The following is a 72089-nucleotide window of genomic DNA, read 5'->3' as shown; positions in this document are numbered from 1 at the left end:
ACCAACCAGTCAAAATATTTCATATTGTTTAATCCTTCATAGAACTACCCGTCAAAAACCCACTGAAAGCATTAAAGCACTTAGTTCTATGGAAGCACTAAATTAAAATATGCTGTCTTCTTAAAACCTTGATTTAATAATTTAATACTAATTTTTAACACACTACCTGTAATATAGTAGATGTTTATGCCATATTGATTGGATGAATGAATAAATGTTAACATGGGGAATGTTTAATGATTCAGATACATAGCATGTAGTTTCACTAGAAATTAAGCAGAAGACATTTTAAGTCACAGAATTTAATAAAGAGATGTAATAAGAATACAGTTAAGACACAGTAATAAATGAAATCTATTCAAATATATCCACTTTATTTTGTACTATTGACCCTAGGACCTTGGCACATGCTGTTCCTTGAAGCGTTCTCATCTTCCTTCTATCCTTTCTAAACCAACCCAGTCTCTACCTCCTAAATATAGCCTGTTATTCTTAGCTCATCCTGCACTGAAAATTCTCTCATAATTCTATCTGCTATTTTGAACAGAATTATTACATAGTTATGACTATTTTTAGATAAGAGTTCCCAGAGCATTGTATTAATGTATGATGAAACTATATAGAATAGGATTTTTGCTGCAAAGACTGACTGCTTCTACATGTTCCATCAAGGTGTACAAAGCTCTTTAATGCTTGTTCATGCACAGACACCATATGTCACCTTGACAACCTCACGCCCATTTCTGTGTCTGGAGATGAAGGAATAGGATCTCTTGGTCTGCAGCACAGAAAGGGTGTGGGCAAATCAAATGTCCTGCATCACATGTGAGGAGTCATGAGAGAACAGAGCCCGCATATGAGCTGATCTGTCCCTCTCTTTTCTTTTGTGAGTTAAGTGTTATTCTGCGTACCAAATAAACCACACAATATGTGTGCTTTGTTTGTGACCTTGAACTGTGGTCTGACAAAATTTAAATAATTACATCAGTAAACAAAAGGGGTGGAAGTCAGAGAGAACTTGAGGGAAGGAGGACAAAAGTAATGTAACCTTTCTTTTTTTTTTTAATAGCAGGCACCCTGCAGCTGTTTAATAAAACCATCTTCTTGCAGTGATAAATTACATGCAAATTATATCAACCCTAAATTGCTTCCCAAAGTTTCTAGCTGCTGATGGCAGCAATGCTTTATGGAGATTTAGAAAAGGTGATTTGGCATCAACTCACACTTTACGGTCCAGAAATGATGTTTTGGTGTCAGACAGTGCCTACGCAAGGTGGTAATTGCCCAAGTATGGAATTTGTCACTCTGTGTACTTGTACTGCCTGAATTAGCTACAATGCAAATGTTTGATGGTCAAAAATACGTAACCTTCATTACTGCCTGGGAGATCATTGGTATGTTACTTTGTGAATATATATATATTATATACCCGGACTCCATGACATCATTTCCCTTTTATACCAACCCCCTTTTACTCCCCCATGCCAAACATTTATTCTACATGCTGTCTCTACAGGTTCATTGATCCTGGGTTTCATATACTGAGACACAAAAAACAACACAACTTCAGGAGTCTGACTTCCAATGACCCAACACCTCTGAGTACACTCTAATATGATCAACCAAACAAAACAAAAAATACAGAAAATGTTGGAAACCAGATCAAGTCCAGCATCAGCAGAGGGAGGATCAATTGACAAAATCAGTTATTTTCAAGTAAGGCATTGTTTTTAAAAAAAAATCATTTTATTGGGGCTCATACAACTCATCACAATCCATACATATGTCAATTGTGTAAAGGACACTTTTACATCCGTTTCCCTCATTCTTCTCAAAACATTTGCTTTCCACTTGGGCTCTTGGAATCAGCTCCTCATTTTTCTTTTTCCCTCTCCCTTCCTGCTGCCCCCTCCCTCATGAACCCTTGATAATTTATAAATTATTATTTTATCATATCTTACTCTGCCCAATGTCTCCCTTCACCCTAATTTCTGTTGTCCATCCCCAAGGGAGGAGGTAATATGTAGATCCTTGTAATCAGTTCCCCTTTCTACCCCCGCCCTTGCTTCCTCCCTCCCAGTATCACCACTCTCACCACTGGTCCTGAGGGATTAATCTGTCCTGGATTCCCTATGTTTCTAGTTCCTATCTGAACCACTTTACATCCTCTGGTCTAACCAGGTTTGTAAGATAGAATTGGGATCATGATAGTGGGAAGGGGGGTGGAAGCATTTGAAGAAAGCTGATGTGCCCGGCTATCAAAAGATATAGCATCTGGGATCTTAAAGCCTTGAAGGTGAACAAGCGGCCATCTAACTCAGAAGCAACAAAGCCCACAGGGAAGAAGCACACCAGCCTGTGTGACCAAGTGGTGTTGAAGACAGCAGATAGCAGGCTATCAGTGTGTGCTCACCTTCCCCATATAAACACTAAAGACAAATGTGTGCATAATTGTGGTGAAGAAGGATGACGATCCCCGGCCTTTGAGAGATATAGTGTCCCCAGGCTTAAAGGCTTGAAGGTAAACAAGCGGGCATCTAGCCCAGAAGCAACAAAGCCCACATGGAAGAAGCCCACCAACTTAAGTGATCACGAGGTGTTGGAGAGACCAGGTATCAAGCACCAAAGAACAAAAAATCATATCATCATGAATGAGAGGGTGTGGGATAGGGAACCACATGCTCATCTGTAGACAACTAAATATCCCTTGCAGAGGGGTAGTAGGGAGGAGATTAGTCATTCCAGGTGCAGTGTAGCATCGATGAAACATACAACTTTCCTCTAGTTTTTAAGTCATTGTTTTATAGATAGATAGATAGATAGATTTATCTTCCTATTTTTGATGTCTAAGTTTATACTCTTATGACCTACAAAGATAGTTGTTAGTATCCCTAATTTTTTTTAATTTATTGATGCTGGCTTTGTGGCCCATCATATACTTTTTTCTGAAGTAGATTCTCTGAGTACTGGAAAATAATATATTTTGTGCTGTTTGGGGTGAAGTAGTCTGCATATGTTTAAGACGTCAGGATGCTCGCGTTGTTCAGCCATTCGGAAACTTTGGTGGTTTTCTTTCCATTGATCTGTCTTTCCTTGAGAGTGATTCATTGAAATCTCCTACCATTATTAGAGTAGTGTCTATCTGTTTAACTCTATAAAAATTGAATAATGTTCTTTGAAAGTCTTTCATAGGGTACGTAGATATTTAATATGGTTATGATTTTTGGTTATTAGTTGACTTATTCACTGTATAATTGACTTCTTTGTCTTTTTTGAAGACTTCTACTCTGATGCATACTTTGTCAGGAATTAGCATTGTGGCACATGCTTTTCTTTGACTGTGGTTACCCTGATATGTACTTTGCATTCCATCCTTTGATTTGTTCTGTCTTTATCTTTGTTTAGAGGTACATTTCTTGCAATCAGCACATTAGTGGGTCATGTTTTATTAGCCATTCTGCTAGTCTCTCTCATAACTAATGAACTTAATCCATTTACATTCATTGTTGTTTTGGATAGGAATCATCTGTTGCTGTCCTTTTGCTATGGTGCTATTGGTTTCTTCGGTCAGCACAGTTTTCAGAATTGATTTCATTTTGCTTGTTGATTTTCTTGTCATTTATTCTTCACTTTTTGTATCTATATTGCTATTTCATCTGTTTTCATGATGTTCCTCTTATTTGAAGTTTTATTTCTTACTTTATTTTATTTTCATGTTTAAGGTAGTTTGTTCACTTGAACTACTCAATGTCTTCTCCATTCAACTATTTAATAACGATTGTGTTCCCGATAATATGTTATCGTTGTCTTCATTGTGGAATGCTATTTCTGGTTCCTTGTATTGCTCTTGTGGTTCTGTTTCAATTTGTGTATTAGTTAAATAGGTTACTTTGTCAGTTACGGTGTCTTGTATGTTGCTTTTATATTGCTGTCTGCTGTTTTTACTGATTCTCTGCCCAAAGAACTCCTTTGAGTATTTTTTGAAAGGTTGATCTTGATTTACAAATTTGTGGAGATGACTTTATAGTCTCCCTGTATTTTAAGGGAAATTTTACCAAATGTAAGATTTTAGTTGATATTTTCCTCCTTCTTTCTTTCAATGTTTTATGTGCGAATCCATTGCCTTCTTATCTGCATAGTTCCCATTGAAAATCTGTGCTTATATTCATATTGCTTTGATTTTATAGGTGAATCTTCTTTTTTATTTCCCACCAATTGGCTCTCATGGAGGTGTAGGCTAAAGAGCAAACTAGCTGTGGTGAAGAGAAGGAAAAGGCAATGGCCAAGACTCTTTGCCTGCCCCACACGCCTTCTTTCTCTGCGTCTGGATATCAGAGTAGGGTTAGGATCTAAAGTATTCCTCTCTGGGAATCCAGAAGTGGGCTCCGCCTTTTCCAACCACAGGGCTGTGCTTTATGAGAGGACTGCAGATTCTCTCAGGCTAATTCGCCCTATTCTGGTTTAATTAAATTCATTCCTACCCAATTTGAGTTCACTCAAACTTGTCTTTTCCAGGCTTTGCTCACTACCCAGCGCTCGTGTTGCTGGTGAAGGGATGGCACACACTTTTGTAGGGTTAGATGAAGTCCTGGAGCCAAGGGTGGGGGAAGTAATTTGTCGGCTCACATTTCCCTCTCTTCTGAGGCTACTGACAAAAGTACTGAGGGTCATGGCATCCCTCAGTGGAGTCTTATTGTGGCAGTCAAGGGTCCACTATGTCTTAAGACTCTTCGGTGTGTTTCCTCCCTGAAATGCTAAGCTGTGCCTACTGCAGACTTCAGAACTCAAGATTGCTTGTTTTCTGTTTTTTAGTTCCATGTTTGCTGACACGGTGACTGTAGCATAACTGGATCTACAACCATGCTTTTCTCTACTCAAAATGCTGTTTCGTAAGGAAAATATTTTCATAGTCTCATATTGCCATATGAGAATAAATAAAAAATTATTACTACTAAGTTTCTAGTTAATGTGCTCATTGTGGTTTTTTTTTTTTAATGTGGTTTGTTTTTTTTTTAAGCTAAATGTGTTTAAATGTGTCTCTGTGAGTAGTGGATCCATATGAAAAGTTCTCTCAGTATACACTTGTTTTAACCTTGTTTAGATGTCTGCATAAAAAAGAATACTATTGGTGCCATAAAATTTTATTTTGAAATCAAGCTAATTTCAAATTTTTGACCAAAACTCAATTTCCGCTTATTGAGGTTTTTCAAAGCTTAAAGGATTGCAGTTCCACATAAAACAAGCGATGTTATATGGACTGGGCATTTTAGTGATGACCAGGAAGATCATCATTGAATTGTGATGCTTGCAAAAGAATACTGAAAGTACCATGGACAGACAGGAGGACAAATAGATCTGTATGGGAAGAAGTAAGGCTAGAGTGCTCCTTAGAGGCCAAGGCAATGATGCATACTTTGAAACATACTTTGTCAGGGGAGACCGGTCCCTAGAGAATAACATCATGTTTAGTAAAGTAAAGTGGCAGCAAGATGCCGAAGGCTCTCAACAATATGGATTGACACAGATACTGAGGAAAAAGTGTGAGGTTGGCACAGGAGTGGACAGCATTTCTTTCAGTTGTACACAGGGTTGCTGTAAGTCAGAAATGACTCCTTGACACCTAACAATGACAACAACAACAACAGGATGATCTAAACAATGAGACAAAAGAGGGCACACTATCACCTTTGATGAAAGAAGAAACCATAGCTGCAGTCCAGGAATGTTTGGAACAATAAAAATTTTTATTTGACTATTAAGATTTCACCTGGTTCTACATTGTCAATTTTAAGCAAGCACCTTGGCCTCAACATACCTTTTGCTGGACCACTGCCATAAGTAGAGTACAAAGCTCAGCAATCTCAAATGTCTTCTATGCAAAAGCAGAGGTGTGATATTTGAATACCATTGAGTCATTTCTAATTAACAGTGACATTATGCAGCAGGATGAAACACTAGCCAGTGCTGTACCATCCTCACAATTGGTTTTAATTCCATTTGTGCAGCCACTTTTTCAGTCCATATCCCTGAGGGTCTTACTCTTTTCTGCTTACTCTCTACTCTACCTAGCATGATGTCATTTTCTAGGAAGTGGTCTCTCTTGATAACATGTCCTAAACATGTGAGACAGAGTCCACCATTCCATTTTTAAAACAACATCATTTTATTGGGGGACTCATAACATTCCATACATCAATTGTATCGAGCATATTTGTTCATATGTTGCCATCATAATTTTCTAAACATTTACTCTCTGTTTGAGTTCTTGGTATCAATTTTTCTGCCCCACCCCTACCCCCACCATCCTATTTAAGAGAACATCTGGTTGCATTTCCTCCAAGATAAATTGATTTGTTCTTCTGGCCATCTACAGTACTTAAAATACTTGTCTGCAACACCACAATTCAAATGTGTCCATTTTCTACAGTTTTCCTTATTTATTGTCTAGCTTTTATAAACATATAAGGAATTAGAAATGTCCTGGCATAGGTCATAGTTACCTTAATGGTCCAAATAATATTTTTAGGGTTTTTTTCTACTTTATAGCTGTCTTGTGCAGATTTTTTTCCAAATGTAATGTCCTTTTCTTTCCTGATTATTGTTTCATGAGAGATACTGTGTATAAAAGTAAAATTAAAGCCTTCACAACTTCAAACTTTTCTTTGTCTTTATGTTGTCTATTAGCTCTGTTGTGGGTATTTTGTTTTCTTAATATTGAAGCAAGTGATATTTAATCTTCATTAATAAGTTCTTTACATCCTCTGGGCTTTCATCCAACAAGATCGTGGTGTTTGCACAAGGCGGGTTGTCAGTGAGGCTTCCTACAATCTTAATACGGCACCACTGAATGAACAACCAAGGTGCACTCCTTTCCTGAATTTAAAACAGACAGTTCATTCTTGTTCTGTTTGAAGAACTACCTCCTCTTCTACATATGTGTTCTTGATGAGCACAATTAACTGATCTGTAATTCCCTTTTTAATAATGTCACCTGTAGTTTATGACCCACACAGTCTAATGCCTATTCATTTCAATAAAATTCAAGTAAAGTCTTTCTGCTATTCTCTGATTTCAGCCAAGATGCATTTAATAGTATTAATGAAATTCTTTGGTCCACATCTTCTTAACAATCCAGCTTGAATTTCTGACAAATCTCTAAGGTTGTACTAATGCAACCTTATTTTAATTTTTACTTTTTAACTTGCATGTGATATTAAAGATAGTTTTATTAATGTATCCATTCTCTTGGGTTTTCTTTCTTTGGGATAGGCAAGTACTTGAATCTCTCTCATTTGCTTTGGCCAAGTAAAGGTTGTCTTCCAAATGGCTTGGCATAGGTTAGTGCATGATTTCAGTGCTGCATTGTTTGTTAAACATTCCAAATGGTGTTCCATCAATATTTGGGCTTTGTTTCTTTCCTTAATGCTTCCCGGGTTGTTTTGAACTCTTCGTCCAATGCAATCAGTTCATGGATATATGTTACCTCTAAAATGGTGGAACATTGACCAACTGTTTTCATTACAGTGACTGTGTATTCAGTTTATCTTCTCCCCCTCCCCCCAACCCAAGACCATTTTATGGGGAGCTAATACAGTTACATTATTCCACAGTTCAAGCACATCAAATACTATTCTATAATTCTATCAAAACCTGTTTCAAAGCCTTCTTTTCTTTCTTGAACTCTTTGACATCAGTTTCCTTTTACACACACCCCCTGTACCCCTGAGGAACCCTTGTTGTACTTGGTGTTTCTATAGTTTTTCAATCCTAAATTTCATATACAAATAAACATATAACAAAATTTCAAAAATGTTACCCCAACTGAAAATATATTTGAGGTGAACCCCAGTTTTTTTTAAATGTTGAAAACCAGACCAGGCCCAACATGCATCAGAGACAGGATCGTATGACAAGGTTTCAACTCTTCAAGTCAGGCTTATCATTTTGATCTCGCCAATGGATTTGGTTTGGTAGCCAGGTCGTTGCATGCCTCCTTTATGGATAGGACATCTCTGGGGGCTTATTTCCTATGTAGGTGTGACGAATGTATCTTGGGCTTCCACTGTCTTATCCATAGTCTTCTACAAACCAGATTCTTACAATTTAGGCTCTGAGACTATTGCCTCCGTCAGGTTCTGATTATATGGTTTCCAATCCTTTGGTCACTGGTGTTGGTATGTTTCATTCATGCGAGCTTAGCTAATGTCTCAGTTAGATGGCTTCTTGTTTGAAAACACACCTTTTAGACCCCAGATGCTATTTGTCTAATAACTAGGCACCATCAATTACTCTTACTGTCTCTCATATTGTATTAAACCACAGGTATTTTTCTCCTTTACATGGTTACATTCTGTTCCTCTGACTGAATCTCTGCCCATTTTGGTTTTTGTTTTAGTCTGATTAACTCCATTTAATCCTTTGGGTCTCAGTTTAAAGGGTTCTCCGATGCCTGGATTATATTAAGTAGATCTCATCTTTCTGCACCTTATTCTCTATTTCAGTTAGACATTTATTTTATAATATGCATCTATTCACATACAATTACCTACTTGTAATTGAACTTTAGTTATTCAATCTTTGATTAAGTTGTTGCCTTCTTCACTTAAAGTATATGCTTACTGCCCATGTGTAGAAACAGTGGTGAAAATAACAAACAAACGTGCTTGTCTTAAAAGAGTTTGTATTTTAGTGCAGAAAAAAATAAACAAGCATGTAAATAGATAATCTAAGACAATTTTGGATAAAGTATTACAATATGTTATTTTTATAAAACTGGGAAAAGGTATTACAGAAGGGTTCAGAGGTCATTTAGCTTGGGTGATGAGATAGTTCTATGAATGATATTTAAGAAAAAAACCTAAGTGATGAGAAAGAGCAAGATATGTGAACATCAAAACAAACAAACAAAAATTAAACTCATTGCCATTGAGCTACTTCTGACTCCTAGTAAGCCTATAAGACAGAATAGAACCACTTTTACACATTTTATGAGTGTCAAAATTTTAATGGAATAAGAATCCTCATCTCTCTCATAAGGAGCACTAACCCAGATCTCACTCATTACCATCAAGCAAATTCTGACTCATAGAGACCTCATCGGACAGAGTAGAGCTGCTCCTGTGGGTCTCAGAGAAAGTGTCTCTTTATGAGAGTAGAAAGCCTTTTCTTTCTCCCATAAGTAGTACTAGTTGGTCCAAATGACTGTCTCTGCATTTAGAGCTCAATGTGTGATGGACTACATCACCAGCATTTCAAATTAGGGGCAAGAATCCCAAAGGCCTTGATTTTGAATTAAACTTGGAGGATTTACACTGAAGAAATAGATCAGTGTAACTGAACAAGAGGGATAAAAATTAAAAAACAACAACAATGAAAGTAGAGGTTATAGAGGGAACAGAAATTGGTATTTTTCTCCATGTTGATCCAGGTGTATCAGAGTATTCCTGTGCTCCACAGGAGTTTTGATGTTTGCTCTTGCAGGAAATATTTCTTCTGACATGTACTGGGGGTACTGAAACTAACCTTTTGGTTCACTGTTGTGCACATTATCAACCAGAGAGGAGCCCAAAGCCTCATTGCCATAGAGTTGATGTGGATGTGCAATAACTTTTTACAGAACTCTGAAACTGTGACCCTTTAAAAGAGTAGACAGCCTCATCTTTCTTCTGGTGAGAAACTGGCTAGTAGTTTTGAACTTCTGGCCTGGAGTTAACAGTTCAATGCCTAACCCACAATACCATCTGAGTACCTTAATTAGAGATGAAGGCAGTTGGAAATCTAAAACAGTTATGCTCACTATGAAGTGGTGATAAATTGCATCCTAAGTGTAAAGGGAAGAGATTATAGATGTTTAATTAGGGAGGGTGCAGTCTAATGTTTTAAATTACTCGTTGCCTCACCAACTATCACCTTCCTAGTCTGAGCCACCATTCTCTCTTACTAGGGTTCTTGCTGTACCCCCACCCCACCCCCACATTGCTTTTTATTTTTTCCTGGTTTGCCTTAAATACGTTCCCTATGTAGTAGTCGAAGTAATCTTCTTCATTGTAACATATGTTGAAGTAAAGCTGTCATGTCTTGAGAAATAGAGTGTCGAGAGAGAAAAGAAGATCTTAGGAATGGAGTCCAGAAGCACTCCGTTTCTTAAAACATGAAGTTTATTAGCAACAAATGAACAACAACTACAACAACAAAAGAACATCGATAGACAAAGGAACAAGATAAGTTGGTGTCCCGGAAGCCAAGTAAAGAAAGAGTTTAGAGAAGAAGAAAAGAGTGATCTGCCATGATAACTGATGTTATCATGACAGATAAGAAAAAAGTTAGAAGTTATTATTGAGCTATTTCATTCCTGGGGAGGCATTAGAAAATCTTATTGGAATATCAGAGTAAGTCCTATTAGAATAAGTTAAAGAGGAAAGAGGACATGAATCTATGCAGCGAGCAGTGATGGGATATTCCTCCAAGGAGGTTCGCTATGAAAGATGTTCACAATGAATTTGTGAAGATAAATATAGGTTCAAGTATATTTTCAATAGATTTTAAGATTTTTGTGTGTACTTAGGGATTCAGATTATAATAGGAAGCCTTATTAGAATGGAGCTGACTGTACTTGATATCAGTGGCATTCTGGATAAAAGTCTCCTTCAAGAGTCTGGTATCGTGGTAGGCAGCACACAGAGTAATTAAAAAGTTACTTAGGCCTAAATTGGAATCCTGACACTGCTCAGGGTAACTGCATGAGCTTAGACAAGTTAATTAAGCTCTCGGAGCTACTGTTTTTTATCCATAAATAGAAAATTATATTTATTTATTTAGAGGAAGAAGAAAGTTGGTATTATTTGTAAATCATCTACCACAATGCCTGAGGCATTCATTCTAAGCGCTCAATAATTGGGAGGAATTATCATCCTTGATGATTATATTTTCTACAGTCAGTACTACAGCCTATTAGGATTTCAGCTGAACCAAACAAAGCAATTTTAGTCTAAACTCCCTTCCTCTTTATGTGTCTCTCGTTGCAAGGCAGAACCTAATGCCCTTTCCCATTTCAGAGTGCCACAGGGGATATTGCCAGGGGATGGAACAGCTGTGTGCCAAGCCCCACACAGAAACTTAGTAACTTAATGCCATTTTAAACATAGTTTTCTTATGTGTAAATTAGCTTGCAGATTTTCAAGCTTCCTACCACTAATTACTAGATTAGCCAGAGTTACCCTGCAGGGAGAGCAGCTATGAGGAAGACAAACACAGCATTCTTATTGGAATGTTCATTTGCATAGTTCAAGCAGCTCAGCACTTATAGAAAGACAGCCCCCTGCTTCTCTAGTTAAGTTGAATAAGGCCTTTACAGTTTTACACAAGCATATTAGGCAACAAATTAGTTCAGAGTGCAATTAATCATACTCCAGCATCAACCTAGGGGAAGAGAAACTATCCGAATATATTTCTTATCATTTAGCTCTTCTGTTGACCCATGCAAGTTGTCAAGATAATTTTCAAACTCGGGAAACTACTTGAAGTCACAGCAAAGAAGGTTTGGTAAGATCATGATGATGTTCAAGTCAATTCTGACTAACAGGGACCATGTAGGACAGGGTGGACTGGTCCCTATGAGTTTCTTCATGGGAGTTGAAAGTCTCATCTTTGCCCCAAGGAATGGTTGGTGATTTTGAACTGCTGACTTAGAGATTAGTAAGTCAATGTGTAACCATAATGCCACCAGGCCTCCTCACAAACAGTTAAGGGCTCTGAAATGAACTCAAAGGTTGATAGTTAGACTACTGAGAGACAACTTAGGAGAAGAGAGTAGTGGTATGATTCTGAAAGAACGTAGCCATTGAAAGCCCTGTGGATAGCAGTTGTCTTCTGATATACCTAAGTCATGATGAGTTGGGATTTACTTGATGGCAGTTGGGAGCTGTAGTATCAATATGCTAATATAGTAGCGCACATGAAGAAAAAACTCAGAGAACATAGATATGAGGTATGATTAGACCCAAGGGTTTGAACTGTCTCAATGCTGTTCTCCACGGTATACATCATCTAACTGCTAGTAATCTCAGCAGAGATTCTTTATTTCTTAGCAGCTTAAACACATCCTGAATACAGAATCATGACACCCCTGCTGCAATAACTCTTCTCTATATTATTGTAATGCTGTCTGTCCTGCCTTCCCTGACTGACCCAACACAGCCGTCATCACTTAAATTTCCCAGAGATTACTGGTGGTTTTGTTTTTCCAAGGAAAATAAAGAGGTTGCTAGTACCCGAATGAAAGAAAAATGAGTTGAAACTGGAAAGGAAAGCATAACAGATGTTTGTTTTTGAAAATGCATCAACTGCTGAAAATATCAATTCCCATAGTTATAAAAATAAATAAAATAAATAGTATACCTATAATCATAATGGTACCTATCTTTGGGGGGTTACTGATATTTGGTATACATTAAAATCTACATGATTGTGAGCTACTTTTATCATTTACTGCTTTTACAAAGTGATTACTTTTAAGTACTGATATTGGCATAACAACTGGTTTTGTTTTACAATTCTACTACTACAATCAGATGCAAGGATGGCCAGACTTCCTCTACATACTTCGGACATATTATCAGGAGAGATAATCATGCTTGGTAACGTGTAGGGACAACTTATCAAGGGTTCGGGGTTCTTGATGGAGGGTAGGGGTGGGGAAATAGGGAGCTGATATCAGGGGCTCAAGTGGGAAGAGAATGCTTTGAAAGTGATGATGGCAGCATGTGTGCAAGTGTGCTTGACACACTGGATTCATGTATGGATTGTGATAACAGATGTAAGAGCTCCCAAGAGAAGTAGTGAAAAAGAAAGAAAGAAAAAGAGGAAGGTCCTCAATGAGATGGATTGACATCATGGCAACAATGATGGGTTCGGGCATGGGTACAATTGCAAGGACGGTGTAAGCACTGGGCAGTGTTTACCTCCAGGTGTACCCTGGGTCCCTATGGGTTGGGACTGGCTTTGTGGCACCTAACCACAGCAATAATATTGTCATTACATATACATTTGTACTTTAAAGTAATTATATTATCTGCTTACCAAGTGAATCTTCAAGCATAGGGAGGTAAATAGTTCACAAAGCTACATATAATCTAGGTTAGTGTCAGCCTTCCAGTCACCCAAGCTCAGCAATCTTTTTTCTCTAATGTGAGTGGAGAAAATTTTGTTGTATTTGAGGAGATGAACTACTAGGACCCAGCTGCTAGAAAACCATATATGATAAACTTCACACAAAGTGAAGTAATCCTGACCAGTCTGGTTTGGTTGATATTACTTCATCTTACAAAGCTTACTAAATTATTATGAGGTATACATCAAGCTAGGAACATTCCTTGGTTTCCAGTAATGTCAATTGATTAAAACTTATTTATACTATGATAAGGATTATACTGGCAAAGCCATATTTCATTTTCTCTTATAATTTTTCCAAGACATGCTTCAAGAACTTGATTTAATTTGTTTAATATTTCCAGAGAAATCTCTGTTCTAGTCTGATTTGCTTTTGGTGCGTCATTTTTAGCATCAATTGAGCAGAAATTTTGTTCAACTTTAATTTTGCAGACATAAATTTTAAAGTCTATCCAATAGAGATGTTTATAGTGTTGGGTGTTTTCTACTGCTTCAATTAGGTTAAAAAAAGATTGTTTATTCAAAAGTGTATGTCTATGATCTGCTACTGGAGGCTTCATTTTCAACATTGTCTTGTCCCTTCTAAATTGACTTATACCTTTTTGCCATGCTGATTTTGTTAACAACACTTTCTCTATAAACTTTTCCTAAAGGATCAATGATTTCGCCGTTCTTCCACCTAAGCCTAACCATTGCTTCCATTTTATCAAATTTCATATTGCTCTGATAGTTACTCTTTTCAAACTGATATCTTCCTTAGTGCCTCAAATCTGATACTGTTCAGGTGGTTTATAACAAATTTGTACTAGTTTATTTAACTTCTTTAATTCAGGCATAATTTTTCATAAAGCATATATTCCATGAACTTTTAATGATCCCTTATAGCCTTACATGCCAAACCTAAAAGTGTGAAATTCATATAAGCAACCTCAGAGCCAAGGCACTTGGCATGACTGAAATGTCTGACCCAGACAAAAGTTACACTCAACTTTGAATCAAACTTTAGCTTGTTCTAAAAACATATTTTTATGCCTCCTTGTGTCAAGTTGGGTTGTCTAGCAAAACAAATCCAGTGACATTTATATAAGAAGGAGCGTTATGCTAAGAAATAATCTTAGTATATCAAGAAGACATCCTAGTCTAGTGCAACGCAAATCCATAAGTCTCATGCAAATGAGGTTCCCCTTCAGACTCACATAGCTGCAGACTGATGACACAGAAAGGTGAAGCATGAAGTGGGAGGATATGTGTTGTGTAGAATTGTGAGGATCCAAAGTAGTTGGAATCCTCACACAGGTAGGTAAAGTCCCAACAAGGAAGAAGGTGAAGAGTCAGAGAGAAAGAGAGAGAGAGAGAGGTCCCAGTGCGCCTCACTCTTATGCAATGTGGCTTATGACACTAAAGAGGTGTCATCAAGCTGTGACCCAATTAATAAGTTGGGCCCTACCTCTGTCTTTACCCAGGAGTGTCTAGTTGACATAATCTCTAACCATCAGACTCCTATAATCTGTTTGTGTCAATTTGTAATGATTCATTAACTATAAACCGAATCCCAAAAGCCAATTTGATCCATTATATCTCTTAATTCTCAACCCAGGGTAGATATTTTATCTGTCTCATATGGATATATATTTTATGTAAATCAGTTATTTAAATGCCCTTGATTTAAGAATTGCTGTAGTCAAATTGTTGAAAACTGTGGGGTCAATGTACCCTAAGTAACCTTTGATTTCCTATAAGCATACATCCATATGATGACAGATTAGTATATAAGGGTGCTTTATAATTATATGCCTTATAAATAGAATTATATGAAGTTGTCCTTACAGAGAACTTGTCCTCTCAAATAATGCTGTCAATAATATGTTTGAGCGGGTCTGTTCATTTTATCAAGTATTTAGTCCTACTCATTGGATGTATATTAAAATTTGAGAAGCCTATTCTCGATCTGTATGCTACTATGACCCAATATTCTCATAATATTGCTAATAGCAACTCACGAAGTGCTTAGGATCCCTTGTTATAATTGTTTTGGATACTAGAAGAGAACTTAATTTCATTTTAGACAAGGGGGGATTAATTCTCTTGCCAAAATATCTTGCTGTTCAAGAATAATAACAAACAACTCTGGATTAGCAGAAAAAACCATTACAAAAATAAGTCAAATGATCTTCTGTTTACATACTATTTTCCTCATGACTACCTCATCTTGATATAATATTTTTAATTAGTTACTCAATGTATTGGATATAAAGTATATTATTTCCTTATAGACTTCAAACTCCTTATAGTCATTTTAATTTTATTACCTCTATTTTTTACCATATTAGCTAGTTTCCAAAGATAAGGTCAAGCTGTGAGAATCTGCATTAGATGAAAATAGAAGAAAATTATATTAGATCACAAAATGGAGGATGACTGTATATCATTATGTAGCTGCCAGATTACATCATTACATAATTGCAAAACCACTAAGAATCATGGCATAATTAGGTTGACACATAATCCAAACCATTGTCAAAAAGCAAAAGCAAAATCATTGCCGTTCAGTTAATTCCACATAATAGTGATCCTATAAGGCAGAGCAGAATCTTCTTTCTGGGTTTCTGGGTTATAAATCTTTATGTAAGCAGATAACCGCATCTTCCTTACTTACACAGAGCAAATGGTGGCTTCAAACTGCCGAGCCTTCAGTTGGCAGTCCAACATGTCACTTACTAAGCCACCAGCATTCTCCTTAAGTATTATAGCCAGCATTAATGGTGCCTCATACTTTGGCATTTCTCTTTACCAGATATAGATCACTAAAGTGCATATATTAAGTAGCACATGTTTTACTTTGTTTATAAATGTAAAATAAAGGATAATAAGAAACTTGATAATTGAGGATTATATATGTAAGGCTTATTAAATATATTGTTCACTTCATTTCTAATTGCCTCAGCCAATCATTCAGATACCTAGCCATTCAACGAATTGTATAATTTTACTAAGGGGATTCATGCTTAGTCCTAGGATCATACTTCCTGAAATTGCATATTGTTCCTCTAATTTGACCCTATTTGAAGAATCTTCTCCAATGAGAATACAGTCCCTCTGAAGATGAGTCCCAAAGTTATAGCAAGGCTCAAATAAAAAAGTCATGCTCAAAACACTAAATCATTGCAAAAGATGAAACACTCATGAGCAGCCTACTTACCCAAGTGGTAGGTGGATCAAAAGATGTAGAATGTTAAAAAAAAATCTCAAAACTGACATATTTGGCATGACTAGAATAGTTGCCCCAGATCAAAATTAAACTCCATTTTAAGTCAAAATTCAGTTGAACCAAAAAACCCTGCTTCTGTTTCTTTGAAAAGACAAGTTAGTTTATGTGATATCTTAATTCCTTGTAACTCCCCCAAAAAACAGGGATCAAATTATAGTATCTATGAAGCATTGTTTGAGATCAAAAAAGGTTGAGTGTGTTTGTATTGCTTGATCAAGGGGAATGCCTGGTTAAACTTGTCCCAGAAGTTTATGAATTAGACGTGATCATGTTATAAGAATAGCTGTTTAACAGCCCCCTTGTAACTTTTTGTCACATGCCCATTGTCCCTGTGAACATGTAGCCTTTTGTTGACTACACCTGATAAGAACTTTGCTTAGCTTCAATTTGGAACAGTGTAGTACTGTGCCGCAGTGCTAGTGTGTATCTCAATTAAGGTACTCACTACCTTACAATCATCTCTTTGTTTTTACTCTTAATAAATGGTAATACTGGTGCTTCATTATGACAACATGCAAGAGGTCTTAGCTACAAAAATATATTTCAAAAATAACTGAGTTTCAACAAAATTATTCATTTTAGCTGCAAAGGACAGTAAAAGAGAGAAAGAACAATTTCCTAATTGAAAGTATTTACAAATTAGAGTCAACAAAAAACTTCTATTTAAACTAAATAGAACTCTTAAAATGTAATTATTAAAAACACACATATCCACACAACTAAATTAATAATAATAATAATAATTTGATCAAATATTTCTCCAGAGTATCATGACAAATAATTTATATATAGTTAAAGTCACTGGAGACATTCATGCTTCCAGCAAAAGGAGGTGCCACTATACCCTTATTATTATTATTCCTAAAATACACAATAACAAAAATCTGGAAACATTGTGTTTGGGCAAAGATTTGAGTAACTGTGACCCATGTATATTACTAGAAGAGATGCAAAATAATCCAGCCACTTTGGAAAACAGGGTGGAAGTTTCCTATAGTTATGAGTAGAAATGTCATCTAATTAGCAAGTCTATCCTAGAGATATAAGAAATATTTTTACCAAAACATGTACATAAATGTATACAGGATCATAATTTACAAAACCCCAAAACTGAAAAAAATGTAAATGTCCTACAACATAATAATGTCACACCAGGGATACAAACCCTTAGAATTATTTAAACAATGTTATCGAGCGATTTATCTGTTATGAGGATCACATTGGTATGAAGTTCATTTTCAGGAAGTAAAGGAGAGATGTCTGAGGACAGTAAGGGGCACTCTGGCAAACAAGTGGTGAAGCTCTGGAAATTGGTTAATTGGAAAGTCTTCAATTAGGGAGAAGGTATATGAGCATGAAGAGCCCTGGTAGCATCGTGGGTTACAATTTGAGCTGTGAACAGCAAAGCTAGCTGTTCAAAACCACCAGCCACTCAGGAGGAAAAAGAAAGACTTTCTACTCCAGTACGTGAAGAGTTACAGTCTTAGAAACTCATGAGTGTGGTTCTATCCTATCTTAGAGGATGACAATAGGTCAGAATTGACTAGATGACAGTGAGTTTAGGTTTATTATGGCCATAGAGAAAGTAATTGATTGACTACTAAGAATATTGTTTGGTTTTTCATTGATTGACTTTGGCTAATAGTGTCAGAAACATTTCCAACTGTCATACTGACATAAACTACACGCATGACACAAGTCTCACTCTCTGTCATAAAAATTGATTTTAACTGGCAGTGGCTCTATAGGACAGAGTAGAATTGCCTTTGTGGGTTTCCAAGACAGTAAATCTTTATGGTAGTTGACAGTCTCACCTTTCTCCCCTCACTTAGTAGCTTTGATTGGCTGAATTTGTAGTTGGCAGTCCGATGATGAAACCACTACACCACCAAGGCTATGTCCAATTAGTCTTCTAAAGTCTGTGAGTATGTTATCTCTTCACAGAAGTCTCACTAACAATATTAGGTCTTACTTTATCTGAACACCTGGCATAAATTATGTGCAATTTTGAAAAATCGACTTGGGAAAATGTTCAAGGTAAATGTGAGATTAGCCAAAATTCATGCTCAAGTTTCAACATTCAACACTACTCAGTAATAAAATTGTACAAAATAAACTGATAAAAGCAACAACATGACTGAATTTCTAATATATTTTAAAAAGAAAAAATTGTGCCAAAAATTTACATACCATATGAATCTATACACATAGTATTCTGCTTAAGACAAAATTATAGAGATATAGAAAACAAAAATTCAATGATTACAGGAGTTAAAGTAGGAAGATAGTTTGTCAACAAAGAGGTACAACACAAGCACATTTTTTCCAATTATGTAATTATTTTGAATCCTATTTGTCATTGTGGGTGTTAAACAATAACTCCTGCCTCCAAGAAAATATTATTGTATGCAGATTTTAAATAATGAAACTAAAATAAAATGATGAAACTAGAAGATGCTTATAAAACTGCCTATGTTATGTGTAACATATTCATAATTTAAATCCTCATACTAATTGAGCATACCTTTTTATTGAAGCTTAATAGAGATTATTTTGCTTTGGCATCTACCATCTTCCCACCTCTTTTGTGGGTTATATTTTCCCAGATTTACAGTTGATATTTATCTACTTATATATGACTTGCCTTTTTCCAATTCAGTATAATAGATAGGTACTGAACACCTTGAGATGATTAGCGTATTTCACTTCCCTTGGACACATGCCCTGTTTTAAATCAAGGAAACTAAAATATATGTTTCTTCTGGATTTCTGAATAAAAATTGTAATGCTAAATACAAATGATAACATATGTTTTAATATTGTATTGTAATTTTATAGTTATACATTAACAGACAATATTCATCCCTGAATTTATTTTATTGTGATGGTTCATGTCTTGGACTTATGTATTGCTTTAATTCTGGAAGCTATGTAACCAATATTTCCATTGCCAGAAGGCTCACCCATCAGTAGATTGTGCAGACAAAGGCAATCTATGAAGAACATTATGGTAGTCTACTTCTGAAGAAGAAGATAAAAAGGGGGTGATGAAAACTTGATTGGTAAATACCCCTAGAACATCATCAGAGATCATGCAAAAGATGAGGCCATTATGTTGGAAGGCACTCAGAATACAATAAGGGGACAGCTGCCTACGACAAGTCGACTTGATCCCGCTGACATGAATAGACAGTAGATTTTGAGATCCTTTACTGATGTCCCACAACTTAAAAAGAGAAGAAACACCTGTAAATATCCATTAATACGTGTTCAAAGTGGAGTGTAGAGTATGGTGATATTTAGATAATTATAATTTAAAAAAATGAAATGGAATGTACAAAGATTAATATTAAAGGCATTAAGGAATCACAATAGATTGTAACTGGCCATTTTGAATTAGACAATAAAAATAGCATTGAATTCATTGTCAAAAAATATCCTAAAATACAGTGCTATCAATGATAATTTTATGATAAAGAAGACTAATTAATACAACTATTACTCAAATTTATGTACAGCTACTGACACCAAACATGGAAAATTTCAAGATTTTTCCAACTTCTGAAATCTAAAATTAATCAAATATGCAATCAATATTCATTGATAACTATTGGAGATTGGATCAGTATTTGGAAAATACTACTTTGGTGATAGGAATGGCATCAGAAGGATTGTATAATAGAATTTTGTAGAAAAATTACTGGGTAGGTATTTATTGCAAATGTCTTTTCAACACATAAAAATTAATTATACACAGGGAACTTGCCAGATACAATATAGAAATCAAATCAACTACAAGCTATGCACATTCAGGATGAACCTGAAAAAAACAAAAAGAAGTTCACAAGAGCCCAAAGACAACTTTGAGTGTACCCTGCCTGAATTTTCAGATCATCTCAAGAGTACTTTTGACATATTGATTACAGGCCAGGTTGTGAGACGACATCAAAGACATCATACATAAAGAAAAGGGTATGGGTGAGGGGGGCGGGATTTAAAAGACAGACTATAAAAAAAGACAAAAAGGATGAACAAAGACACTCTGAAACCTGCTATTGAACGTAGAACAGCTAAAGCAAAATGAAGATGAGAAAATAACAGTGGTGAAGAGAAGATTTTAAAGGGCAGCTCAAGAAGGCAAAATATTATAATGAAATGTGTAAAGATGTTGAGTTAGAAAATCAAAAGGCGAGCACACGTTTGGCATTTCTCAAGTTGAAAGAACCAAATTTTTAAAGGTTCTACTTGCAATTTTAAAAGTTCTACTTGGTCAACTGAGTGGAAGAGATATATCTGTGTACCTATTCCACAGAAAGGTGACCTAACGGAGTAGTCAAACTGTAAGACAATATCACTGCTATCACACAAAAATAAAATTTGTTCCCCCCTCCCCCATGAACCCTTGATAATTTATAAATTATTATTATTATGTCATATTTTAGGCCATCCTACATCTCCCTTCACTCACTTCTCTGCTGTCTGTCCCCCAGGTAGGAGGCTATATGTAGATCATTATAATCTGTTCTCCCTTTCTTCCTCACCTTCCCTCCACCCTCCCAGTATAATCACTCTCACAACTGGTCCTGAGGAGTTCATCTGTCCTGGATTCTCTGTGTTTCCACTTCCTACCTGTAAACAAGTGGTCATATAACTGAGAGAAAAAAAAAGCCCACATGGAGGAAACACACCAGCCTATGAGATCACAAGGTGTCGAAGGGATCAGGTATAAGGTAAACACCAATATATATATATATATATCATAGCATTGTGAATAAGGGGGAGTGCAGGGTGGGGACCCAGGGCCCATCTGTGGAAAATTGGACATCCCCTTGCAGAAGGGTTGCGGGGAGATGAGCCAGTCAGGGTGTAGTGCAGCAATGATGAAACATACAATTTTCCTCTAGTTCTTGAATGCTTCCTCCTCCCCCCCCCCACTATCATGATTCCAATTCTACAAGACCTTTTTAAAGCACGGTAAAGCACGGGTGTTATAGTAAGGTCTAAGGTGTGCCTGACCCAAGCCACGGTTTTCCATCGCCTTACGTGCATGTGAAAGTGGGACACTGACTAAGGACGACTAAAGAAGGACTGATGAATGTGGATAGTGCTGCTGACAAAAAGTATCAAGAGCACCACAGACTGCTGAAAACAAACCAATTTGTCTTGAAGAAGAGTTATGGTCAGAATGCTCATTGGAGGCAATGCTGTCAAGGAAAAGAGGGTCCTCAAGGAGCTGGATTGATACTTGTGACTGTGGCAATGGGCTCAGGCATAGGTACAGTTGTAAGGATGGTGGAAGGCACTGCCAGTTTTCTTGGAATGGTATTTTGTTGTTTGTTTTTTTTTTTTTTTCATAGGGTTGTGTTAGGTCATAGCTCATTCGATGGCATCTAAAAACAGCATGGGAAAAATGTTGAATGATAAGGGAGCATCAATAGAAAATGGAAGGAGTGCACAGAATCACTGTACCAATAAGAATTGCTCAACGTTAAATAATTTCAGATGTTTCATATTGAAGGTAAGAGCCCAAGCTGCTCAGAAAGCCTCTGATTAAATACAAGATTCCAGGAGTGAATGAAATGCAAATTAAAATATTTCAATAAATCAATTCAATATTAGATGTGTTCATTCATCTATGCTAAGAAATTTAGAAACCACCTTCATGGCCAACCAATTGAAAGAAATCCATATCTGTACCTATATCAAACAAAAATAATCCAAAGTAACCCCTAAAATTATCCAATACCCCCAAGACATACCCAAGTAAAATTTTGCTGAATATAATTAAGAGATGGTTTGCAGCAATATTGTAAAGGAACTTTCAAAAACTCAAACCAGATTTTAAAAAAAGATATCCTTTTTAATGCCATACAGATCTTGACTGAAAGCAGAATACCAGGAATGCATTTTGACTGTACAAATGATTTAATTGTTTGTGTTATAAGATATTATTGAATATGCTATGAAGAAAGGGAATTCAGCACACTGAATTATGCTCATGTGGTACGTACTCATGGATAAAGATCATCATTCAAACAGAATGGGTTTCAAAATCAGAAAAGATGTGTTAGGGCTATATACTTCCATATATACTGCTATCATATTTACTCATATGTGGATTGCACAAAAAATCAGGGAAAATGGACTATCTGAAGAAGAACACAATATCAATTTTGGAGGACCACTCATTACCAATGGACAATATGCAGATGGCATAATATTCTTTGCTGAAAGTGAAGGGAAACTAACAAATTAATGATGAAAGTCAAAGACTACAGCTTCTATTATGAATTATGTTCATAATGTTCATTATGTTCTTAGTGTTGAAAAGAGTGAACAGTTATAGTGTTCTGTTGAAGCAAGGAGAGTGAAACCTCACATAATTTGGACATGTGATCAGAAGGGACCAGTGTCTGGAGAAGATCTCAGTTCTTGGTCAATTCGAACGGCATCTCTAAAGAGGACGGTTCTCAATTAAATAGATTGATACTGGGCTCAATCACAGCAAAAATTGTGAGAATGACAGGACCGGCAGTGTTCTCTTCTGTTGTACATAGCGACTCTCAGGGTCAACCACGATTTGTCTCTCAGTTTGTTGTACTTTGGTGGCTTGTGTGTTGCTGTGATGCTGGAAGCTGTCACTGGTATTTCACATGACAGCAGGGTCACCGAAAGTGAAGAAGGGCTAGACTTCCAACCTCAGAGGAAGAAGCTACTGACAACCTTGTGCACACTTTTAAAGTATGCAGTGATTCCTTCTGATGTGCATAGAGTTCCAATGGGTCAGAGTTGATTTGATCACTCCCCACCCAATAACAACTACGATAGGTCAACATTAACTTTGTGCACCTGATAGCAAGAGCACAATGATAAAATTGTAATGTTTTTACTATATAGTTCTTTAGAGAGAACACCACTCACCCTTTGTACAGTGGATGATGAAGATGTGAGACATCAAACTTGTATAAGCATCTTCCTACATTGCTGGACTCCAGGAAAATTACAAAATGGATAGGAGAGAGGCTCTAAGCCCTTTGCAGAAAAACAATATAGGAGCCCATTCAAGCTGTTCCTCATTCTCATCCTAATTCTAGATTACTTGGTTATTTGTGTCAGTGCATTCTCTTGCCATAAAAACACCATAGGATTTAATTAAGTGTGGTGAAAACTGAAGAATTAGGGAGGCCAAGTAACTCAGTTCATCAAACATACAGTTCCTAAAAATAGGAAGAACCTTTGACATAAGACACACAGGAGCTCACAGCCCGGGACAAGGTAATGATACTCTGGAATTGCTCATAGGATTTGTGTGTGGCATAAAAGGCAGGATTGGTAAGCTTCCTGGAGATTTAGAATTTTGATTAATTCTGATAGCTCAGAGGACACAAGGGTTGTCCCGTATTGTGGAGAACCTGAATCCAAGGTCATTAAGATGAGAATCTCATAAAGGGAGCGGTTAGAGAGTTAACATTTGTTTATGCCTATCTTAGTGAGTTTGAAAGGTCCAAAGATGGTGCCAACCATCTCTGGTCTACTGAAAATCTAAAATGGCAGTTTGAACTTATCCAGAGTTGGCATGAAACAAAGGGCTAGCTATGTGTGTCCACCCACTTTACAGGAAGGAAACCCCAGGAAATGCTGTTTTGCTCAGTAACTAGCAAGGTTACCATGAGACAGAATCCACTCCAAGGCAGCGGTTTGTATAGCGTGGAAATAGTTTTGACTTGCTTTTCTCTGCTTTCTATTGATGGCTCTCATCTTTTCATGTGTTTATGGGCATTTGCATAACTTCTTTTGAGAAAAATCTGTTCAGAGACTTTTCCCATTTTTTAATTAAGTTGTTGACTTTTTGTTTGTTAATTTGTAAGAATGCTTTCCACATTCCGGATATCAGACATTTATCAGATATGGAATGTGCAAATATTCTCTGTCATTGTATAGGTTATCTATTCAGTCTTTTGATAATGCCCTAGACTTCAAATACTTTTTAATTTTGATTAAAGTCTACTTTTCTTATTGTTTGTGTTCATCCTTTAAACTATTGCCTTTGAGTTGCTTCCAACTCATAATAATCCAAATACAGTTCCTGAAGCGGTGAATCCTGATGAAAGCAGACAGCCTCAGAGCAGGTGAATTGGAAGTCCATCAGTTACCTGACAGTGCCACCAGGACTTTGTGGATAAGGTGTCATACATGGGGGATCTAAGCTAAGCTTCACAGTCTTGTAACTAGATCTATAAATTTATGACCATATGGTTTGGAAAGGGGGAACTGATTATAAGGATCTACATGTGACCTCCTCCTCCCTGGGGGACAGAAAACAGAGAAGGGGGTGAAGGGAGATGCTGGATAGGGCAAGATATGACAAAATAATAATCTATAAAGTATCAAGGGCTCATGAGGGCAGAGGGGGCAGGGAGGGAAGGGGAAAAAAAGAGGACCTGATGCCAAGGGCTCAAGTGGAGAGCAAATGCTTTGAAAATGATTAGGGCAAAGAATGTAAAGATGTGCTTTATACAATTGATGTATGTACATGTATGGATTGTGATAAGAGTTGTATGAGCCCCTAATAAAATGTTTTAAAAAAAGATAAAATGCTACGATTTATTTTCCCAAAATTGGCTCAGTGATTACAACATATTGACCAGTTAGTACAGGGAATCCAGGAGAGATGAACCCCTCAGGCTCAGTGGTGAGAGTGGCGATACCAGGAGGGTGGAGGGAGGATGAGGGAGAGAGGAAGAACAACAGATGGCAGGGTCTACATGCGGCTCCTCACGGGAGGACGGACAGCAGGGAACTGGGGGAGGGAGACAGCGGATGGTGTAAGATATGATAAAATAATAATTATTTATGAGTTATCGAGGCGGAGTGGGGAGCAGGGAGGGAGGGGAAAATGAAGAACTGATACTGGGGGCTTAGGTAGAAGGCAGGTGTTTTGGGAATGATGATGGCAACATACGTACGAATGTGCTGGACGCAAATGATGTGTGTACAGATTGTGAGGAGAGTTGTATGAATCTCTAATGAAATGATTATATACAATCTTTTTAATAAAATAAAAAGCAATAAAAAGAAAAGAAAATAATAAAACCAAATGAATATTTTTTTAAAAGAAAACCTTTGTTTTCCAATAATTATTAAATCAGTGTCTATCATATTTCCTGATTTGTGCAAAATGATTAAAAACTATAGTTTATTTGGAAGTTACCTCTTTGAAAATACTATACTTAACAATGTTGGGGAAATAAAATGCCTTAACAAGTCCTACATATTTAAATACACACACACACAAAGGAATGATGGAAGGGAGGAAGGGAGGGATAAACAAGATAGGGAAAGAACGGAGAGAATAGTGTTTCATTTTTATTGATATTCAAAGAACCTAACACAGGATCTAACATTCTTGAATGAATGTATTAAATCATGAAGGCACTAAGGAGTCAAATTCCTTATTTTCATACCCTCAAGATTAAAGACATGCCCACGAAATAAACAATCAAGAAGTGTATTATATAAATATTGCTAAAAATGAATCTAGATGATGGAAATAGTTGCCAATTTAACTCAAACAGGCTGGGGAATAGGAATACAGAGACAAAGTCTTCTGATTTTGAACAAAAACTGAAAGGAGAACCAAGCTATGTCAAATGATCATCACAAAATGGATAGAGATACGGCAGAGCTGTACAATGAAGAATGGGGAATTCAAGGAATATCTAAGTTCAAGTTCTCTAGAAAAGAACAACCAGAGAGATACATGTGTGTGCATAAGTCAAAATGTTTTGCTACAAAATAAAATCCTTTATTGAACCAAAATATCAGAATATGAAAATACCATCTTTCATCACATTCTCCATCTGGATCTCCTGACGGTGGTATTTCTATTTATATAGCCCTTCCCTCAAATAATTCTGCACTTCATAATGTATACTGTATGAAAGTGACAGCTTTACATCCTCAAGGGACTCAAATTGCGTTCCTTTGAGATGTTCTTTGAGTTTGGGAAATAAACAGGAAGTCTGAGTAGTCAGATTCGGTCAGTAGAGTAGGTGAAGGAAGATTTCCCAATGAAATTCTTACAGGATATCTGTTGTTCACAGAAGAAATGGGTGCATTTTCATGACAGGTGAATAAAATATCTTTGGTGCAATTTTCCTGGCCTATTCTCACCAATACAGTTTTCAAAGTCCTTACAACTTCTTTATTAGAAGCCCCAATGATTGCCATGTGTTGTTCAAGAGAATTGGTTAAGAGGTCTTTGGAATCCCCCCAAACAGTCATCGTAACCTTCTGGGCTTTTCTTTATGCCTTTAACTTTACTTGCCCAAAAGATCCCTTGAGAGCCACTGAGTTGATTGGTTCTTATCATTTGAAGACACCTTAAGGAGACTAAGACAAGTGTACTACTGAGAGAATGGGTCTGCAGCTATCCACTGGATACAGAGATGTTTGAACATGACTTGTTGAAACACATTTGAAACAAATTTGTGAATGTATAATAACCTTAGTAGTAATACCTTTTGACATGTGTGTATGCATCTGTGTGTGTGTGTATGTGTGTGTAGATAATAAGAAAATGAGACAAAGGACAAAGAGCTAACTCAAGGGATTGGTTCATAATTTGTAGGGGCTGCATATCTAACATCCATAGGTCTGGGAACAGACTAGGGACTTTTGTAGCATGTGATACAGGATTCATAGGTCAAGGCATGGTAAGAGTGCAGAATCCAAAGCAAGAGAAAGAGTGCTGCAAAATCATATTCGGAAGTTAGTCCACCCCCTAAGGAATGTCCCTTTCAATGGAATGATTACATTAAACTAGATCGTGCGATGAAAGATGTTACATTGCATTACACTGGAATATACTATAGAATAATAACCAATACAGTGTTTGAAGAAACTGTGCACCATCAGAGAATAGCCAAAGTGACATAAAATATCAACAATCGTGGGCACTCAAGACTTTCTGAGAGTAGAAACAGAATTGGAAGAGAACTCGAAGAAATATACTGAGAAGCGGTAATCTTTAAACTGGAATATGAAGCATAAGAAGGCATTGACTTTGGATGGCATATTTTCTACTCTAAGAGTCAGAATCACAAAATGTGTGAATCTATATCCTACTTTCATTCCTATTTATTTTCTCTGCCTATGCCTGGCAGAAAACAAAATTTTACTCAATTCAGCAAAATTTGTTGATGCCACTTTTCCTCCCTAGTTATTCTCATAATGGAATAGTGAAAGACTATAAAGAAATGCCATCTCCGTGAATGCCCTGCAAATCTGACAACTTTGTAAAGAAGGAACCTCATTTTTTCTTTGAGAATAAAAGTGAGAGAGCCTGCTAGCTTTCTACCTCTACAATAACCAGCATATCACTAGTCATTAAACTTGGTCTAAGTACATATCATTGTCTGCCACCATCATGAGGATCAAAACTTTATTTACTATTTACTATATTTATATCTGTATTTACTGTATTTATATCTTTATGAATTTTATCTAGCAAGTGCTAGATTTACTGTATTTATTTGCTATATTTATATCTTTTTAAAGATTTACTGTATTTATATCTTTATAGATTTTATCTAGCAAGTGCTCAGTAAATGTGTGCTGAATAATTATAGGGTAAATAGGAAAGGAGAGATTGGTAGACACAGACATGGGTAAAGCTCATCCCTTTACCCCCTTTTCAAGCAAAGAAAATTATCTCATTTATTGCCATTGAGTTTATTCCAATGCATAGTGACTCTATAAGTCAGAGTAAAAGTGGGTTTCTGAAGCTGCAACTCTTTACAGGAGCAAGAAATCTCATGTTCACCTGAAAAACATCTGCTGGTTTTGAACTACTGACTGTTGTTAGCAGTTCTAACACATAGCCTAAATGCAAAAGCTATTATTGGCAGAAAGATTAATTTTCAATAGAGTTAAAAGGTTTTGAGAATTGTTGGTCTCCTTGTAAAAGAGCATCTCAGACTTATTTCCAGAAAAATTGCTTATCTTTTAAAATATATTATTATGGATTTTATTATGTCCCTCAGAGTCCTTTTCAAGTCCTGGTGACCCGTGTGATAGAGAACTGCCTCATAGGATTTTCTAGATGATCTGAGGAGGTACCCCAAAAATCTGATTCTCATTTGTTGCTTTGATGTGAGGGATATAGTGCATTTGAAGTTCGTTCCACAAGGATAGACTGTTAATCAAGCTTTCTATTTAGAGGTTTTGAAAAGACTACATAACAGTATGCAACAAAAAATGGCTTGATCTGTGGTACACGGAGGACTAGTTTCCCACACAATCATGCATATGCTCACCCCGTCATCTCCGTGTGCCAGTTTTGGGCAAAAAGAGCATGCCTCTTTTGCCCCATGCACCTTAATCACCAGACCTCTGTATGACTTTGTTTTGTTTCCACAAGTGAAAGGGGACATGAAAGGACAGTGATTTGATGATGTAAAAGAGATGAAGAAAGCAATGAGGGAGGTATTGTCAACCATCCAATCAGATGAGTTTGAAAAATACTTCCAAGAATAGAATCACAGATTTGACATATTTAATAAGGGTAATAGAAAGTACTTTGAAGGTGATTAAGGTGTTTAAAAGAAATTTTAAATACATAGCTTTGAAAAAAATTCTGATTTTGGGGGGAATGCAACCCCTTATATTCTTTATGGCAGCAGATTACTTTGTATTTCTCCCATGAAGCTGCTGTGTAGGTTTAAACCATCACCTTTTATCAAGCACTAATCACCAGGGTTTCTTCCTATTTTTGTATAAATATAAACCCAACACAAAACAAAACCAGTTACTGAGTCAATTATAATCCGTACTTTTTAAGTTACAGTCTTTACTGACATAGGCTGCTTACATTTTTTACTGTCAGGAAAAATGTGATTTCAATCCACAGACATTTTGGTTAAGAGCTAATTGCTTAATGTACTGTACCACAAGGGCTCTTTATACCTAGGCTTAAAGCCAATTTTTAATTTTTTTCAAGAAAAGACATAAATCTAGATTTTTTACATTAAATTGTACTCTGTTTGAAATATTAGCATCTAATTAATATCACTTTGAAATATACTCTTTAGGGGGGAAAATCTAAGAAGCAATTTTGAGTTATCAGCTGCAAACTCTTTCCTAGATGTACATGACCTCTTGAAAAAAGTTGCCCAATTCTTTCCCATTTATGTGTGCTTAAAACAAATTCGTATCGGATCACTTCCCTCAGAGAGAAAGAAGAATATTCCCAAAAGTTTTTATGTCAAAAGAACATACAAATTTCCATCTAGGTTTGTTGGAAATCACAAGAGATTTTTACTCTCACTATAACAATCTAAACACAGAGGATGAGCTAAAAATTCATAATTTTTTAAAAAGGCTATCAGTAGAAGAGTAGCGAGACACTATATTTCAGTATTTGGAGCCTCTTAAACCTCACCCATTTGAGATTTCCAGGGATATGATGACTGAGTAACACATAGCAGAGGGACCTGGCAGAAATCAGCACAGGAGGGTCACTATGGGAAATTCCACACTGTCGGGTCACAGAAGGACCATCATAATGATAAGTTTGCACAGATCCATTGGGTTTTGAGAATCTGGGGGCTTTTGGCTTACTACAGTAGAGGCTGACTAGGGTTTAGCCTTAGCCCTACCACTGTCTTGACCGGAGACGGGATCACTAGAAGTCGGTGCAGGGGTTTTATCTCAACACACTCACAACTAGCTGCCACCTTGGGGCGAGGATTAAACCTCTCAAGTTCCACAGTCATGGGTTGGGGCTCAGCTATATTGTTACTTTTGTTTTTATCTCTACTCCCTATACCCCCACACCTTCAGCAGACTTAATTTTGTTTTTCTCTTTTTCTCTTCCATTTTTCTTACACACCACGGTGGACCCTCAGACCACTCCCCTTCACCTAGGCCATTTACTTCTACCCTCCACCCATCTGGGAGAGCCCCACCCTCAGTGGCATAACCCAAGGCTGGTGAAAGCCCACCCACCCTCCACCTGGGGATATCACACCCAATGTCTTTCCAGGGAAATTCCACCCACCCACCCTCTGCAGTGTTTAATATGTGGCTGGGGAAATGCCGCCCTTTTGGGGGAAATCCTGCCTGCATGGCAGGGGGAGGTCCTAGCTGTCCTCTGTGGTCCCATTTGACTAAGAGAACCTCCTCCCTCCTACTGTAGTGCATCACACGTACCAAGGCAGGTTGGCCAACACTTGCCAATGTTCCATGCTACTGCGGGAACCTTTGCCCAACATCCACAGCAAACTACCTGATGAGGGCAATTCTGCCCACTATTTGCAGTGCTCTACACGGAAGCAGGCAATCTACCAGCCTTCCATGGTACTCCTGTTGCAGCAGGCACCCCTGCATGCCCACTATGACACCCCAAGCTGCCATGAGCCACATTATCATGGGTTCTTATGAGATCTCCCAGAACAGCACCATCCACCTGGGTCCACAACCATCCAACCAACATCCCCTGAAAGGAGTATCCAACTTTCCCTCCAAATAAGAGAATACTGGTTGACTAGGGAAAGAGTGAAGGCACAGGAGGTGAAAGTGGTAGGCCAATTCCATAGTGAAATTAGCTGCAGTCAGTTTGAAGAAGCATTCCTACAAGTCTCCCAGAAAGAGCTAGTGCTTGATGACTCCCTAGAAAATGGCACCAGGCTCCAACTCAAAGATCAATCAGCCCAATGACCTTAACAACAACAACAAAAAAGGAGAAACAAAAGGTAATGGCAGAAGATGTCCTGAACCAAATGACATGCATAGCAGAAGCAGCCATTGATCTGCTACAGAAAGAACATTTTAGAATGCTGCTTGGAGTTATAGAAGATATGAGGGAAACAATACAGAAAAAGGATGAAATGATAGAGTAGATAAAGTCCAGACACTGAAGGGAAATCCAAGAGTTTAGGGACAAGATAACAAAAACAAGTAGCAGACGCACGGATTGGTCAATTGACTGGTGGAAGCAGAGAAGTGCACCAGTGACCTATCGGAAAGACTTTAACAAAGGTGAACAAATGTCTAATAAGTTCATCAGAGAAGCTGAAGAAACCTAAGATGCTAAGATGCTACAAAGCAGAACTACATCAGAATAATCGGATTACCGGAGTAAGACACAACGGAGACGTCATCTGCAACAACAGTGAGAAAATTCTTGGAGGAAAACTTCCCCAGCTTAATGAATAAAACAGGCAGCCATTCAGGAGGCTGAAAGAACACCAGTTAGGCTGAACCACACAAAGAAGTCACCAAAGCACGTAATAGTTAAACTATCCCACTTTGAGGAAAAGGGGGAAATCATGAGAGCAGCGAGGGAAAAACAAGCAGTCACATATAAAGGTTCCAAAGTAAGAATATGTTCAGATATATGAAGAATCGGAGAGAGTGAAGTAACATATTTCATATATTGAAGGAAAATAATGCAAATCCAAGAAAACTGTACCCACCCAAATTATCTATCAAAATCGATGGGTAAGTAAGTCTTCCCAGACAAGGAAAATCTCAAAGAATACATTAGAAGAAACCCAGCCCTATAAAAGATCCTTGTCAATCCAGTATGGGCAGAAGAACAGCACTCACCAAGCATAACTAAGAAACTGTCACATACAACAACCCAACCCAGAGGGCAACAAATAGAAAACAGCCCTCAAAATAGCATTGGCTTAAGGTTGGAAAGAAGTCAAGAGTGAAACACACACACACACACACACACACACACACACACTTGCACAACACACTGATAAGAAAGGGAGGTAGGAAAACCCCAAACACAAAAGGTATAATATGAAATCACAGAGTCCACAGGTGGAGACAATAACCTTGACTATCAGTGGACTGAACTCAGGCATTAAAAAATGGGTGGCTGGCAGACTGGCTTAGAAAACACAACTCATCAATCTGCTACCTCAGAAGACACATCTCAAGCCACAGACAAAAATGAGATGAGAATCAAAGGCTGGAAAAAAGAATACCAATAAGACAGCAATTCAAAAAATCAGGGGTTGTAATCATAATATCTGGTAAAATTGACCTCAAAGTGAAAATCATAAAAAGAGATATGGAGGGACATTATATAATGATCCAGGGAACAGTAGACAAAGAGCCACAAAACACTTTAAACATATATTCCCCAAATGAGAGACCCACTGAATACTTCAACCAAACACCCAAAAGATGAAAAAAAGAAAGCACAAGTTCAACAATTATGGTAGGTGAATTCAATACACTGCTCTCTTAGAAAGATTGATCACAGGGAAAGAAAGTCAACAAGGAGGCTAAATATTTAAACACTACAATTAGACAATTTGATCTGATAGATATTTATAAGCTTTTCATCCAAATACAATAAATTCACATTCTTTTCTAGCTCACATGGTACATATTCAAAGACAGATCACATGCTGGGGCATAAGACAAATCGGCATAATTTTATGCACATTGATATACAGAGTTCTTTCTCTAACCACTGTGCCATAAGGCTGGAAATCAACAAAAGGACGATGATGAAAACAAGAGCAAAACATTGGAAGATGAATAGCTCTCTATTGCAAAAGGAGTGTGTACTGGCCCAGAACAGTCATGAAATTAGGAAATTTCTAGACACCAATGAGAATGAGAATACGACGTACCAAAACTTTTGGGACACAGCAAAGGCACTTATCAGAGTAAGTTTCATAGCAATACAGCACACATAGAAAAGGAAGAGTGACTTGTGATTGACATGATGGCACAAAATTTGCAGCAGCTAGAGCAGAGTGAACAGGACAATCCTACTCATATCAAAAGAAAACAAATAATGAAACCAGGGCTGAGATTCAGGAGAGGGAAATAATAAAACTATGGGAAAAATTAATGCTGCTAAAATGTGGCTCTTTGACAGGATAAACAGAATCAGCAGACCACTGACAAACCTAACCAAAGGCAGGAGGGAATACATTTCAATAGCAAAGGTGACGGACGGCCCAAATGAAATAAAAAAGATAATTACAAAGGACTGGACTCCAATGAATTCAACAACATGGAAGACATGGAAATAATTTTGGAAAAACAATCACCCACTAGACTATCCCCAGTGAATAGTCAAGAATCTCAACCAGCCCATAGCAATAGGACAAAATAAACAAGGTTATCAAGGGATTAGCAACAAAATAAAATACCCTGGACCAGATGGGTTCACAGAATTCCACCAGACATTCAGGACGGAACTGACACCAATCCTTCACAAACTAATCCAGCCCATAGAAAATGACAGCAAACTTCTGAACTTCTTCTATGAAACTAGTATGACACTGTTTCTGAAAATGGCAAGGACCCCCACAAAATAGAGAACTACAGACCAATATCATTGATGAACATAGATGCAAAAATCGGTTAACACCTACTGGCCAATAAAATACAAAATTATAGAAAACAAATAATTCACCATGACCAAGTGGGATTCATACCAGGCATGCAGGAATGGTTCAACATACAAAAGACCATTAGTATCAATCGCCACGTTGACGTGAAAAACTATAAAAACCACATGATAATATTGATAGATGCAGAAAAAGCATTCAACAACATCCAACACCAATTCCTGTTTAAGATACTCAAGATTGGAATGGAAGGAAAATTCCTCAAGATAATACAAGCTATATATGAAAAACCAACAGCCAATGTGGTAGTCAATGGAGAAAAGATGGACATAATCCCACTGTAAAAGGGGACCAGACAAGGATGTCCCATGTCCCCACACTTACTTAACATCGTGCTGGTTTTAGCTAATAGTATAAGGCAGAGAAAAGACATCAAAATTATTCATCTGGGGAAGGAGGATGTGAAACTATCATTATTTGCAGATGATATAATTTTATATATGTAAAACCCAAAAACTCCACAAGAGGAGTACAGGAAGCAATAGAGGGATTGGCAGAGTGGTAAGATACAAGATCAAGAAACAGAAGTCTATCAGATTTCTATTCACATCAGATAAGGCCATAAAAGAGGTGATATAAAAAGATGCTACTCTTCACAATAGTCAAGCACAAATTGAAATATCTAGGGATATATCTGACTAAAAGAACAAAAGATTTATAAGAGGAAAACTACAGAACACTATTACAAGAAACCAAGACTGACCTCAACAAATGGAAGAATATCCCATGCTCATGGATTAGAAGACTCAATATAGTAAAGATGTCAGTTCTGTCCAAGGCACTATATAAGTTTAATGAGATCTCAATACAATTGTCCTAATTTTTCTTCAAAGAAATGGAAAAAATAAATTACCAACTTCCTATGGAGAGGGAATAAGCCCTGAAGTAGCAGAGAACTCCTCATGAAGAAGAACACAGGGGGAGGGCTTGCTTTATCTGACTTTAGCACATATTATACAGCCACAGTGATCAAAACTGCATGGTATCGGTATAATTACAGATCTTCAGACCAGTGGAAAAGAACTGAAAACCCAGTCTTCAAGGTAAAGCCTCAAACTATTAGAGCCATCAATGAGAGAATTGGGACCAACCTGAGAACGTTGTCACAGGGAATACATAGGCTATCAGAAATAGGGAAGGACATAAATAAGATGAGTCACAAATTGAAAAATGAGATCTACTGAAGATAAAACAACTGTGTACATCAAAATAATTCACCAAGAGAGTAATAAGAGAGCCCACAGACTGGGAAAATATCTTTATCAATGTCACATCAGACAAAGGCCTTATTTATAAAACATACAATATTCTCATAGCTTACAAAAAGAAAAATAAAACTAATTTCCCACTGAGGAGGTGGGCAAAGGACCTGAACAGAGGTTTCACAAGGGCAGAAATCCTAAAGGCCAATAAACATATGATTAAATGTTTGTGATCATTTGCCTTAAGAGAAATGAAAATTAAAACAATAATCAGATACCACCTAACACTCTTAAAATTAGCCCAATTCAAAAAATCAGAAAGCAACAGTGTTGGAGCGGCTGTGATGAATTAGGGACTCTCATCCACTGCTGGTGGACCTGCAGATATGCACAGACACTATGGAAATTGATTTGGCGATATCTAAAACCGATGGAAATTGAGCTACCATACAACCCAGCAATCCCCCTACTGGTCATATACCCAGAAGAGGCAAGAAATAAACCAAGATCAGACACCTGTGTTCCAATGTTCATCATGCACAGTAAACAATTTCAATGAAACAACCCAAATTGGAAACAACCCAAATTTCCATCAACAGATTAATGGATTAATAAACTGTGGTACACACATGCAATGGAGGACTATGCATCACTAAAAAGTAGTGATGAATGTATGAAGCACATCGTCACATGGGAAGAATTGGAGGAAATTATGCTAAGCGAAGTAAGCTTCCTAATCCCCACTATTATGAACCCAATTCTACCTTACAAATCCAGCGACACCAGAGGACATACACTTGTACAGAGGAACTGGAAACACTGGGAATCCAGAACAGATGAATCCCTCAGGATCAGTGGTGAGATTGGCGGGAATGTGGAGGATGGAGGGAATGCAGGGTAGAAAGGAGGAACTGATTTCAATGATCTAATCTAACCCCCTCCCTGTGGGATGGACAAAAGAAAAGTGAGGGGAGATGTTGGACAGTATAAGACATGACAATAATAGTTTATAAATTATCAAGGGTTCATGAGGGAAGGGGTCAGGGAGGGAGGGGAAACTTGAGGAGCTGATACCAAGGGCTCAAGTAGAAAGCAAATATTTTGAAAATGATGATAGCAACTAATGTACAAATGTGTTTGACACAATGTATCTATGTTTTTGATAGGAGTTGTACAAGCCCACAATAAAATGATTGAAACAATAGAAAAAAGGCTATCATAAAGCTTGGTAATCAAAAAATTGAATAAATTCTAGACTATTATAAGTTCTTAGAAAAGTGGATTAGAAAATATTATGAATAACCAATAAAAGTACTAAATGAAATTTTTGGCATCAGAATAGAGATATCAATAGAAACATCAAAGATAAAGGAAAGTGAAATAAGATGTTCATTTACCAGCGGGACTATTGCATGCACTTTATAGTAACATAAAAAGAGACAGAAAAGAGGTAGAAAAATACTTGTATAAATATTTAAAGGTATTTCTAGAATGGAAAAATGATATCAACCCATGTTTGCAATAAGCTTAATGAAACTGAAACAGGATAAATAAAAGAATCTCACTAATAAACCTATCAGCGTCAAAATGATATGATCCAAATACAATAAGCAAATAATAATAATAAAATATTCAGAGAAAAATCATTTCTAAATGCTAGCAAATTAATTCCACAATAATCAAGTGTCGCTTATTCCATGATAGCAAGTTTTACCATCATTTGAAAAATCAGTCCATGTGATTTGCTGTAGTAAGAGATTACAGAGGGAAAAAACCATGTAAACATTTCAATTGGTGCTGAAAAAGCAGTTGATAATATCCAATACCTATTCATTATAAAATCTCAAAAAATTAGGGAGGGGAAGGAAACTTGCTAGCTTTATAAAAGCTATCAAAAAAATGCCAACAAACTCTCAAACCAAACTCACTGCCATTGAGTTGATTCTAATTCATAGCACAGACTAGAACTGCCCTCTAGGTTTCTGAGCATGTAGCTCTTTATGGAACTGGAAAGCATTGCCTTCCTCCCACAGACCGGATAGTGGTTTTGAACTTCTGACTTTGCAATTAGCCCACCAACCCATAGCCACTATGCCAATGAATACTTTTCCTCTCTTCCCTTCAATATTCTGGTGGCTGTCTTGGCACAGTACAGCCGGTTCCATAGGGAGAGAAAGCTATAAAACTTTCTGATGGTGAGTTGGTTGGTTTGTGGTAAATAATAGGACTGTATATGCAGATAAAAAATCAAATCTACAAAGAAATAACTGAAACAAATGAGTTCAGCAAGGATTAGAGTTATAGTTAGTTTGTAAACATCATAAATATCTAAACATCTAGAAAAACAAGCTTAAAATTCCTATTTTTAATAGAACCTAAAACACGGTGAAATAGTGGTTGCACATTGGGCTGTGATTTGCAAGGTCCACAGTTTGAAACCATCAGCAGCAGCTCCACAGTAGAAAAACAAGACCTTTTCTCTCATAAGCAGTCACAGACTTGGAACGTCACAGAGGCCGTTCTTCCCTGTTCTATAGGCACCAACTCGATGGCATTGAGAGGAAAAACAAGAACAAAAACTTACAACATCCAGCCATAAATGTAACAGAGTTGGGCTAAATTTCTAAAAAATGAATAAACATTTCTGAGAGAAAACAAATAAAACTTAAATAAATGGAGAGAATATTTAAAAATTGAAAAGCACAATATTGCTAAGAAGCCTCATTATATAGCATGAATACAATTCTTATCTAAATGCCAACAGACCCTTGAAGAAGAAATTGACAAAATAACTCTAAAATATCTGTGAATGCAGAGGAACAAAATTATAATATTTTTTGATAAGCAGAAGCAGCAATAGAGAAATTGCACTATTTGTGTTATTTACTTACGGAAACCATCGTAATCTTAAATTGGCCAAAGGATAGACCAGTTTGATCCCATGGTCAGGATAAGAGTTTATAGACAGGGCACTATTGATGCCATCTAATGACAAAATAACAAAGGTTCAATATACTTTCAAACAAGGTGCTCTATCAAACTTTTGTTTTTAATTAGAATAATTGTAGACTTAGAGAAAAGTGGCAAAGGTAGTGTAAGTAATTCACATATAATCCTCCAGAGATGACTTTGTAACATCTCATACAACCATTGCATATTTGTGAAAATCTACAAATAATAATTGAATGGCCTCCTGAAGATGTCATTAAAAGTAGACCTGGAAATTAAAGTGTCAGTGCTTTTTTATATGAAAAAAAAAGTTTAAAGAGTTTGAATTCCTTATATCTCTTTGTTTCCTTGACTATCTAATCATTAATCATAAAATTATGAAAAAAAAGTAAGTTTACTTTTGAATCCTGATTACAGAGTCAGGAAAGGTTTTGGCAGCTAACCACAGGTTGGGGGTTCAAACTCACCCATTGCTCAGTTGGATAAAGATGAGAATAAATGCTCCCTTAAATGCTCACAACCCCAAAAGCCTCTACAGGTAGCCGTTAGTCAGAGTCAACTAGATGGCAGTCGGTCAGTGGCTTGTCCACTTTTCATTCATTTTGAATTTGTAGAATCTTTAGGTGATTCAGCTGCCAATGGAGAGATTGGCAGTTCAAGTCTACCCAGAGGTGCCTCAGAAGAAAGGCCTGGTAATCTCCTGCCAAGAAAACAAGCATTGAAAAGCCATTGTAACACAGTGCTACATTGGAACACCTGGGGTCTCCATGAATCAAAGGAACTCACCAGCAGCTGTTTAGAAATAATGATATATTCTTGTGCAGCCAGAGTTAGTCATCGTGAACCACTAACAATTCTAGAGGCTTTCTGTCAGTATTTAAGGAATTTAAGTTAATACTGAATTTCTGTCAGTATTTAAGAAACACTGGAAAGATGAAATGCATCATCATTGTTCCCACGGCATAACTGCTTCTCTGTGATTAGGAAGAAATCTGTGTGTCAGGACTCGGTCTCTGCTTCTGTACCCAGCTCCCAGAGTAAGGGCAGCTTCATCATGACCCCACGTGTTATTTACCACACTGGACGCTGCTAACCCACAGAAAATGATGTGGGATTTTTCTGTGTTCATGGGTTAGACTGCCTCATCTTGGTAACTAATTCCCTTCCCTGTAACACCTTCCATTCCACACCTGCATGTTTTCCATTCAACAGCAGAAGAGGTGAAGGGAGAAGAGGGTTCAGATGGGACCATCTTTGTTTACTCCCAGCTGGGAGCTGTGTCCTTCTTACTCAATTACAATTGCACCTAGGGGATCAAAGCCATGCTGTGGAGAGAATAAAGAAGGGCTGTTTCCTTCATGCAAAATAGAAAATAAAGTCTACAAACTATGCACACCAGCAAAATCCCATCTTCATGGAAACATCTTAAACCTAAAACATCACACATCCAGAAACTCTGTTAAAAAAAAGTAATGTAAATGCATCTCTGAGATTTGAAGTACAGAATGCAGATAGAAAAAGACGACTGCTTTTTCTTTTCCTCCACAACATGGCTTAGCTATTTTCCTTTGTGTAGCACCAAACCAAGGCTCAGAGGCAGCAGAGGGCAAAGCATCTAAGGAATTGCATTTCCCTAAAGAAAGAAGCTTGCCAGGAGGAGCAAAATGATAATGGCTCAGGGTCCAAGGCGCTTCCCACAGAGTCATTAAAAGTTATTCTTGGAATATGTGTATGTGCATATATATACATACATACCATATTGAATGAAGGGGGAAGTGCAGAGTGGAGACCCAAGGCCCAAGTGTCGGCCAATGGAGATCCCCTCATAGAGGGGTTTAGGAGAGGAGATGGGTCAGTCAGGGTGCAAGGTAGTACCAATGAAGAGCACAGCTTTCCCCCAGATCCTGGATGCTTCCTTCCCCCAACTACCATGATCCGAATTCTACCTTGCAGGGCTGGATAGGACAGAGGTTGTACACTGGTACATATGAGGGCCGGAGGCACAGGGAATCCAGGGTGGATGATACCTTCAGGACCAAGGGTGTGAGGGGCGATGCTGGGAGAGTGTAGGGTGAGTGGGTTGGAAAGGGGGAACTGATTACAGGGATCCACATGTGACCTCCTCCCTGGGAGAGGGATGGCAGGGAAGGGGGGGAAGGAAGACTCCAGATAGAGCAAGATATGACAAAATAACGATGTTAAATTACAAAGGGCACATGAGGGAGGGGGGAGCGGGGAGGGAGGGGAAAAAAAAAGAGGACCTGATGCCGAGGGCTTAGGTGGAGAGCAGATGGTTTGAGAATGATTGGGGCGGGGAAAGTATGGATGTGCTTTATACAATTGATGTATGTATATGTATGGATTGTGATAAGAGTTGTATGAGTCCCTAATAAAATGTAAAAAAAGAAAAGGAAAGAAAATGATTAGGGCAGGGAATGTGCAGATGTGCTTTATACAATTGCTGTAGGTATATGTATGGACTGTGATAAGAGTTGTATGAGCCCATAATAAAACGTTTAAAACAAAAAAAAGTTATTCTTGGAAAGATAAAAGTTTCTCCCTTTACCTATATGAACCTATGGTCCTTATCAAAAGAATTGCAATTTGGCTACTGAAACTTTATAATGTTGGGTTTGTCTTTGTGTTTTTTTGTTTGTTTGCTTGCTTGTGTCTTTAGTTTACTTGTTGCCACCAAATTTTCATCCCAAACCTCCAACTTTGTTTGCTCCTGAAACTGGAAACATCTGGAGTCCTGAAGAAACTTTCCTTTCCAGGACTGAACTTTAAAGGGAGCCTGTGGCAGCCTGACATGCTTACTATGGGGCCACCGAGATCTATTTGTGGAGTGGACGTGAGAGAAATGAGCTGGGTCTAGCCACTGACACCTGTAGACGTGGTTCACAGGGACTAGAGGAAAGACAAGAATGGGTTGGCTGGTCTCAAGTTTAGAGTTGTGTGGAACCCAAACCTATGGCATGACCTAACCCAAGGGGCCTATGGTTGATGAGAATTTGTGAAGGGGCACTGGTGGAAAAGTGAAGTGGTGAATGGACACCCTGGCGAAGCTAAGAAAGGCAACACACAGTGAGTTCACTCGAACCCTACCAGATGAAGATAAGATTTTGGGGGCCATGGAATGGGTGCCTATTGCTGCTGACTTTATGGATGCCCTTCCCTGATTTGACTTTGCTTATGCATGTGGACTCAAACATTTCCAACTGGAATGAAGATTCTTCACATTAAAGAATATGCTTGTCTTCTCAGAGCGCTGGGTTTATATAAATGGCAGTATAGAAATCGAGGACTCAAAATGGGGGGTGGGGAGATAAAGGCATGAAGTGGCTGGATTAGAAACTTTCATGATGGGGGAATATGTTGATAGGATCATGGTGTAGGTGTTCACATAACTGCAATTGTTAGACATGGAATATTTTAATTTTGTCATTTATAAAATATTATGCTTAAATAAGGCTGGCACATTTTGAGTTGGATGTATTTTAGTTTTTTCCTGTTAAGCAAAGTTCTGACTTTATTATTGTCTTTGTTTTAAAAATTATGTATGGCTACAGAGTTATGTAAGGGGGTCAAGTTGACAAGGGGTAGCCTGTGGTAGATACATAATTTAATGTCAACTTGAAGATATATAAAAGTGTAGGGGTGATATTTACTATTAATCAGGCCATAGCCTATTGGTGCCTCCAACCTTCTCATAAAGAGCGCTTTAGAAAACTCCTCTCCTCTTTCTGTGCTTTCACCTTGCTATTGGCTGACTGGTTGCTGCCAGAGCCCTGGAGATGCATCTACCGCCATAGGATCACAATAATGTTCACCCATTAGCCTGTGATGTTCCTGCATTCTGTTCTGCCTCATTGAATGTGACTGCGTGAGTCTAAAGAGGGACTTAAGGGCTAGTATTGGACTTATGGAGTGGAGTGGAATGTTTTCTCAATATATAATTGTGTCTTGGTATTAAGCACTTTCTTATACATAAAAAACGCTCTAATTGCAAACCTTGTTGCTTTACTGCTGAATAATATCAGTGATGGGAAAATAGCAGAACTAAAATTGTTGTGAAGTTTAAATTGCTACAAAAATGTCTAAATAATAATATTTTACATATAATAAGTGCACAATATTTGAGCACTTCCACACGTGTTTGTTTGATATATCATTCATATAATACAATACCCGGTCATCTATGCATAGAGTTAGCTTTGTGATAGTATAAAAACAAAGGAAGGGGGGAAGTTTCCTGGTGTTGGAATATTGAGTAAAGTATGTCTAAATATACATTTTAAACTGTGCAGTAAAGTATTATCTCTAATTTAGCCATATGTTTCACAGTACCTAAAATATATCAGTATCATCTTTTGATTTTTCTCTTATTATATCAGTATGAGGGGACTTCATCAAAGTCAGAAAAAATTGCATTATTTTGTTATTTTTCTACAAACTTTTAGAAGCACTATTGTACAATAATAAGCCATGTACAAATGTGCAAATTCAGAGGATAAGAATACAATAAATCAGATTAGAATAAGAAAATTGCTAATTACTAGTAGGTAAACACTGGCAAGTGTTTTAAACTAAGACTCAGCTTCATTTGATTACTTTTTGAGAAAATAGGACAATACTTAGTTCATAAAAGACATAGTTGTTCAAAGCCTAAGAAGAAATAATAATAATAAATGAGTTAATTAATTAATGGAAATAACTCTTCCTTAAATGTGAATTCATTTAATACTCTAACCAGCTTTCAGTCCATATTTTTCATTTTCTTAGCCACTTTACTTTTGTTTCAAAACATAATCATTATGTAATACTGTATCCTATTTGTTCATTATATTTACTATTTGCTATCTGTTGTCTTTTTCAAAATGCCAAAATGAAATCTTCCCTATGGCTTTGTCAACTGATGCATTCATTCTAAGAGCTTGACACATAGTATATATTCAATAAGTATTTGGGGGATAAATAACTAGGACAATCATTATTATGATTAATGAAAACATCATCACATAGTAGACACATACACTGATCTCATAAACTACTTCTTTATCTTCTGAAAGGATACTAGTGGCAAAAAGAAGGTAATCAAAGCAGGGGACACCTTTCATCACCAGAATTTTTGACCCTAGAGATAGATTCTCCTCCTTGACGTGTGAATATTAAGCAGTTAGATAGTTGTCTTTTAATGCTTGTTCCCAGAGCTTTAGATGCAGCACCAAACAGCAAGCCAAGGAGACTCCAGCTAATTAAATGAACACATCAGGATCAAAGTCATCTTCAGGAAAGGTAAACCAAGAGGAAAACATTGCACATTTTGCATCTGGGGAGAAATCTAATAATGAGAAACCATTTAAAAGCTTTGGGCAAAATAAAAAACTGAACAGTGCTCACTCCTTTTCCTCCACTCTATAACATCTTTTAATAACATTTTCCCCTACAGACATGACAAATGCATACTTGCTGGGGTGAGACTGATGCACAATGATCTCCTTGTGGGTGATAATTTAGACAAGTCTAAATTCACTGGGATGAGAATTGCCTAAATGATTTTGTTAGAATGATTATGTGACCTGGAACAGTGACCAGAAGAGGATGCTGCATCAGTTCCTTACCTTCCCTAATGCAGTTTACAAATCAGCTTCCATAGTTTCTTTATTAATAAAACAAAGTTCATGTTATTATAAGTATAAAGTTCAATAATGTACTTAAATTTCCTACCACAGCAGATAACTAGTTATGTCTTCTAGCATGTGCTATAATCTCCCAAGTTTTAAATAGGGAAAAGTCAAGGTCTTACGCAACATGCTGTAACTATGGTGGATTCTTACATCTGAAGAGCATATTCTGCAATGGAAGTAGCAAAGGTTTAGTATTTAAACAAAAACAATGGAAAGCAGAAAATGCCTAGTATTTAAACACCATGTTTTTGGACAAAGAATTTATAAACTTTCACATCTTCACAATTAGCTTGAAATAATAACGCATACTTCATGGGAGAGAATATACACAAAATGATTAGGCTAGAGCCTAGTATATGTTGCTACTGCTCTTAGTGACCCTATGTACAAAAGAACAAAATAGTGCCTACTCCAGAAACAACCTCACTATCATTGCCATGTGTCAGTCCATTGCTATGGTCACAGTGCCAAGCTGTCTATTTGAGGATCTGCATTTTGGTTGACCACTACTTCACCATTCATGTGTTCCTTCTGCAGGCATTGGTCCTTCCTAACAGCAACATGTCCAAAGAATGTGACACAGTCTCATTGCACCGAAGGAGCATTTTGGTTGCCTACACTGATGTGTTCACTCTTCTGGCAGTTCATACTAGTCCTCCTTCATTAATGATATAACTCAAATGTATCAGTTCTTCTCCAGTATTTCTTACTCATTGTACAGTTTTCGCATTATTACAAGATGATTGAAAAGGCCATAACAAAAAATAAATGAGTAAAATTGTTTTAAAAAGGAAGAAAGAAAGGGAAGGCCATAGCGTGGGTCAGGCTTGTCTTAGTGTTCAAAGGGACATATTTTCAATTTCACCCTCTAAATTATGTTGTTGTTTTTGTTATGTGCTGTCTTATTGATTCTAACCCACAGCTATTGTATGCACAGCAGGCAGAAACACTGGCCAATTCTGTGATATCCTTACAATTGTTCCTGTGCTGGAGCCTTGATCTTTATCAGTAATTGCTTCAAGTTCTTCTTAGGTTCAGAGAGAAAGTTCTGCCATCTGCCTATTTTGGATTGTTGATAAGCCTTCCTCTGATCTTGATGCCACATTCTACTTCAGATAAAGCAGCATCTCTGCTGATTTGCTCAGCATAAAGGCTGAATAAGTATAACGAGAGAATACAACCCTGACACACACCTTTCCTGATTATAAGCTGCAGAATTCCCTTGTTCTGTTTGCAAAGCTGCATCCTGATACACGTGCAATGGATCAGGATCACTGCCTGAGCACACTGAAGTATTTGGAATGCCTTGGAGAGTCAATATGACACAAGTAAATATGTTTTTGTTTTTCTCTGTTTTGAGCCAAGGTTCAACTGACTTCAGCCATGGCATTTCTTGTACCACATTGACTTCTGAATCTAGCCTGAAAGCTGCTGTCAATGTACTGCTGTAACCATTGTTGGGTGATCTTTGGCAGAATTTGATTTACATGTGAATCAATGATACTGTTCTGTTGTTTGAGCATTCTGTTAGGTCCCTGTCTTTAGAGTAAGCCCAGCTAGGATGTCTTGCTGTCAATTGACCAAAGAGTTGTCTTCCAAATTTTCTGCCATCGAAGATTGAGTGCCTCCAGTGTTTCTTCAGCTTCTTGAAACATTTCCGTTGGCATTCCATCAATTCCTGGACCTTTGTTTTTGGGTAATGTTTTCAGTACAACTTGAGTTTCTTCCTTCAGCACCATTGATTCTTGCTCATATGCTACCTCCTGAGATGGTGGAATGCTGATTAGTTCTTTTTGGTACAATGACTGTGTATTCCGTACATCTATCAATCTTTCCTGCATCCTTCAATATTTTACCCATAGAATCGTACAATATTGCAACTTGAAGCCCGAATATTTTTCTTGAGTTCTTTCAATTTAAGATATGCTAAGTGTGCTGCTTTTTTTCATTATAGTATTTCTTTTTGTCATTTAAAGCGGCCCTTGGGTATTTTATCATGTTGCCAAATGCTGCCATCTTATTATTTGTTACTGACATTCCCCGTGGTATAGAGTTTCTACTACATCAATTCGTGTCATTGTTCTTATGGACATTACCAGCATTTGTTGAGGGCACTTAAATACCATTCTTCTAAATTATATTTCTGGTAATTCCAAGATTTATTTGTCAGGGTATTCCATTAGCTTTAGGTGCTTTGGACTTGTTTGTGCTAATTTTTTGTGATTTGGGGGAGGGGGAGCCTTTAGTCAATTGTTTTCTTGGCATCATGGTTCATCTATTAACAGTGGGCTGCTTGGTCATATCGGGGTAGTTCACTCTCTTAACTGAAAAAAGAGATGATTAATAGGCATAAGATAATAAAGATAAATAACAAAAAAGAATGAAAGAGAAGTAAAAGATAAAAAGGAGGGAAGAAGAAGAGAGAAATCAAAATGTAGAAGTAATAAGTAAAAATAAGGCATCTTATCACTGCATCAAGCATTTAATAAAGATGATGGAAAGCTGATGACAATGAAAACCCCAAACCCAGTTGCAGGGTCCCCCATGTGAATTAAGCCTCAGGTGAATCCCCCCTGACTATGGACAGGAAAGTCCTTATTATTAGATGATTGAAAGTGAATTGCTCCAGTTGTGGTTTGATCAAAATGTGACACTTTGTCATTTGATCTTCCTCTTGATGCAGTATATGATTGCTCCAGTTTTTGTGTTTTCAAGTGAGGTTTTCTCTACTTCACTCTGTGATTCCTGTTGAGCTGCTTGATGAGTTTTATTTTGATTCTGTATGTTTGTTTCTTTATGAAACCCGGGATGAAAACAATATCCAGAAACTGGATGTGTAGTTTCAGCATGATGTGGCAGTGGGAGGGCAGGAACTGGAGAGCTAACAATGAGGACAAAGAGGAAGCAACAGCTTGAGATTGATAATGATGATGGTTACACAACTCTCACGAAAATTAATAGTAAAATATGTATGTGAATTGCATGTTGATGAAACTGTTAAAAAACTAGTTAAAATATAATGGGAAATGTATTTTAAGTGTGGCAGCAGGCTTTAGGGGGAAAAGATGAGGCTTTCTCCTCCCATAAAGATTTACAGTTGCAGAAACTCACAAGGGTGGTTCTGCCCTCTCCTACAGAGTCCAACACTCAATGGCAGTGACTCTGGTTTTGATTTGAGTAGGCTGCTGAAGTAGAAGCTTTAACTGGGTTGGATGGAGCAGTAGCAAGGGGGGCTGATGTGCTCTTGGATGGGCATTGATGAGTGTGCACGGTGTGTCTGTGCAGGGAGAGGGAGTGCACAGAATTGCGTGTCAGTGGTGAAGGGGAGGCATTCCAGTTGTGGCCTTTCCTAGTAGTCAAGGACCCAAGGTTGCCAGTAGCAGCCAGAGGATTTGCCTAACTCTCCATGCAAGTTAGATCTGCCTCCTTTTCTTGCTCAGTTCATTCTCACAAACTCCAACTTTGAGAAACATTAGTCTACCTCGATTTTAACTTATTCTGGTTCGCAGAGAGTGCAAGATTAACTCCCCCAATGAGATTATATTTGTGTGCATGTGTGTGCGCGTGCATGTGTCTGTGTGTGTATATTCATTGAGGAGGTTTTACTTACTTACTTACTTACTTACTTACTTACTTACTTACTTACTTACTTACTGTGCCTGTTACGCAGGCTATTTTCACAGAACTCATTTTTAGTACTGGATACCAATAGAATTTGAAATTCTGTTGCACACTTCCACCCTTTGATCATATATATTTTAGAATTCGATATATCTATGAGATATTAATAGAAGACTAGCCATAGAAAGCATGCATTGGGCTGCTAAGCATAAGGTCAACTGTTTGAAACTACCAGAAACTCCTCTGGAGAAGGATGAGACTTTCTACCCTGTAAAGTGTCAAAACCTCAGAAACCCAGAGGGGCACTTCTTGTCTGCCTATAGGCCACTACCATTAGGAATCGACTTGCAGCAGTGAATTTGGGTTTTGAGTTTTAATCCTAATAAGGTGGAGATGAAAGGTGTCCCAAATGTCTAACTGCTTTATCCTGTGCGACTCCATTAATCACTGGTGTCTGTTACCACTTCACCCTTTAATGTATTCTTTCATGTCCCAGGGTTCTGTACTTTGCTGCAACATTTCACAGAACTCATAAACTATTAAGGAAATGGCGTGTGTGGTTGTGGGGACTGGTGAATTACAAACCTGAATTTAAAGTGTGAATTCTGGAAGATCTTCATCTACAAGGCTGCTTACGCTGATAAATCATGCCTAGTGGAGGATTCCTGAACCAGAAATCAGGCAGATTTAATCCAGATGCAAGATACCAATCAAGACAGCAAAGCATCAGAAAGTGAAAGCCAATCTGTTTGCTTAACCAGGCCTAAAAGCACTCTGTGAAACACATCAATATGCCTACTTGATTCACGGAGCAGTAGTGCTTTTTGGGTGGTAACTGTTTTCTGATTGGCATCCGTTACTCATAGCACACTCAATGGCACGGGTCTGTGCACGCTCAAATGGTAAGCAGAGCTCCAAAAGTGGGTGTCTTGCCCATGTCCAGGGCTTTGGTGGAAGTGCAGTTCTGAAGACCATACACATACATGGACAAAGGGTGGTGACTGGATGGTAACTAGATATAGAACCAACCTACATCCTGTCTCATTATCATAACAGAAAACTTCCTCAAAAATAGGGACATAACCATAGTTATAAGAACTAGAATTTACAAGATATTGCATAATGGAAGACTATGGCTTAAAGAACCACATTAAATATCTAACTACATCTAAGAAACTTTGATCAAAGTGTTCAGCAAAGGTAGCCAGGTGTCATCTAGTTCTTCTGGTCAAGGAGATATTTATTCCTGGGGGGCATTTAGTCACAGATTGCATGAACTCATGTTCTAACTTTCCATTTCCTCTGTCACTATTAATAGAAAGAAAAATACCTGTGTCGCTGGGTCCATGGTGCCTTATCATGACTCGCACTGACTCAAAGACAGGGTAGAACTGCCCCAGAGAGTTTCCAAGATGGTAAATTTTTATGGAAGTAAAAAGTCTCGTCTTCCTCCATTGGAGCAGTTGTTGGTTTTTAACTTCTGACCTTCCAGGTAGCAGTGTAACATGCAACCACTGTCCTGTCATTACAGATGGACAGAAATGGATGCTGTCATTTGGATGGACACTTGCAGGCTGTTCAGATCCTGGGCAGTGCCATGATGCAGGAGGCAGAAGAAGGATGTTGTGCTTTCATTTATAATCAAGTCAGCCTCAGGATTATCATCAGCTCCTTGAGTAGTGTGCTCAGTTTATCAGTTTATCTAGTGATTTACTAATTTAGAAAACTTCATGTGGATATTTAGAGTCCCAGGGTAGTAAAAACTGATTGATGTTCTCCACTGTTAACTTAAAGGTTGGAAGTTTGAGTCTATTCAGAAGCTGTTCAGTAGCAAAACCTAGTGATCGCTATCTCACAAGTCAACCATCAAAAACCATATTGCACAAAGTTCTATTCAGACACATATGGGATGGAACTGAAGATGAATAGTTTTAGCAGAATATTACCAAGGGCCAGGAACTGACCAAGGTTATCAGTATGCATTATATGTGATTCTTTCCCTGAAGGAATTGATAATCTGGGTGTTCTTCCCTTGCTGATATCTTGCATATGTAATTATATTTTAAATGTTATGTTACCATATCCTAATGTTCATGAACATTGTCCTAGTCCTGAGTCCAAATGTACTAGAAACACTGGAGGGAGAGAGAGAAAAATGAATCTAGAGGTCTGCTTCTGTCAAGATTATAGCCAAGAAAATCTATGGGACAATTCTATTCTGCCCTACAAAGTCTCTGTGAGTTGGAATTGTCTTGGTGACACACAAATTACAATAATGGATACGAATGCATTGGATTAACAGTTAATTAAAAATGTACAGAAAGAAAAGAAAAATGAAAATTGTAAGCTTAGAGATTGCTCTAATATTAAAGGATAATAAATATGTGTTACCTTGATAGAACAATCTATTCTTTTTATTTTATTTTTTCAATTCAGTGAGGTAGTTTGTTTTATGGTTGTGTAACTGGGCCTGGGAATTTTTCCCAAACATTTTATGATTATTTTTATAACATGTAATCCACATTTTAAATGTACTATTGAGCCCAACAAACGTAGAATACATCTCTGCTCTGGTTCCAAGTTCAAAAATAAATCTTTGTATATGACTGCTCACTGCCAACAAGCCAGCAAGCCAGGCTAGCTACCAGCTTTAAAATAAAGTCAGTAGGAAGAGGGGGTTGGGGAACATTAATTTTAAGGCTTTTCCTATAATCAAATAACATGGTTTCAGCAATGCAAAGGATAGGCTAAAAGAAAAATTGAGAAGCAGAGTTGGAACAGACAAATTGAGGATTCCGACATCTAGGTAAATCTCATATGCCCCTAGAGCAAAGCCAATTCATCTCTTTATATTTCTCAGTTCTACCAAAAAACTAATAAAATCTGAAATTACATTGGTAAAAATGGCAGTTCAACTGAATTTTCCATGGAGACATTTCATACAATAGTCTTAATCTTCCATTGACTCATAATAATAACAATGTTAAAGCAATAACAGATTTCTGTATTCAATGTAATTCTATTGGTGTAGGGTTGCACTTACAGTAGTTGCTTAATGAAGTCTCTCTGAATGAACATTTCATTGGAGACAGAAGCTTCTTGATTTTTAATTGAAGTTTAAATGCTTCATCCCCCGAGTTAAAAGATGATAGTAAAAGCTGGTTGTAAAATAAAATTATAATTGGTTTCAAGATAGACAGCTTTCTCATCAGCCAACTGTTTCCTGCAATGTTGTCATATAGAAAATCATCATTAAGCAATTTAATTTTCATCATAATGTAGTGTACATCAGATAGTCATGTCCTAAATATTTCCTCAAACTGAACCTAACCTGTATACATTCTTAGGAATATCATACCTTTTGAAATTAAGGTTTGAATAAATTAGACAGGTATTTTTTTAATTTCCATTTTCCAATTAAGGAAAAATATACTCAAGGTGTGGGGAGATCAGGGAGAAGAAGGACTGGTATACAGATGTAAACAAACAATTTTTTAAGAAAAAATGTTTCTGAGTTTTTTGTGTATGTGAATCCACATTTCCCAATTGTAATAAATGCAGGGTGTAAAACCTGAGTGAAACACCTGTTCTAGTGAATCAGCATATCATGTAGACTGAAATGTAAACGTTTTCACCTTCATCAGATTATAGGATAGGAAAGGGATAAATATTGAAGTCATACGATGTGCTCCACAATGGGCCAGCTATTTTGCTCCAATTCCACATAAAGACAATATCTTGCATATGAAATTATAAAGATATTTTTTTCAATATCAAGCAAAGGTAGGGCCATAGCTGCTGCTATGTAGAGAATATCAATTGACAGTAGAAGAGATCAAAATATCTAAAATGCAGAGGAAGGAAATGGATGACTATTTATGAAGTCATAATTATCTTGATGTCAGCATCTCTCTTCATAAGCCAACAGGAAATTAATACTTTTTGCTCACTTTCAGCAATAGCATCCTATCTAGTATACTCAGCATCTTTAGAACTTGATGTCCATAGTGAATGAATAAAATAAACCCTTAAAGTAAATATATAGATTTCCCAACCCCCAAAAAACCTGGACCTTGATTGATTGTTATTAGTAATTAAATTCATAAGAATATTAAATAAGTCACTAATTTAACAGGATAGATAATGTAAAAATAATTCAAACAACCTTCTTGCTCATTTCTGAGTGTTTTTGTTTTTTGCTACATATGTCATTGCAGTTATTGCCTCAGTCATCCATATCACTGCGATCTGGAGACTTTACTGTGACATGTATATATACATACATGTGTACACATACATGTACACACATGCGCATCCATGTGTGTGTCGGTGTGTTAGCATGAGTTCTGGAGAGAATGAAAGTAGCACTGGGGTATGTATGCATAGGTTACTGCCATTAGGTCCCACCGAGGGGGTCTGACTCACAGAGATCTAACTGACGTACAGCAGAGGGCAACACTGCCCAGTCCAGCGCCTTCTCCACCTTTTTCTCACAGTTGAGCCCATGGGTGCAGACACTCTGTCAATCTATCTTGTCCGGGACCTTCCGCTTTTTCACTTCCCTCTACTTACCAAGCATGGTGTTCTTATCCAGGGACTAATCTATCCTGAAAATATGTCCAAAGTACAGGAGATGAACTCTCACCATATTTGCTTCTAAAGAATATTTTAGTTGTACTGTTTTCCAAGACTGATTTATTTGTTTTTTTGATAGTTCATGGTACTTTCAATATTTTTTAGCAGCACAATTCAAATGCAGTGATTTTTCTTCAGCCTTCTTTAATCAATGTCCAGTATTTACGTACATATGAGATGATTGAAAATGCCATGGCTTGAGGATGGTGGACCTTGGTCCTCATAGTAACATGCTTGCTTTTCAACACTACAGAAGTCTTGTGCTGAAGATCTGCCAAATGTAATGCACTGTGTGACCTCGAGATGGCATGTTTCCATGAGCAAGGACTGTGGATCCAAATGAAATGAAATCCTTGACAACCTCTATTTTTTCCTCCACTTGTGATTATGTTACTTGTTGGTCAAATTGTAAGGATTTTGATTTTCTATACATTGAGTTGTAATACATACTAAAGACTACAAACCTCGGTTTTCATCAGCAAATCCATCAAGTACTCCTCACTTTCAGCAAACAGGGTTGTGTCATATGCATATTGCATGTTATTAATAAGCCTTCCTGCAATACTGATCCTGCATTCTTCTTCATATGCCAGCTTCTCTGATGATTTGTTCAGGACACAGTTTGAATAGATATGGTGAGAGGGTACGTTCCTGTTGCACACCTTTCCTGATTTTCAACCATGAATCATTCTCTGATTCTGCTTGTAGAACTGCCACTTGATACATGTACAAGTTCTGCATGAGCATAATGACTTTTCTGGAATTCGTACTCTTTTGAGACTATTAATAGTTTGTTATGATCCACACAGTAGATGACTTGGCATAGCCAATGAAATGCAAGTAAACATCTTTTTAATTTTCTCTGCTTTCAGTCAAGAGCCATCTGACATCAGCAATGATATCCCTTGTTTTATATCCTCTTCTTAATCCAGCCTGAACCTCTGGCAGCTGCTTGTCAATGTGCTGTTGCAACCTCTGTTGGACTGTCTTCAGTGAAATTGTTACTTGCATGTGATACTAATGATATTGCTCTATAATTTGAGCATCCTATTGGGTAATCTTTCTTCGGAATGTGTCCAAATATGCATCTCTTCCAGTCAGTTGGTCAAATAGCTGTCTTCCTAATTCCGTGGTATAAATCAGTGCCTTCTGTGTTTCAGCAGCCTGCTGAAACATTTCAGTTGGAATTCTATCAATTCCTCAAGTGTTGTTTTTAGCCAGTGCTTTCAGTGCACCTTGAACTTCTTTCTTCAGTACTACTGGTTCTGGCTCTCACACCCACTCACTGAATAGCTGAAGGTGGACTAGTTCTCTCCTACAGTAACCGCATTGTTTCAGTCTGCTGATGCCTTAATTCATATACAACATCCTCTGGCACTGTCTGGGACATGCTCTGTCTGTATGGATGAGGCTTTCAGTATCTGACAGTGTTTCAATGCTACTCACAGGGTTCCAGTGGCTAATTGCTCAGAAGTTAATAGCGTATTCTTTCTCCACAGTCTGTTGCTAATCTGGATACTAGCTAAAAGCTGTTCACTTTATGGAACCCTGGTGGCATTTGAAATAAGAGTTACATATATTCCCGCATCAGAGCAAAACACAAGACACAGCAGTATGACAGACAGACAGGTGATGGCATTTATATATAGAAGATTACGTATGTCTCACAGCGTTGTAGAATTGGGTAAATCCAGCCCGGTCCGATCCATGGGTTTCATGTAAGCTAGATGCTTCTCCTGACTTTTCTTGCTGAAAGAGCTGACTGGAAACAGGAAACAAGAAGATAAAGCAGGAAGACCACAGGTTGGTGAATGCAGAGCTGAATGAATCTGAGGTGGGCTTAATGTTTACTTAGTTTGTTTTTTCCCCATTGGTTGTGTATATATATATATATATATATATATATATATATATATATATATATATATATATATATATATATATAATCAAGTTGCTAAACCAATCTTCTGAGGTACCTCTCAAAAGACCCAAAATTCCAACCATTTAGTTAGTAGCAGAGAACATTAATTAATATTTTGCATGCCTATGGGATTCCAATGCCGTATGTCACTTAATCAATATTAAATCACTAGAAGAGTAGAAATGGAATGAAAGAATGAATGAATCAGTTCCAACTGATTACAGGGATCCACATGTGACCTCCTCCCTGGGAGATGGACGGCAGAGAAGGGGGGGAAGGGAGACTCCGGATAGGGAAAGAGATGACAAAATAACAATCTATAAATTATCAAGGGCTCATGAGGGAGGGGGGAAAGGGGAGGGAGGGGGAAAAAGAGAACCTGAGGCAAAGGGCTTAAGTGGAGAGCAAATGCTTTGAGAATGATTGGGGCAGGGAATGTATGGATGTGCTTTATACAATTGATGTATGTATATGTATGGATTGTGATAAAAGGTGTATGAGCCCCTAATAAAATGTATAAAAAGAATGAATGAATCTAGGGGAAAATGAAAGGGAGAATTAGGAGTGTGTGAACAAAGATTGATTGGCTGATTTGCGAAATATGCAGAGGACAGCCTAAGAAAATCCAGTCCCTACAAGACAATTCACAATTGAATTTCACATCACCTTCCTATAGCACCCACTGTTGAAGGGCTTCATGGACTTCAAATCCTTCCCCTCCTTGCCCCCAGCACTGCTTCAGGATAGACTGACTATGTAGATCTAGGGCAACTATTTTAGATACTACTCTGCCGCTACTCAGCTACAAGCTTCAGAAGACCAGCTTGGTTCCTGCAAATTTAATGAGGCCCACAGGCAAGTGGGAAAAACAACGTAGAAAGGAGGTCAGGCCAGGATCCTTTTTTTCCCATTTTAGCAGAGTATTTTCACTGCGATAGTTAAGAGTTAAGTAAAATTGAGGTTCAGGGTTTTCCTCTCTATCTTCCCATTTTAGCTTCCTTGTCAAGAGGGTCTGAGTGGTTCCTACTGGTGCAGACATGTGTATGGTGGACCCCATTCTCTGTTCTTCACGAATCATGGTGGAGAACAGTGATTTCAGGTTTGGAAAGGGTGGAGTTGGCACACATAAACTCTCTTCTGATTTATCAGTAGTTTCCCCAGTGCTTGTATCTTCTAATTCCATCACAAAAGACATTTTTGTCCAAACTGATTAATCACTGATTCCCCTCCCTCTGTAGATTGATGTCACTTGAACCACATGATATTTTATCTCTTCATTCTCAATCTAGTTGTGTTTTGCTAACCTGGAACAGTCTTAAAGCACATTGAACTAACTTTTTAACATTGTGAGGTTGATCTCAAAGTCCAGATTAACAAATTCTCATCAAAAATCAAATAGGTTCATGTGGTAGCTGCAAAATTTTGTCAATCATACAAACATGGTTAGGGGTAGATTCAAATCTGATAATCAAGTCACAGTTTGATAACACTTCATTGATGTCATAAGTCTTTTGTATAACAGTGAGGAACTCTGGAACTGCTCTCTGCTCTTCATATTCCTGCCTCAACCTTGCATCCACATGACTATGCATCCACCAGTCTGTGATCTTTCTGAGTTCCAGTCCATCATTCTGTGTCACTGGCATGTCGTTATATGAGTCGGAAGAGGGAAGTATGGACTGGCATCAAGTAATACGGATCAGAGTTTAGCAGGGCTGGGATGACTTCTTTTGATATAAGGTTACTGGCTGACAGAAAGCTCTTTCTTATACATATAACTGGGTTTATTTCTCTAGACAACTTGGCTAACACAGCTAGAAATACTTGATCAAATTCCTACAAGGCAGCAAGCACCTGCAGCTAACAGGTGGCAGTTTCCCACCTTCTGATAGTCTCAGAGACACTGAGGGCACCACCACCAGTCTTTAGTTGTTGAGTTTCCACGGCATTCTTCTCTGAGCAGAGAAATAACTCTTTAGCACAGTGCCTGTCAAATGGAGGGCTGCGAAGAAAACAGGCAAACCTAAGTTGTGTCTGGCCATATCCAGAAGAGCTACTTATGCAAGGTCATGGAGTTAGTCAGCTGTGGGTCTATCAAATCTAGCTCTCTTTAGTCTCTAAAATTATACTCTTAACTAACATAAGCATTTGCTCCATACGGTATAAAATTTTCAACTGAATCAACCAGAGGCTAGTGTTTTTCACACTCTTAGATGGTTCCTGGAAACTTCTCACTAAAACTTCCATACGAACAGTGAGCCTGACCTTAGTTGTCCAAAAATCCATATCGCTAAAGAACATTAAAAACCACCTACTCAACAAGTCTCCGACATAAGCTTTTGGCATGGTTAAATACTGGTTTGGTTAATTTGTTTTACTGTAATGGATTTAATTGGAAAATCAACATCAAGATGTCTTCTAGATCTTTTATCAAAGTTCCCATTGACTGTTTTGCCTGATACATGGACACCTCTCCTGGGACAGATCTGACAGCAGAATCTTTGAACACTAGAGTCTCAGACAACCATCTGGAAAGGCTAAATATATGAACTTCTATATTATTTATTTCCTAACAAGAAACCAGCGATACATTCCAAGTGAGTAACTTAAGGCTTATCAAGTATGATGCCTCGGGAAAGCATGAAGCATTGCATTATTACCATTACTAGGCAGAGAGGAACACACAAGGAAGCAGTTATGGAAAGCCGAGATAGAGAGGATTCACTTTTTCAATGCTCCCCAGTACGTGGTGATCACACTACTTTCCACAAGAAACTCCTGAGCCTGTGGTTCATGATTATTGCTTCCTCTCCTCCGTGTGATACCTTTTGCCTCCCTGCCTATGTTAATTAGGCCCCCCAAGCTACAGACACTGGTTTTTTAACTGTTTTCAGTGTCTCCAAAACTCCCCAGAAAACTGCAGTTGCACTTTTCCCAGCTTCCTTGTCTCCAGATCTTTTTCAAAAGCTATTTTGAAGCATATGGGAAATTATTTTCGTCTGTCCTTCTATGGAAGCCCTGGAGGTGTAGTAGATTGTAAATTGGTCTAGTTAGCAAAAGGCCAGCGGTTTAAAACCACTAGCCATTCTCTTCAGAAAAAAATATAGAAAGAGAAAGAGGAGGCTGTCTATTCCTACAAAAATTGACAGTGTTGGAAACCCTGTCAAGTCAGGTCACAATGAGTCAGATTCTACTGGCTGGCAATAAGTTGAGAGATTTTCAGGGTCTTCTGAGAAGAGGCCTTGATGGTGCAGATGAGAAGAACTTGGCTGCTAACCAACAGATTGCTAGTTCAAACCCTCTATAGGAAAAAGATGTAAGAGTTTGCTTTTCTAAGCATTAGAGCTTTGGAGACCCTATGAGGCATTCTACCCTGTCCTATAAAGTTGAAATGAATCAGAATTAACCTCATGGTAATGATTTTGTTGTCTCTTTATGTTTTATTACCCGCTGTGTCGTCTCCTTCATTTTGAATCTGTGTTTAGTTGAAAAAATAAAGTTTCAATCGTAAGTAAGGAGAAATTACTTCTGTTTGGTTCCCTACAGGTCCTCAACTCAGAAATTTGATGACTGTACATGTAAAGTCAAGCTATTGATATCAAAAATCAAACAGCTCCGACTGTTGCTCTGACCTGAGGATTGTCTGATACCCCTTCACATTCACTCTCAGGCACATTATTTTTGCTTATAAAATTGTATTCACTGTGGGAGTTAAAAAAATTAAGGACAAACTTTCGCAGAAAAAAAGGAAAGTATAAACCATGCAATCTCCTATCACCTAGTAAGTAATACTATTTTTAACATGTTGTGTATATATTTCTAGAACTTTTCCATTTTGTATATTTCATTTTTAAACAGTTGTAACCATACTTTCTATCCTTATTACATCCCTTTTACACTCTTTGAAATGATGTAAACATTTTCCAATTGCTTAAATCTGAAGGAGAATATATATATAAGTTTCCCTGATTCCATTACTGTAAACTGAAAGGTAGGACCCTGGCTTGTGTCCTATTTCTACACAGATAGAAATCTATGGTCAAAAGGCAGATTTATGGATGGTCAAGTGAAAAAGGGAAGAAGTGGGCTTATTTAATGGTTATCATGGTGCTAATCCTCCAGTGGCCACAGAAGACCATGCAGGATGAGAGACAGGAATATAGAGAACAACAAGGGATCTAATATGCATTATTAATAAGACCTGTATTAAATATTTTGCATTCATTGATGCCTCTCAACCATAATTCCTTGATAGGTATGTTTCTCCGTATTTTCCAGATGAAGAATTGGGAATCTTAAAGGTTATATATCTATATCTTTCCCTGGCTACATCAACCAGGAAGAAGAAAGCTAGGTCACTCACTTTTTCAAAGTCTTCATGCTATTTTCACTGCACCTACAGAAATAACTGTGGGTGAGGTTCATTGTTTCTTCGAGCAAATATCTATTAAGTGCTTACTGTTTCTATACATTATGTGATGAACTATGCATAAAAATATACAAGCTTTTACAACAACAAAAAGCAAGGCAGCTGCTAACAAACACCTCATGGATTATGGTTCCTGTAAACAATGTCTATGAATTGTATGTATAGAAACTATTGAATTAATATATATTCTGTTGTACATAAGCTCAAGAGCAATAGCAACAAATAAAGTCATGCAAACATCACAATTTCTCCAGCCCTTGGAGAAGGACATCAGGTAAAGTCGAGGGTCAATGAAAGAGGGGCAGGCCCTCAACAAGATGGATTGGCACAGTGAGGACAAAACTTTGCTCAAAAGTGGCAGCAATTGTGAGGATGGTCCAGGATCTGGCAATATGTCTTTTTGTTATACGTAGGATGACTAGAAACCCGAACCTAATAAAACATATTAGAAAAAGATAAACAAGCTATAAGAAAGCCCTTTGAAAAAGTGTACATGCTAAGAGGGCTGTTAGGAAATAGACTAGTGAACATAAAACACATAAACCAACAGGCCTTCCTACTCCAGTGCTCACATGGGCTGTGTGTAAAGCTTACACCTTCCTGGAAGGCCCCCGGGCAGAATGGCTGTGCCATGGTACTGTGAGACGCCAGGCCCAGTTGGGACTGACACTGACACAAGAAGGACCCAAGTACGTCACCACACTCTGGATTCCCCCACTCTCCTTTAGTGCTTCCGCGCACGGCAGATTTCCCTGACATCGCACTTTCCTTTTCCATACCATGTTTGGATATATGAACGAAGAAGAAAGACCTGGAACTATATTTCCAAACATCCACCAGTGAAAATCCCCATGGATCCCATCTGCACTTGACCATGGGGATGACAGGAAACCACACCGTGTGAATGGGGTCAGCCGGATGGCAGCTAACAACTACACACTGGTATCAGAATGAGTTTTCTTCTTTTGAATCTCTGGAGCCTTTATGCAACAGGAAATATAAGTGAGCTCTTGCCATGACGCTTTTATGGAGGCCTGAGCTCACTGTGCAATATACATCTGTGGGCCCACTGCTCGTGGATTCTCAGGCAGCATTATTGCTTTCTGTCCATTCCAGGGCATTTCCTTGAGTGTGTCAGAAAGGCCCTAATAACCAAGCAAAGTCTAGCTCTTCTTTTGCTCTCTTAATAATCCGCAGGTTCAAGCCCGGGTTCGCAAATACAGATGAAGCTGACACACTGCATTTTATAGGGAGACGTTATTATTCTGAGACATCTGTTATTTCTCATCATTCCAAATTTATCAATGCATTCCACAAGGTGTAACTTAGTCTTTGCTGTATCATGAACCGGAAATTCAGGGGACACAGACAATCCAGATACATACAAATAAATGTGAAAAAAAAATAAAAAAATTGGAAAAAGGAGAGTAGATAAACAAAACTGAAGCTTGTGGAAGAGAGAACAGGAAACCCCTTTCAGCAGAATAATCTGGGACAGGGATATGGTCTGGAAAAAAATAGCAAGTGTAATATCCTTGAGTTTGGACTATTTAAGGCACAAAAAAGGCAGCATATAGTCATAGCTAGGAATAGGCAGAGAGGAAGGAGAGGGAAGTAAAACTACTTGCCTTCTACTTGAGAGCAACAGTGGTCCATGGTTTCTCCATTCTCTCATCTGTTAACTTTTCAAAACTGTATTTGGGGTGAGAGAGAGGGCAAGTACGAGGCCAAAAGTGCATGCGTGTCTCCTCATTGCTAGTTAATCCATGCAACGCCGCTTGCTATGAATACGTGGCAAAAGCATAGGTCGATTCCCATTAGAGACACTTCTTCCAGTTTCACAGCGTGATCTTCGAGGCATGCTGCAGGGCACCTATGCTTCACTGGGGCCTCTTCTAAGCTGTAGGCCCGTCCTCTGCAAAATGGGATTGATGATAATAGCTCATTATTATAAGCACATAATATCTCCAGCACTGGGCTGCAACCCAGTGATAAACATGGTCCCATCTGCATTTCGGAGATAGCATGGTGCTCCTCTTTGTTGTGGTTTCTGTACTTCTGTAGCAGCTGGGAAAACTGTCGAGAAACTCAGGATTGTGCTCTTGGGCACTAATGGTTCCACAGTGCAATTTCAAGACGTAAATAAATCACTTAGCCTTTACCTTTTTTATGGTTCATAATGATACTAATGACTGAAAGGTCACCGATTTCCTGGACATTTATAGTAAGCAGGGTTAATTTTTTTCAACTGGTCAGAAAATGTCAAGCCCATCAGGAGCATTATTCACTTCATTAGCTTATGCAGTATCATTTAATGTCTTAGGAATGAAAGAAAAGGCACATTTGAAGAATACCTTAGAATCAGACCAAGAATGCTATTCAAAAGGAAAATTATGCACTTAAATTAACATCACCGCTGTAGCTGATAATCTTTTCTAAGAAAACAACCCATATGACTTTATGTCAAATAATTGCATATGCTATTTTCCAAATAGCCCTGAGCAATGCTTTAACAAGGAAAAAAGCATTGATATTATTATATAATCACTCTAATAGCAAATATTTATTAAGCCTTTCATATGTGCAAGACTCTACACTGAACATTTTAAATTAATTGTTTCACAGAATACTGTTGGTCAACCCATAATAAGGGAACTATTGGGTCCATTTTACCAATTCGTAAATAGATGCTTTGAGAAGCCAAGGTGGGCGATGGTCAGTATGCTTCTATGGGTCTTGATCTTGAGAACCTGGACTGTGAGAATGGACATCGACATTCATCAACTCTTCTCCATGAGTCTAAATCAAGGGAGGTGGTGTTTCAAGGCTTAAGTGTTCATGAAATGCAAGAGTATCATGTTTGTATGCGGCCTATGTCAAGCCTCGGGCCATATTGACTTCGATGGGAAGTCAGCAATTGAGAGAAAAAATGATACCCTTTCCTGGATATCTCCATACCAGGATCAGCAGAGCCCCTCTCGAGCTGGCTCATGGACACTTCTCAGCGCACATTCACTATACCTTCTTCCTCCCAAAGGAATCTTAGGGATGCTATGGGTTCTGTGCTCTATAGCGGTTCAAAACCAGCAGCTACTCCACAGATGATGAGGCTATTTACTCCCAGGGAGTTTTCCAGTCTCTTCTCCGGAACCATATCTAGTGAAACTATGAATGGAAATAGACTCGATGGGCACAGGTGTAGTTTGGGCCTGTTTTCTCCTCACATGTTTTCTCGTCTGGCCAGCCTAGCCTCTTTCCCAAGCATTAGGGACAAGGTTGGCACAGAGTGGGGACTCAGTAAAACATGTGGAATTTGTCGTTGACTCTCATGGCGAAAAAATATAACACGGAGTTATTTATAATCTGGTAATTAAAGTAAAAGTGTTTGGGATTTTTCTTTTTATCGCTACTTAAACGTCACATCCAGGGCACCAAAATGAATAGGATGGCAAAGTGGGGTGCAAACTCTGCTCAGTTACAGAGGTAGAGATGGTCACTTGGCATTCTATACAAAGCTCATTCATGGCACAATGCAACATCAGATAAAATAATAATAACAATAATGTATAATCAATAGAAAATAGGCCTGGAGGTTTGAAATTCTCTACTTAACAACAATAAAACAACAACAATAAATAATATCTTCACAACTTTTACAAAGAGTGTCAGAACATTATACCAGGAGAAAATTTTGCTCTTTTAATTCCTAGGTGAAATCAAACCAAAACTAGAATGGTAATGGTGCTGGAAAATATTATGATTTCAACGATCCTTTCAATAGGTTAGGTGAATAATCTGACAACATCGGCCAGTGTTTTTTTTTTTAAGCTTTTTTCCTTTTCCCACTGATTAAACACTGAACCATTTAAAACGTTCTTGTTTTATGTTTAAACCACTGGTATTTATTGTCCAGTAATCGATACCACGGAGCTGACGCTGAGGTGATTTCCAACAAGTCAGCAGACCCTCCGTTCACCATTCTGTCTGTAAGCAGGCTGCTCCTTTTTCTTTTACTCATTCATTGTCTATGCTTTATTGTGCTTTGGGTGGAGGTTACAGTGAACCTTAGTCTTCCATTCAAAAATTTATAGGCGCTTATTTAGTGGCCTTGGTTGCCATCCCTTCGATGTAACAGTACTCTTATCAGTTCCTCCATGGGTATGCCTAGCTGGTGAACTGAGTGTCCTCAGACAAGCCATTTTTACTCTCTGACCCTTCAAATTTTGACCTCTAAAATGGAAAAATGAACTGCTTTCTGCTATATATTTTCTGTAGGCCCGACAGAGACACACACCATTCTTGTTTATCTCGATGTCTTCCCAGGGAAATAAGCTCTATGAAGCACATAGATAGGCTTTCCTATCATCTGACTTCCAGTTGAATGAGGCCAATGGAAAGGACTGATGAACAGAAAGTAGAGTAAATGTTATAGTATAGTATGTATTCCTCTGAAATCAATAAAGTCCAAATAGATTGTCCATTATTGCCTACCCAAGCTATTGGGAAGAGAGTCTGCTTATACCTCTCACATGTTAATAAGGAGGCTGGAAATGAGATAAGACACACATACTCTCTCTTTCAGTCCCTTGTTAGAGAAACCTTCCTGTCTGTAGTAGACCCAGAGTGACAGTCTCTGGCTCTTGCTTATGGGTGTGGATTATATCATAATTGGCTGTCCCTGTCTTTGTCTCTTTTTGGTAAGAAGAGAAAAGAGACTTTCCATTTGAGGCACAGCCACAAGGAGCACCTCACTGGTCATGGATACTGGTATATAGGCTGAAGCTGATCTGTCTCTTTTTTTGTGAGTACATTGTTATACTAAGCACTACTTGAACATGTAGTGTGTGTCATGTGTCATTTGTTCACACCCTCAGATTTTGGTGTGGCATTAACCCAGGCCTTGTCAAACAGTCCTCTCCTCTAGTACTCTCACTGTTTTTGGATAACCATTCTCTTCCTTTGTCTCTCCCGGCCAAAAGATGGTAACAATTAACTACATTAGTTAACGATGACTTGTTCATCACTTCTTGCTTTCTCTCTAAACTGTGATCACAACTTTGTCTTTTGTTGTAGTTGTTATTAGGTGCCATCAAGTCAGCTCCTACCCATAGAGACCCTCTGCACACCATATCAAAACACTGGGCCATCCTTACCATTGCTCCTATGCCTGAGGTCATTGAGGTAGTCACTGCGTCCAGCCACCTTGTTGAAGGCCTTCCTCTTTGTCACAGCCCTCCCTGTTACCAAACACTATGTCCTCCTCCAAGGGCTGGTCTCTCCTCACAATATGTGTAAAGCATGCTAAATGAAGTCTCGACATCCATGTCTTTTAGAATCACGTTGGCCTTCCTTCTTCTACTTCAGATTGGGTTGTCCTTTTAGCGGTCAATCTTACTTTCCAATATTCATCACCAGCACCACAATTTAAATGCATCTATTCTTCTTCAATATTTCTGATGCAGTGTTCAACTTGTGTGTATGTGTGTGTGTGTGTGTGTGTGTGCAATTCAATGGAGAATGCCATGGCTTGGTTCAGAAGCACCCCATACTCAAAGGAACATCCTTGCTCTTCAATACTCTGAAGATAACCTTTGCAGCAGACTTACCTAATGCAACATGCCTTTTGAGAGCATGAATTCTTCCTCCATGAGCTTTGATTGTGGATCCATGCAAGATGAAATCCTTGACAACTTCAACCCTTTCTTCATTTGTCATTATGTTAACTACAGGCCCAGTTGTGAGGAAGTTGGTATTCTTTGCATTGAATCATAATCCATACTAAAGGCTACAATTCTTGATCTTCATCAACAAGGGCTCAAAGTCCTCCTCACTTTCAGCAACCAGGTTGTGTCATCTGCATATTCAAAGTTCTTAATAAGTCTTTCTCCAATCCTGATGATAAATCCTTCCCCATATAATACAGTTTTCAGATTACATACACAGCGTATAGATTGAACAATTATAGTGAGAGGACACAACCCTGATATAAACCTTCCTGATTTTAAACCATGCAGACACCTGCCTCTTCACCACATACAAGTTCCAAAATTCCCATTTTTCTCAAGGTTCTTCACCATTTGTTATAGACCATATAGTCGAGAGCCTTGGCATAGGCAATGAAACACAAATCGACATCGTTCTGGTATTTTCTGCTTTGAGCCATGTTTCATATGACATCAGCAATGCTATCCTGTGTTCCCCATCATCTTCTGAACCTGGTCTGAACTCCTGGAAGATTGCTGTTAATGCACTGCTATAACCATTGTTGGATGATCTTAAGAAAATTCTTACCCATGTGTGATATCAGTGATATAGTCCTCTTTTTTTCGTGTATTCAGTTGGGTCAACTTTCTTTGGAAGGGCCACAAATATGCATCTCTTCTAGTCAGTTGGCCAGGTGGCTATCATCCATATTTGCTCACATAGATGCATGAGTGCTTCCGGTGCTTTCTCAGCATTCTGAATCCTTTCACTGGGTCTCCCACCATTTCCTGGAGCCTTGCTTTCCGCTAATGCATTGAGTTCAGTTTAAACTTCTTCCATACGCATCATTGGCTCTTGCTAATATGCTACCACCTGAAATGGTAGAGTGTGGACTAGTCCTTTTTGGTATAGTCACTTTGTACTCTTTCCATCGTCCCTTGATACTTCCTGTGTAATTCAATACTTTGCCTATAGAACATTTCAAAATTGCAACTTCAGGTTTGAATTTTTGTTGAGTTCTTTCAGTTTAAATATGCTGAGCATACTCTTCCCTTTTGGTTTTCTAATTCTAGGCTGGTGCACATTTCATTGTATTATTTGCCTTTGTCTTCTCGAGTTGCCCTTTGAAATGTTCTATTCAGCTCCTTGACTTCATCGTTTTTTTAATTTACTGTAGCTACTCTAGCATTGAGAGCAAGTTTCAGAGACTCTTCTGACATCCACTTTAATCTTCTCTTTCTTTCCTGTCTGTTTAATGACCTTTTGGGTTCTTCACGAATGATGGTCTTGATGTCCTCTCAGAGCTCATCAGGTCTGCTGTCAGTGCCCAGTGTCAAACCCATTCGTGGGATGTTCTCAGATTCATTTGGGATGTACATTCAAGTTCATATTTTGATGCGTGGATTTAAAAAAAAAGTTATTCAGCTTTACCCTGAACTTACATGGAGGAATTGATCATCTGTTCCACAGTCAGCCGCTAGTCTGGTTTTAGCTGCAGATATTGAGCTTCTACATCATGTATTCCCACAGATGTCATCAATTTGATTTCTGTGTTTTCCATCAGGGGAAGTCCATTTATATAGTTGTCTTTTGTATTATTGACAAAAAGGTATATGCAATGAAGAAGTCCTTGGTTTCTAATTTCTATCATGTGATCACCAAATTCATATTTTCCAACTCATTTTTCTCTGTTTCCACCTTTTGCACTGCAATCACCAATAACACCAATGTATCTTCATTGCATGTTCGATCAATTTCTGATTGAACTAATTAGTAGAATTATAGCTTTTTGGTTGGTGCATAAATTTGAATAATAGTTTATTTATTGAATTTCCTTGAAGACAGATAGACATAATTCTACCACAGAAAACATTGTACTTCATGATGGATTTATCAAGATCCTTTCTGACAATGAATGGCATGGCGTCCCTCTTGATTGCATTATTCCCAGCATGATTTTCTGATTCAAAATGACCCATACCAGGTCATTATTGTTCACTACTGAATATCATATTGATCTTCATGAATTCCATTTCATTTTTGACCACTTCCAATTGTCCTAAGTGTTTACTATGTACATTCCAAGTTCCAATAATTAGAAGTTTTTAAATTTGGGATTTAATACATATATCAAATCATTCCATAGTTAAAACATGCCAGGCAGAATGGTACAATTGCTATCAATCAGTTTCCAAACATTCTTTTTCTACATGGACTCCTTGACATCGTCTCCCCTTCACCACCACTGTACTCCCTTCCCCCCGAAACCCTTATTTCACTTGCTGTATATGTAGGTTTATTGTTGTAAGCAACAGTAAATGAGCAGAGACTGAGTATATTTGAGGGGTTAATTGGGTCCAAACCCAGTCTCATAGCTAAAGGACCATATCAGACTCTATGGAGTGCTGGGTGTGGATCCCAAGCTTCAACCGGGCAGAGCTTGTATCGGTACACACTGTATTGGGTCACACAGAATGAATTAGGGTCACACAGAAATAAAGAATGCAGAACTTTGCATGATGTTTTAGCTTGCAGCAGCATGTGGTTTTTCTAAGAAGCTGCAGGGTACAGAAGCTGAGCATGCTGTAGTGAAGCTGACCTTTGCACAAGCTTGGGAACATCCCTTTTCTACTGTTCTTATCCCAGGCCTAGAATGACTTCAACTTCCTTATGACATTCCCCACTGGTTTGGGGGTCGATACTGAGTCTCCTGGGTTTCATATCCCGATATACAGAAAAATCATTTAACACAACTTCAAGAGAGTGACCTACAATGGCATGACACTTCTGAGATACACCCTAATATGAACAAACAAAAAACAAACGAAACAATAAAAGCCAAAAATACATCAAATTTTGGAAACAAGATCACATAGAGCATACATCTTAAGAGAGATTTACTGACAAAGTATAAACTTTTCAAGTCAGATCAACGCCTTTGATCTATACACATCTCTCTAATGCACTCTGTTTAGTAACCACTCCCCCCTACCCCCGGCTGTAGATAGAGGGAGTTTTTCAGAGACTTATTTCCTATGTAGTCCTAAACATGAATCTGGGGCTTCTATTTGTGACCTTCGCCTTCTGCACACCAGATTTTCACAATGTAGGTTCTGAGACTATTCGCTCCTTTGACTTCAAATTATATGGTTTGACCCCCTTCTGTGACTGATGATTGGGTGCTTTCTCTATGTGGACTTAGCTCACATCCCAGACGGCAGCTGCTTCTTTGGAAATAAGCCTGGAAGACCCTAGACTCTGTTTTTCTGATAGCTGGGTACCATCTACATTCTTCACTACACTTTGCTATGACACCTGCGCCTTCTCTGTTCTCTTCCTGAGGACAAGTGTAGAGCAAGGCCTTGATGTAAAAACTAATTGTTCTTAAGTTGGAGCTATGGTTTAATGTGAGCCCAAATCCCATTTCTAGATCTATATTTGTTTTTTATTTTATTACTTTGGAGTTAATACCTATGTCATAGCATTCCATAGTTCAGTCTAATCAGACGGAGCTGTACAATTCCTTCCTGGTCTCCTTGACATCATCTACCTTTTATCTTCTCTACTTCCCCTGCACCCTCCCCCCCACTATAAACTCTTATTCTATTTGCTGTCCCTATAGGCTCATCAGTCCTAGGTTCATTTACCAAAAAAAATAGAAACAAAATTAACACAACTTCAATAGGGTGACCCCCAATGACATAGCAATTCTGAGATAACTGTACTATGAACAAGCATAAACAAAATGAAACAGAATGTCTGTCACAGGACTGCCCAAATAATGCATATATTAACACAGCATTGGGACGTTGATGCAGCAAGACCTTGCTTGTCTGACTACCAACTGCTCACTGCTCTTGGTACAGCTGCTGTTCTGCTTCTTAGGACACCATTTATTTTCTGACGTAAGTCCTCAGGTTACAAGTGTCTGAGGTAGGGTCCAGTTCACCCAAAGGAGTTCCCACTTTGGATTTCCCAATCAGCAAATGAAGATCCCAGAGGCTGCACTCCCGCAGGTCTTAGTTGACTTACATCACCGTGGTCGACTCCCCTCCAAGAATTCGGCTCCTCTCCAGTCAAATTTCAATCACCATTGGACTTGTGAGGCCCATTTGCCAGCAGTGTCTCTAAGGATGTCTGCTTCCTTTGATCAGGTTTTCAGTATTTGATAATGTTGCAAAACTATGCATAAGGTTTCCAGGAGCTTCTTCAGCTGAAGTGTGGATGTGAGTCCTTCATTGTCTGTTCTTAGTCTGGACCTCAGGTGAAACTTGTTCACTTTGGGTCACCCTGCGGGCTTTCGAAATACAAGTGACATTGCTTCCATCAGCACAGCAACACACAAGCCACCACAGTACGACAAACTGAGAGACACGTGATGTCTTTATTAAAGTCCATTAAAACGAAAGAAAACAACTCCCCCCCCCCAAACCTGATGTCATGCTATTTAGTTGATTTTGAAGCATAGCAACACTGTAGAACAGAATCGGTCTACCTTACTGGGTTTCCAAGATTTCACTCTGTCCAGAATAATACTTCCACTTCGTTCTCCTGTGGGGCAACAGCTGGGTTCAACACCCCAACCTTTTGATTAGCAGTAGCATACTTAACCATTGTGCTGCTATTAAGTAAGTCCTTGTACATGTCTACATCCTGTTGACCCCATAATCAATAAAGAGCTTGAGGATACAAATTCCCCAAATGGAACTCTGAGATTAGGTTGCCCACATATTGAGAAGATCACTTATATTCTCATTGCAGGAGGTAAGTGCAACTGGCATTCCGTGAAAGGGGGTAGCATGGTTTGAGTTATTACAGGAGATGGCATGGGATGAAGTGCAAATAGAAGGCAAGCAATTGGGAGATTAAGTGGCTGTGGCACTTAGTTTCTATGGTGAGAGTATTGATCACAATGTTTTAGGGGCCAGTTCGTCACTTCTGACAGCCCTGGAGAGCTCACAAAACCCATAGAAATAGGACAAATGGGAGTCTTTAAATGTCTAGATCATAAGTCAGTGAAAAATCAGAAAGCTTTGATGATAACTTTGAAATAGTATTTTTTTCTCCTGCAGTTTTGGGGTCATATGTTTGTAATGACATCTAAAGCCTGAGTGGAAGTGATGCTAAATTGCCAAGCGATTAGATGCTTGAGTTTACGGCAGAAAATGACCTCATCTTCCTCCCTCAGATAGGTTGGTAGCCTCAAACTGACAACCTTATGATGAGCAATTCAACTCTTTTGGCATGTAGCCTAACATATTCACAGATTCTGAGAGGTGGGAAAAGGTTATCTTTTGGAATTCTGTAGCTGATTATTTTTGCTGTCTTTGTTGTTTTTGCTGGGTTTTTGACTTTTTATAAGTGGCTCTCCTAAATGAATTCCTTAAAGTATGCATTCTTTTGTAACCCATGTCCCCCACTTGATTAACTTTGTATTCAATAAATCATTACACAAATATTCACGGAAGTATCTTGAGTGCATAAGCCTTCAGTCTTTGTGCAGGAGGCATGACTTTCAACTTCAGGGTAGACAGGAACTCGCCCAGCCCCGACTGCCAGACTTCTAGCTTGTGCAGAGTGGAGTGTCAGGGCCTTGTCCCTAGGTACTACAGCACCTGCAAGTGACTTCCATGTTGGGCCACCAACTGCAAGGTCTGCAGTTTGAACCCAGGGCTGCTCCACGTGAGAAAGATGAGGGGGTTACACTGTCGTAACCCCCCTGGGGCAGTTCTGTCATGCCCCATAGCAGTGGTTCTCAACCTGGGGGTAGAACGACCCTTTCACAGGGGTCCCCTAAGAACATATTTCCGCCCACATGCAGATCTGCCCAATGCGGGATCCCCACCACGTGAGGAACAGCGTGAAAGGGCTGTGGCTGGAAGAAGGTGGCGAGCACTGCCCTCCAGGCTTGAGAATTGGCTCCACGGCCCTGAGCTCGGCCTTGTGGATTCAGGCCTCTCTCAGCCTTCTGTGGCATTGCAGGAAGCTATAATGTCAAACTGCTGTCACGGTTGTTTGCTTTTTATTTGTTTGATTGTTTTCCTTATAAATATTCAGGGAAAAGGCCATTTACAAAGAGCATGCTCTGAGTCAGGTCAAATATAGGTAATTCCTGCACAGAGGTGCCTTCCCCCAGAAATTAGAAGACAAGTCAAATGATGAAAAGTCTCTAGGAATGGGGAGCTTTGGGGAGCTCCAGCCATTTTCAGGCTACAGTGCCTTCAAGACGCCTGTTGTTCTCCTGAGATGGGAGATTGCTCTTCTCAGAGGACCCTGGAACCTTCACTATGGGATAACGGGTACTTTATGAAGATTTACTAATTGTCATTAAATAATGATTCTCCCATCATAGAATCTTTATATATTATTTTCTTCTTTCATAAAAGTTCACACTCCCAACCACCTAATCCCATCAGGCAATGTGCGATGAAAATGTTCAGGCTTCACTCAGAACACGGGTAACCCACCCTGCTGTGGGCTAAGGGCTGTTGCTGTTATAGGTCTCATAAACTCTGGTCCGACTCATAACACAGAACAAAACACTGCCCAGTCTCACACTATCTTCACAATTGAGCTAACGAGCACAGGACAATCTGTTCTAGTTAGTCCCCTAGCATGGAAAAATTGAGACTTAGAAGGGTGGATAACAATGTTGGATTTCACAATAAGCAAGGTAACTATGCGCTCATTTTTATTTACTTAGTGATCACTAGTGATTAATTTCATATTTTACCATAATATCAAAAATTATGCTTCTATGAATAACTCTCATCTATTTCTATCCCAAATCTTTAGCATCTTCCTACAGAATCAAAGTTTCTTTTAAAATGCACACCCCTGACACTGATGATCTACTCAGTAATCCAGGTCATCATAGGCTACTGGTTCATATTTTCTAATTTATAATAAAGTTACACATGTCTAACACAACATAAAACCTATGTTAAATTTGTTCACTACAGGTTAGTAAATAAACACCCCTAAGCCTGTGCTTACCTTGCTTATTGAGTAATCAGCAAACAAACAATCTGGAAAGTGAAATGCTATTTCAAATTCACATGAAATTCAAATATCACAGCATAAATATCGCAGCAGCAATAACAATCATGTAAAATTGATGTGGCTGTTCCACACCATCACTTAAGGGTAGTAACTCAGCCAGCTGCAAATCACATCCACCAGTCGAATGAAGGCCTCTATTGTGAAAAAAAAAAGAGCAGCGACCTGAAGACCATATTACAAAATGTTTTTTTAAATGTGCCAATTTGTTATCAGATTCAATAAAGCAAAACTCTTTTTGCATTTATAAGTCTAGCAGCATCCCTAAAGTGATTATCCTTCCCAAGATCTGATTAAGTCTTTAATATTAATATGGAACCTAAGTAAGATTGCCAATGGTTTCAGATACATTGAATAACACAATTCAATTCCACAGATTTTTTATGATTATTATTGCATTTTGCCCAATGAAAAACCTACAGAATCTGACATTCGCGATAGACCAATGTTCTGTAATGTGCTTCCCCACGCATTTATAGTTGAAAGCTTCATTAATAATCTAGTGCCTCTCAATATCAATATCTCCTCCTTTTTCCCCTGGAGCTTTTATTAACCCATTTCCTCTGATATGAAATAGAAATTAGATACCACTGTATCCTCCTTTTAGTTTCCAAATCTGCAAATTGGACCCATGACTCTTCCATCATGAAGATTCTTTCTTTCCTTTTCTGGGTCTTCCTAGAGAACTCCCCCCGCACTGCAGCCTGGGTCCTCCCACATGGACCGAGGGACTCGGAACCACTGGTCAGTTAGCCTGTGGTTTCCAGTTAGTTTTCTGGGAAGGAGGTCTGGAATCTTTGCAGTGTCTTATAAAGCATATGTTTGGTTAGGTTGTTCACCAAAGTTCTCAGGTGTCGCAATACTAAAAATGATGATTTCCTAGCAAGAAGGGAAATTAAAAAATAAACAAACTAACCAGTTTGAATCCCTAAGTGAAACCCTTCAAGGTTATAAATGAATGTAAGTATTAGGTACTAGGAAATACGTACGTTTGCTAAGAT

Source organism: Tenrec ecaudatus, chromosome 2 (genome assembly GCF_050624435.1).
Source record: "Tenrec ecaudatus isolate mTenEca1 chromosome 2, mTenEca1.hap1, whole genome shotgun sequence".
In the NCBI taxonomy this organism is placed as follows: domain Eukaryota; kingdom Metazoa; phylum Chordata; class Mammalia; order Afrosoricida; family Tenrecidae; genus Tenrec; species Tenrec ecaudatus.
The sequence above is the reverse complement of the archived record's forward strand: the minus strand, read 5'-3'. Positions refer to the sequence as shown.